This window comes from Lolium perenne, chromosome 2, assembly GCF_019359855.2.
Source record: "Lolium perenne isolate Kyuss_39 chromosome 2, Kyuss_2.0, whole genome shotgun sequence".
NCBI lineage: Eukaryota > Viridiplantae > Streptophyta > Magnoliopsida > Poales > Poaceae > Lolium > Lolium perenne.
The window spans coordinates 190626416-190698235 of record NC_067245.2 but is presented as its reverse complement, the minus strand read 5'-3'; the positions used below and the strand labels follow the sequence as shown (position 1 = coordinate 190698235).

The window sequence follows — 71820 nt, the reverse complement described above, 5'->3', positions numbered from 1 at the left end:
AGACTTCTATTTTAAAGAAGAATAACATAAGATAAAGTGGGACACCAGGAGATCAAGGATCTGGGAAATAGGCCAGGTGGCGCGGGCCGCCACCTAGGCCGCGCCACCTGAGGCCGTTTTCCCCTCGACCATCCGATTCACCTCAATATTTCGCCCATGGACGTGTTTTGACCTAAAACGACTATATATACCCCCTCTCGGTCGTTCTCGACACATAAGGAGGCAGAGATTGAAAACAAGAAATAGAGAGCTAGAAGGCTGCCGTAGGCAGGAGTTCAAAGGGGGAAATGCTATCGAGATCGCCTCTGGTTGGCTCTATGATGTTGTGCAGAGTAATGCAGTTGGGAAACCCCAAGAGGAAGGTATGATGAGCACAGCAGCAAGTTTTCCATGAGAAACAAACCAAGGTTTAATCGATCGGTAGGAGAAAGAAATCACTTCTGAAGGTATTGATGGCTGACTTTGGCAGGGTGCACTATCGGTGTCAGCAACAACGTGGGGCCTACACACTACACAACCAAACTACTTTACCCCATCTTACAGTGAGGTTGTCAATCTCACTGGTTTTTCTGAAAACAAAGAATTAGACGTATAGTGTGGAAAGAGATGATTGTTTGCAGTGAAATAAAGAGAACAGTGCTTGCAGTAGATGGTTTTATCAGTGTAAAAGAAAGGACCTAGGTCCACAGTTCACTAGAGGTGTCTCTCCATAAAGATAAGTAACATGCTGGGTAAACAAATTACAGCTGGGCAATTGACAGAATAAAGACCATACATGACAAGAAGATTGCTACGAGATTCGTTTGAGCATTACAACAAGATTCATAGATGTAATCCAACTGCATCTATGGCTAATAATCAACCCTCGGGATATCATCCGAACAACTTTGGGTATTAAGTTGCAAGCAACAGATTATTGCATTAAGTAAAGTGTGTAAAGTAAACAATAAAATTATCTTTGGATAAAGCATTGTTGTTTTCTCCCTAGTAGCAACAGCACATCTACAACCTTAGGAGTTATTGTCACTCTCCCAGATTACTAGAGGCATGAACCCACTATCGAGCTAAATAACCCCTCTTGGAGTCACAAGCACATACTTGTCCAAAGCATCTACTAGGAACGGAGAGCGTGCAAGATCACAAATAACATATAAAACAGGTGTATAATCAACTCAATCATAGTATTCAATATTCATCGGATCCCAGCAAACGCAACATGTAGCATTACATAAAGATGATGTTGATCATGTTAGGCAGCTCACAAGATCTAAACATGAAGCATAAGGAGGAGGAGAAGACAATCATCTAGCTACTGCTATGGACCCGTAGTCCAAAGATGAACTACTCACGCATCACTTCGGATGCGGGCATGGTGATGAAGAGGCCTCCGGTGATGATCTCCCTCTCCGGCAGGGTGCCGGGAAGAGCTTCAGAACCCTCTCAAACTAGGGTCGATGACGGCGGCAGCTCCAGAACTTTTCGTGGATGGAGGCTCGGGTATTTACGTTTTTTCCGAGGATGTTAATTTATAGGCGAAAGGGCGATGTCGGTGGGCGCCCGAGGGGCCCACACCATACCTAGGCGCGGCTAGGGGGCCCGTTCCTAGGGGTGGTGTGGCCGCCTCCTGGCTCTTCTCTGTCTCCCCTTTGGACTCCATTTTCCTGACAGCAAAATAGGAACTTCGCCTTTTGTTTCGTCCAATTCCTAGAATATTTTCAGAACAATTTTTCTGAAATACAAAAACAACAGAAAATAGGAACTGGCATTGTGACATCTTGTTAATAGGTTAGTTCCAGAAAATGCATAAAAATTCCACGAAGTATAAACAAAAACATATAGAAATTGGTGTAAAATAAGCATGGAGCATCAAAAATTATAGATACGTTTGCAACATATCACTCTACACCCCCCTCCGGCGTTGTCATCATCAACATATTTATCAACACCTACAGCAACATCTAGCATCTCCATATTGTAGGCAAATATGATGTGTGATGACTTGTTTATGGTAATTGTGAAATGGTTTATGTTGGTTGCATAGAAGTATATGTTGTCTTCTATGATGATCTTACATACTAATATATGATTGCACACATATGTTAGGCGATGCATAAGGTTGTCACCGTTCCATGATGATAGGAGGAGGGTTAGCCGGAGCTTGACAGAAACCATGTCCGATGTATTATGCATTCTATATTAATTCATGGTTAATTGGAATAATATTATGTGGAGCTTAAAATTTACAGAGGTGGTGTTGGCGTCCGAAACCCACCGGCGAGCTACGGCTGGCAACACGAAGAGCCGGGAACAACCTTAGGGCTGCGGATGGCCCTGGTCCCTCCGAGCGACGGCCCGCAAAGCTCCTGGTACGCACGTCCCGATGCTGGTGCAAGGGCGTGCCACCTGACCTATACCTGGTCAGGAAGGTGATGTATTTGCTTCGCTTAGGTTTCCTGCATGGCATACACGTAAACATTAAATATGAGCCTCGATCGGCTCTCAGGTTTTCCCGTGAATCGGCTCAAGGAGCCGATCCACCCATGATTCGTAAAGGGTTTACGATAGCGTGGTGGTCCTGCTTGATCAACATAAAGCTAAAATGATCTACAACGATTTAGGGTTTTCACCGCATAATCGGAATGTCCTACTCGTGATTGAGCCTAGCAGCCACGCACGGTGTCAATAAACCAACCCTATATAAGGCCTAAAAACCAACATGAAGTTGATCCCCGGAACATCTTATCTAGGGTTAGCAAACTGCACCCTACGTGCCACCGGATCCTTCAACCCGTTTGCAAGGCCTAACTATGCAGATATTAAACTAATCCTTGAAGAACAAGGAACAATCATAACGGATCGGATCTACTAAATAATGATCAAGCAAGGTGCCGCCCTTACACCTAAGAAAGGTGTAAGGACGGCTAGACGTCTAAGGGTTGCATGAACGAAAGCATGTAGCAAGGTAAAACGATGCTAACCCTAACACATCTATGATAACTACGTTGCTCGCCATCAAAAAGGCTTCAGCACGAGCAACGCATGAACAACAAATAAACGTATACTGCCTAGATCGCAAGATGCGATCTAGGCAGCATGATGCTTACCCGGAAGAAACCCTCAAAACAAGGGGTTGGCGATGCGCCAAGATTGGTTTGTGATGAACGTGATTGTTGTTTATCTCGATAACCCTAGATACATATTTATAGTCCGTAGACTTTCGAACGTGGGAATAATCCCAACCGTGCACGAGCCAAACTCTAACTAACCGACACGTATCCTATCATATTTACAGATACAAGGGCAAACTAGCCCAAACTTCGTGTACAAGGCCGGTTCGCGTATTCTTCCATGTATATTCTTCAAGCCCAATCTTGATCGCGGCCCACCTCTGACTCGGTCAAATTCTGGTGATAACACATGCCCCCTAGTTTTGGAATTGATAATTCCAAAATCACTCTGTTTTCTCTTCGTCGGGTCATGTCATAGCAGAGCAGAATCGTCGCAGTATCCTTCATCATGATGCCTTGCCTTCTCAACTTCTCCGCAAGATTTGATAACTTTAGCATCACTTCCTCGGAAACTGTAATGGCATTAAATTTCCACTATGTTCCCCCTTATTTAACCGTGCCGAACGATTCGCCTCTTCATCCCCCTCCTCTGTTCTAGCCATCGGCACCAAAAAACCCTCTTTCCCTGTAGCAATGTCTTCCTCTTCCTCCGTCTCATCAGGCCTTTCTTTCCAATCTTCTTCCTCGAGTGAGCAGGAGTGGGACTTCGACTTTGTGCCAGATGGCCCACCCGAGGCCCTCGTTGGGTCAGATGGCGACCTGCCCCTAGCCGATGGGGAGGACGACCTCCAGTTCCTCATCGAAGGGGAGCTGGAGAGCGAGAGCGAGGACGACCTCCACTCCTGGGCGAACCCCACCTCTTCCGACAAGGCGGAGGAAGAAGAAGAAGAGGAAGAAGAGGAGGAACAGGAGGAAGAGGAGGAGGATGACTCCTCTTCCTCCATTGGGTATCCGCCGGTGAAGCGCTTCCGCGCTTGGGCGGACAGCGAGGACGATGATGATGAGGAGGAGGAAGAAGCTCCGGCCGAGGGCTGGGGTAGCAGCGACGAGGAACTCTCCGGAAGCAGTGCCGACGGCATCTACGATGCCGACGACGAAGCCAGCGAGGATTAGTAGTGTAGGATTAGTAGTTCCTGAGCAATCGTCTCTTCTTTTGTTCCTCCTTTCTTGAGCAATCGGCTCTTCATTGTAAGAATCCCCTTTTATTAATGAAGAAGTGTTCTCAATCAATTTTTTGCCGATAGTCAAAGTCAAACAACCCCCCAAAAAAGAGCCGATGGCATCGCATCGGCCTCTACCATAAAACGCGAGCAAGGCCAACCCAGTTGCCCCTCCAAACGGTAACCTGCGACCTCCGTCTGAGAAAGCAAACTCAGATCCCCAAATCGCCGCCCGAGCAGTTCCAACTCACGGCCACCCGCATCTCAGATCTCGACCGCGCCGCCCCAGCTCCACAGCGCATCCAATGGCGGAATCATCCAATACCAACGCCATGGTCTCCGGTCTGAAGGTAATCCTTAATCGCCTCTCGCCATTCGAATCAACGTTAGGATTAATAACAAACACCTGAATTAATGTTCTGTTCCGTTATTAATTTTAGGTTTCAGACATCCTGCTGCCACATCCTTCTCTCGCAAATTCTATGTGCCTCGGTCCCCGTTCTTCCGAGAGTCACGCTCTCTTAATTTCATGCGAGGCTAACAGAATCCCCTTCGTGAACCAGAACTTAGATCTGTCTTCCTGGGCCGACTGCCTGCGAGCCTGGCCTAATCCTCCTGAGGGTTGGGTGGCATGGTACAATAGAGTATCCAAAACCCACTATGCCACCTGGGAAGCCATAGGGATAGCCGATGCCTTGTCATTATCATTGTCTCCCCTTGAAAAGAATGAAAATATTCTGAAAACCATCGGCTACTTCTGGTCTGATGCACTGAACTGCTTCATGTTTGGCCATGGCCCTATGACACCAACTCTGCTGGATGTGGCCATGATCACAGGCCTAGACAGTGCATCCCCAAGCCCTTCTGCATTCAAGCTGCCGAAAGTTCCTTTCACCCTTTCCTCTAAAAAAGAGTGTACCAGCTAGGGTGCCTACCTCAATCGTTATATGAAAACCAAAGGCCCTGTGACAGAGAGAGAACACACAGCCTTCCTGAACTTCTGGTTGGAGCACTTCATATTCTGTGGCCCATCACTCGCCCCTACCAAGAATTACCTTTCCCTGGCCTATGAACTTGCCAAAGGCACCCAACTTGGCCTCGGCAAACTGTTTCTTGGAGAGGTCTATCGATCTCTTCAACTGATGTCTGTCAAACTGTTCTCTCAAAAGACAGTTAAAACTGGAGGCCCCTGGTGGTTTATTCAGTTATGGGCTCAGCTGTACTTTCAGAACCAGATCCCAGACTTCCCACCTTTGGCCACCTGCACCTTCCCAGATGCTAATGGAAAGGAGATCCGATGCACCAGCTATGGCCAAGCTTTGTATGGTCTCCCAGGCAGCAGGCTGATCCCTAAGGAAGCAGCAGGGTGGTTCAAGATTTTCTTCCAAGGTTTGGACGACCCCCTGTTCTTTCCTTATACTGAATCGGAGAACTTTGAGAACCCAGTCTCCTTCCGATTGGATAACTTTGCCGATGATGCTAGCACCCGGCATTTGTACTCTATCATGATTCGTCCTTGCTTTCTCCCAGTTGGCATGAGTACCTCAAACCGGATCATCAAGCCTGGTTATGAGTCTTACCAACCGGTAGTGGTAGCCCGACAGCTTGGTCTCGGGCAGGTGCCTCCACACTTCTTCCTACACCACCTGACAGCAAGCAGAGCTGAACTGCCTGACATCCTTACTGGCCAAAGGTGCTATACCTTCTTTGATGCTCTGGCCGTTCCAATTCCCCACAACCTCCATTTCACCTTCACTACCGATGGTTTCGAGACTTGGTGGTCCATGTGGAAGACCCATGCCTTCAGAAGAGCTCTAGGACCGCTGCTGAGACAACTTGATGCCGAGTATGACGTTCTTGCAGACCAGGTACCATTACTTATAAATTTCTTGCAATGGCTTATGGTGATTGTCTGTAACCTGACTCCATCTCCTGGCAGCAACAAGATGGCCCAGATCCCACGCAAGCCGATGGCTCCCCCTTCGAATTCCTTCCTCCGGCCCCAGTGGTTCTCTTCTGCCAGAGCTCGCCACCCCTGAAGAAAGTCATAATGCAGAGTCAGCCGATTTCACTGAAATCGGCTCCCAAGAGTAAAGCATCTTCGGGGCCAGTTGCCCCCCGAGCCTCAACTCAGGCGAGGACGGCAGTGAGGAAGGTGGCTGCCAGAAAGACCCTGAAGCGCAAAGCTCCTGCCCAAGAAAGCTTGCACGTAAGTTGACTTGTGCCCTGTCCACATTTATCTGCTTTCCCAGTCTTTTGCAACATGCTTGTACTTCTTTCTACAGACTTCCACCGAAGAGAACTCCAGCGGGGACGCAGAGTCCAGCCAGAGGGATTCGAGCTCGGGCAACTCCGAGAGGTCCACCACACAGAGCCAGACGGCCTCGCCAGCGCCGGCTTCTAAGAAAAGGTCGATTCCCGAGCCTCCTGCTCCCCAAGCCCCGATCAAATCAGGGTCACGCGTGAAGCGTCGATGCGTCAAAAGGGCTCGCAAAGACCCACGAGCTTCTCCATCAAGCCAGGAGGTCTCAAATGTAATTATCTCCCTGGTTTATATTTCATGCTAACCCATTGCCACTTGGATCGGCTAATTACTTCCTTTTGCAGACCAATGATACCTCTAGCGGAGACGTCGAGGAGGTACTGATGCCGTCCGCCACGCTAGACCTAGCCACCTCGACGATCGTGGCTGACCAAGTGGCTAACCTAGCCAAGTCCACGAAAAAGCCGATTATCACGACATCGGCTGCTCCTCCTACCTTGGGAGAGGTACACCCCACTTCCTTGGCTCTATCACTCTCTTCGTTGTATACTAACACTACTTTTGTTCGTCTTGTCAGGGTTGTGATCTCTCAAGCTTGCTGACGTTCGATCCTGAATCCATCGAACGAACTACTTCCAAGGCAAGTGAAGAGCCCAGTCCTAACACGGTCCATGGTCCACTCCAGCGTCTCAAGGATTTGCTCTCTTCCTCAATTGAGACCCTGGTTGAAAATTCCGAGGAAGTCAAAGGCATCCTCGAAGATATCCAGCCCCATCTCCCTATGACACTGCAAGTGAAGCTTTGGCCAGCTGTGACTCTGTCGGTCTTCAAGTCAAGGGTGTAGTCGGCTCGTCAAAGGATTAATCTTCGCCACACCCAGCTTCCATTGAGAGCCGATATTGCAGAAAAGTGTCAACGGCTCAACGAGAAGAAGGCTGCTTTAGACGCCAAAACTGACACTTCTGCCAATAGTGCCGAACTCGAGACCCTGCGTAAGGAACTGGAGAACCTTGAAGAGAGGGTCAGGGTGACCAAGCAGCTTATCCAAGACAAGGAAGCCCTTATTGCCCGCTCTCAAGAGGAAGCAAAGGGCCTCACAGCCGATCTGAAGACCGATCTGGCTGAAATTCGTACCCTGAGCAGTCAGCTGGTGACGGGCAAAGACGAGGACGACGAGGCTGAGATCGCCGAGGTGGATCGCATCCGTGCTGACGCCCTTCACGCCCTCAGCGCGTTTCTTCAGTAGAGCCTTTCTGTATAAAACTGTCAAATGTTTTGCTAAACTTGTACCTCTAGAGTCGATGACTGTGCATCGGCTCTTTACCTTCTGAAGTCGATGTCTTTGCATCGGCTGTACTTGTTACATTTTTTTTTACTGGCCGATTTTCCTATCGGCCCCTCATATTTTATTGCCCATGTTCATGTTTTATTGCCCATGTATCGCACATGTTCATAGCATCTGTCTATCTGATTATGTGCCCCCCGAGCCGAATCTGTCAGGTTACTGCAGATATCGGCTCTGCAGTTATCCACAGAATTATACCTCAACATCGGCTCTGCAGACATGACCAATGCCGATTTCCTTGAGCTCACAAGCCGATGTAAACCCATACCCTAGCTTTCCGTCACCTGTTAGATCGACGCTGAACACAGGCGAAACGTATGGCAAGGATAATATGGGTCGATCGCTGGAATCGGCCCCCATCTTGATTGTATTGCTCAAAAGAGGTTTACATCTTGTTTGTGCCAGCCGATGTCTCATCATCGGCTTTCCTTTGTTTGGGGCGCCATACTTTCCTTTGTGGTCGACCCTCTTCGTCCAGGGTTTGTTGAATTTTCGCGGCCAGATCAGGCCGCGCCTTCCTTAGCGTGTGCAGGTACAACCTTTCGGCTTCCTCCAAACCGCGCAGTCGCTGAACCCTACGCTTTTGGGAATGGCTGAGTCCATCGGGGCACCACCTTGGTCGGTGGTACTTGTCCTCTTCTTCTTCATAGTCATCTTCCAACTCCTCGAGGTCTTCTTCCCGAGAGGACTCAGTTGGCTTGTTCCTAGATGGGAGAGGCCCAAGACGTTTGAACACTGACATGTCTGTTGCACCCTTCTTCTTCTGTCTACATTCTGGACAGTTGCCGATTGTAGGCAATCGGCTCATTCCTGAATCCTAGCAGTGTTTGAAGAAAGGGCAGTCCCAGTGCTTGTCCACGTCGTCCTGTTCTCTCGACTTCTCCTTGGCGTAGCGCTCATATCCCTCCTCGTCGCGATCATGCCGATGATGTCTCCTGGCATTCCTGCTAGCTAGACGATCCCTTTCATCGTCGCTATTGTACCGCCGGCGCTGGTCATACTGACTCACGTATTTATTGAGGAGATGATCAGAGAGAGGTCGTTGATATCGTACATTCTTCACTTCTCCCTCTGTGATGTAGCGCTTGCCATCGTGTCGGAGCCGATCGCGTGGAGCGGCTTCCTCTTTGTCCTTGCTACGAGAGCGGCTGCCCTCGCCTTTGTCCTTTCCAGAGTGGTGCCCAGGCTCGACCATGTTGATGCTTAACGAAAAACCTGGCTGGCACCCCTCGGGGTAAGCGTACTCCACCGTGTTAACGGCGGGGAAGGGGTGTGTGTCGACTTTCATGGCGTACTGGTTGAAGATTAGATGCCCTTGCTCTATCGCCATTTGGATCTGCTGATGCCACACCCTGCAGTCGTTAGTGTTATGGCTGAACATGTTATGCCATTTGCAATATGGCTTTCCATTCAGCTCCTGTGCTGTGGGGAGTTTGAGACCGTCGGGTAACTTCAGCTGCTTTTCCTTGAGTAAGAGATCAAAAATTTGCTCGGCTTTGGTCACGTCGAAGTCAAACCCTCTAGGAGGACCTTGTGGCTTCACCCATTTGCAGGACATGGGGGTTGCCCCCCGAGTCCATTCAGCTACTGCTACCTCTTGATCTCCCGTGGACCCTTCATCTTCATCTGCTTCAACCAAGACTACCGCACGCTTGAATTTGTCCTGGTACAAGTCTGGGTGGCGCTGTTCATATAACGACAGTTTCTGAACCATGTGCGCCAGTGAAGGGTAGTCTGCTTGGGAGGCCATATCCTTGATTGGTGATGCAAGGCCCACCACTGCCAACTCGACTGCTTCTTTTTCAGTCACACGAGCCGAATAACATCGGTTCCTAACAGTTCTGAAGCGCTGGATGTATTCTGCCACAGTTTCTCCACGCTTCTGACGTACTTGTGCTAGATCGGCAATGCCAGACTCGGAAGCCTCTGAGTGATACTGCATGTGGAACTGTTCTTCCAACTGCTTTCAAGTCCGGATCGAGTCTGGTGGCAACGAGGTGTACCACCCGAAAGCCGATCCTGTGAGGGACTGTGCGAAGAACCTCACGCGTAGTGGATCTGCAGCTGAGATCGTGCCCAGCTGCGCCAAATATCGGCTTACATGCTCGATTGAGCTGGAGCCATCTGCCCCACTAAACTTGGAGAATTCAGGGAGCCGATATTTGGGTGGTAGTGGGATCAAATCGTAGTCGTTGGGATACGGCTTGGAATAGCCGATTGCCCTCCTTTTCGGCACCATGCCGAACTGGTCTCTTAAGATCGTGCTGATCTGATCCGCCGTGCTAGCTGCAGGAGTTGAACTCTGAAGATTTGCTGGGGTGGCGTACTTAGCTAGCCACGCTTGCTTCTCGAGATCTGAGCTAGCCACAGGAGTTGAGCTCTGGAGGTTCGTTGGAGCGGCATACTTAGCCAGCCATGTCTGCTTCTCAAGATCTGATCCAGAAACTTCTCCTGCTGTTCCAGAAGTCCCTGCTGTTGCAGTCTGGTTCATGAGTGCCCAGTTACTGCTGTCTGGCACGTATGTGCACATGTATCCGTGAGGGATCTCCTTGGGCGCCTCGTACAAGAACTGGTAATCACTAGGATCGCCCCCGATCTTGTAGACAACGAATGCCGGTGTATTCAGCACCTCTGGTGCTGCCAGCGCGAACGGCAGCGGTGGTCGGCTCTGGAGTGGTAGCTCCCCTTGATGAGTTCCTAGAGCTGGTCCTGACGGAGAGTACCGATGATTCAAGATTTCATGGAGCACTCGAAGAGCGACCCGCTCCAAAGTGTTCACCAGGCTCTCAGAGTGGCGGTGTAGCGAATGAGCTACCATGAAATTGATCTCCTGACGCAAGGACGTGGTGCGTTCTTCTGAAGGGGTGGACAGGTCCACTCCATCGAGCGCGCCTTCAGGTGAGAACCCTCTCCACCTGATGCCGTGTGAGCGGGTCCTGTGGAAAGAGCCGATGAGGTCGGCCTCGAGGAGAGCTTTGACATCGTCATACTTCTTCTTGAGCTCCTCTGGCAGATCCTCGTACGTGACTGGAGTACCTTCCACCATCTCAGATGTAGATGGCGATGCAGTTGATGTCGAAGACGGTCCCACCGGGCGTGCCAGAATGTGTTGGCGTCCGAAACCCACCGGCGAGCTACGGCTGGCAACACGAAGAGCCGGGAACAACCTTAGGGCTGCGGCTGGCCCTGGTCCCTCCGAGCGACGGCCCGCAAAGCTCCTGGTACGCACGTCCCGATGCTGGTGCAAGGGCGTGCCACCTGACCTATACCTGGTCAGGAAGGTGATGTATTTGCTTCGCTTAGGTTTCCTGCATGGCATACACGTAAACATTAAATACGAGCCTCGATCGGCTCTCAGGTTTTCCCGTGAATCGGCTCAAGGAGCCGATCCACCCATGATTCGTAAAGGGTTTACGATAGCATGGTGGTCCTGCTTGATCAACATAAAGCTAAAACGATCTACAACGATTTAGGGTTTTCACCGCATAATCGGAACGTCCTACTCGTGATTGAGCCTAGCAGCCACGCACGGTGTCAATAAACCAACCCTATATAAGGCCTAAAAACCAACATGAAGTTGATCCCCGGAACATCTTATCTAGGGTTAGCAAACTGCACCCTACGTGCCACCGGATCCTTCAACCCGTTTGCAAGGCCTAACTATGCAGATATTAAACTAATCTTTGAAGAACAAGGAACAATCATAACGGATCGGATCTACTAAATAATGATCAAGCAAGGTGCCGCCCTTACACCTAAGAAAGGTGTAAGGACGGCTAGACGTCTAAGGGTTGCATGAACGAAAGCATGTAGCAGGGTAAAACGATGCTAACCCTAACACATCTATGATAACTACGTTGCTCGCTATCAAAAAGGCTTCAGCACGAGCAACGCATGAACAACAAATAAACGTATACTGCCTAGATCGCAAGATGCGATCTAGGCAGCATGATGCTTACCCGGAAGAAACCCTCAAAACAAGGGGTCGGCGATGCGCCAAGATTGGTTTGTGATGAACGTGATTGTTGTTTATCTCGATAACCCTAGATACATATTTATAGTCCGTAGACTTTCTAACGTGGGAATAATCCCAACCGTGCACGAGCCAAACTCTAACTAACCGACACGTATCCTATCATATTTACAGATACAAGGGCAAACTATCCCAAACTTCGTGTACAAGGCCGGTTCGCGTATTCTTTCATGTATATTCTTCAAGCCCAATCTTGATCGCGGCCCACCTCTGACTCGGTCAAATTCTGGTGATAACAGGTGGTTGGACTTCATATTTAATAATTTCTTAGTTTGCTCGAAAACGGCCTTGGATCAATCACTAGGATTGTACTTGCACATTTATATGGCTTCAACTATCTATGGCTCCTCTCTAGAAGAAACAATAAAAAGACTATCCATGTGCTTCATTAATTGTGACAACCAAACAAATGAAATAACAATTTGCATAAACACTTACTCCCTTGAGTTGAGCTCGACAACCAAGATTTCCATGGTGTTGACAGAGGATGGGAATATTAGTGTAGCTGCGATTGGAGGGCTGGTAGGTTTATGTGGATCATGTTGAGTTTGAGACTTCTACATAATGGCGGTGGGGGGATCTTGGATGCGATGAATAGAGGTTGGTGTTTGGTGTTTGGCAGTAGTGGCATCAGCAAGTTACAAGTGGGGGTGGCAGCATTGGAGGACTTCTTTGGTGGTTCTCTTCAATTATCGAGTCTGGATTTTCAGGGTAAAAACCGAAGGTTTTACCTTCATTGATTGTACAATGATCTTGCTAAAGTCAATATTTGGAGACCTTGAACTTCGTATAGGGTGAAAATCTAAGATCTATTGATCGGTTGTTGATGGTACTTGTACACTATTTCCTTCTTGGAGACGTGACATTTGGCGATTTTCTTTTGTAGTTCGGATGTTGTTTTTAGTGGTGGTTTGGGTGTTGCTGCTGCGAGTGGTTGATCACCATGGTGGGATCTTTTTTTCTTCCTTGTCTTGCACCCATCACCCTTAATGACTTTCCGACATTTTGTTGATATAGAGGCTTGGTGTAACTATTATCTTAGTGGTAATTGTTAGGTAATATGCTTGTTGTATTACCAGGGGGCCAAAGGCCACAATATATAGTACATGTACAGGTGCACAAATGCAGAAAGCCCCCTAACATATGGGGAAACACGTGTGTAAAAAGCATCAACACCGATATGCTTGGTCAGCTCATGCTTGACCGGATCACGTGCAATACTGATAGCACCTGTACTGTTAGACAAAAGTGGAGTGGGTGTCGTAACAGAGACCCCAAAATCTGCAAGCAACCACCGTAACCAAGTCACCTCAGCAATCAACAAAGCCATAGCCCGCAACTCAGCCTCAACACTCGAACGGGAAACTGCGACCTGTTTCTTTGTCTTCCAAGCAACAAGCGAACCACCAAGAAACACACAGTAAGCAGAAAGCGAACGATGATCCGTAGGATCACTCGCCCACGTAGCATCTGAATAGCACTGGAGCTGGAGAGAGCTGGAACGGGGAAAGAAAAGGCGACGAGTGATCGTGCCACGAAGATAACGAAGAACACGGAGGAGATGACTATAGTGAACAGTGGTGGGAGCTGAGACAAACTGACTCAGAATATGAACAGGATAAGAAATATCAGGACGAGTGACAACAAGATAAACAAGACTCCCAACAAGATGATGATAACGGGTGGGATCAGGAAGAGGATCACCATCAGTAGGACGAAGCTTAACATTAAGCTCCATAGGAGTATCGACTGTGCGCTCATCCCCAAGAGCAGCACGAGCAAGAAGATCCTGAATGTACTTTTCCTGAGAGATAGAAAAGCCATCAGAAGTGGAGGAAACCTCAATGCCAAGAAAATAGCGAAGAGGACCAAGATCAGTCATAAGAAACTGATCGCGAAGACGAGCCTTGACGAAGGCAATATACTCAGGATCATCACCAGTAATGATCATATCATCAACATAGAGAAGAAGAAGAGTACGTCCACGAGGAGAAGTGTGAACAAAAAGGGCGGGATCATGAAGACTAGGAGAGAAACCAGCAGCAGTCACCACAGAGGCGAAGCGCTCAAACCAGGCACGAGGGGCCTGTTTGAGACCATAGAGAGAACGCCGAAGACGACAAACCATCCCATCGGGAACATAATACCCAGGAGGAGGCTGCATGTAAACCTCCTCACTCAACTCGCCATTAAGAAAAGCATTCTGAACATCAAGCTGGGAGACAGACCAACGGCGAACAGAAGCAACAGCAAGAAGGGTACGCACAGTAGTCATATGAGCCACAGGGGCAAAAGTCTCATCATAGTCACGGCCGTGCTCCTGCTGAAAGCCACGAGCCACAAGACGCGCTTTATAGCGCTCAAGAGATCCATCAGAGCGAGTCTTAATTTTATAGACCCACTTACACGTGATAGGACGAACACCAGAAGGGGGAGAAACAAGATCCCAAGTGCCAGTGCGCTCAAGCACAGCGATCTCCTCAGCCATGGCAAGCTGCCATTCAGGATGACGCTAGGCATCCCGATAAGAAGTCGGCTCGGAAACGACAGAAAGACCATACTGACTAGGAGAGTAACGAGCTGGAGCACGACGCTGACGAACAGGCCGTGAAGGGGGAAGGTCATCAGCGGAAGACAACTCATCAGAAGAAGAGGAAGAAGGGACAACATCAGAAGGATCCGAAACCGGAGAACGAGGAGTACTAGGTGGACTAGACGGAGGAGAGGATGGCGCTGAAGGGGGCGCATCAGGACTAGGAGGGGGAGGAGATGGGATAGCAGGGGGTGCATCCGGAAAAAGAAGAAAAGAGATATCATCCACCGGGTAAGTACCCGAGGTGGGACGAGGATAGAAAGGACGCGTCTCATCAAACGTGACATCACGAGAGATGCGCATCCGACGACCAACGGGGTCCCAACAGCGATAGCTCTTATGCTCATCACTGTATCCGAGAAAAACACACTCAACAGACTGAGCGGTCAGCTTGGTGCGATCGCGAGGAGGGAGAAGAACATAGCAAACGCAACCAAATAAACGAAGTGTCGAGTAATCTGGAGAGCAACCAGAAAGACGCTCGAGAGGAATGCCACCTTGAAGGGCAGCAGAAGGCTGAATGTTAATGAGGTAAGTTGACGTAGCGACAGCCTCAGCCCAGAAATGCGGCGGAAGAGAGGAAGCAATCATCATAGCACGGGTAGTCTCAAGAATATGACGATGCTTACGCTCGGCGACACCATTTTGAGCATGGGCGCCGGGACACGAGAACTGGGCAAGGGTGCCCTGCTCAGCAAGAACACCACGAAGGTGCTGGGATATATACTCGCCTGCAGAGTCAGCACGAAACACACGAATAGGCGTGGAATACTGAGTACGAACCATGGCTGCAAAACACTGATAAATAGAAAGCACCTCACTGCGAGAGTGCATAAGAAACAACCTGGTGTATCACGAAAAATCATCAATAAACAAAATATAGTATCGATGACCCCCTTTCCAACATCCGAATGAACTAAATCAAAAGGTCGCTGAGATACAGACGTACTAGTAGGATAGGGAAGCTGAATCTGTTTGCCTAGCCTACAACCCTGACACGAATGCAAAGACACATCTCCTGAGACAGACCCCAGAAGACCACGACGAACCAATGACGATAAACGGGAGCCACAGAGGTGACCCAGCCGATGATGCCACTGCTGAAAAGATCCAGTGACAGAAGCAGCAACCGCAGGAGAACTGGCAGATGAAGTGGCAGTAGAAGGAACGCGAAGCCAGTCTAACTCCCAGAGCCCCGGGGACTCAAGGCTGCGAGGGCCAGCTCCAACCAGGGCCTGTGTACGGAGGTCCTGAACAGCACAAGAATCAGCGTCAAGAATGACGCGACAACCAGAATCAGTAAGCTGACTAACGGAAAACAAGTTCATCTTAAGACTAGGAACATGGGAAACATCAGGAACAGAGAAAGAGGTAGTAGAAAGGGTGCCTCGACTGGAAACAGGGAGAGAAGTACCATCAGCCGTGATAACACGAACAGGAGAAACAAGAGAGCGAAGAGCAGAAAGAATAGAAGACGCAGAGGTCATATGAAAAGAAGCTCCAGAATCCAGATACCACGGGGATGACGTACCTGACTGTGTGGAAGGTGGTGGTCGCGCGGTGCCAGAAGAGCCAGGCACAGAACCAGCAGTACCCGTCGAGGAAGAGCATGTACCAGCGAGTAGACCACGAAGACCACGGATAATGTCCTGATCAGAGAGCGCAACAGCAGAAGATCCTGAAGAACCAGCCTGACGACGAGTAAGATGCGGCGGGCGTAAGCTGGGATCCCTCTGCCAGCATGTAGAGATAGTGTGGCCAGGCCTACCACAGTAGGTGCAAGGAGGTGATGTCGAACTACGAGGCTGCTGGGGCTGACGCTGACCCTGGAATGGAGGAGTAGGAAGTATCGGCTGTGCCGGAGGCCGCAACGAAGCCGGCGGCGTAGGAGGTCCACGAGCAGACGGCACAGAAGGGCCACGAGCAGCAAGAACAGAGGGAACCTCAAGAAGACCAGCACCACGAAGACGAGTCTCCTCAGCACGAAGCTCAGCAAGGACCTCAGAGAGCGGAACACGACCACGGGCAAGCAGCTGGGCCCGGCGCAGCTCAAACTCCTTACGGAGCCGCGACAAGAACTCAAAAACGCGCTGAAACTCCAGATCCGCGCGCACAGTTAGACAGCAGGGACAGGTGGCACACACAGCTGTACGGAGAGAATCAAGCTGACGCCAAATAGCAGCACTCTGAGTGTAGAACTCATCAATAGTAGAATCACCCTGCTGAAGGGCATGCTCCTGGCGGACCACAGACAGATAGAGAGCATCCCCAGACGGCTGATAGCGCTGACGAAGAAAAGCCCACTGAGCAGCAGCGGTGGGAAGACTCATAAACTCAGCAGCATACTGAGGCAGAACACTGGAGGTGAGAACAGCAGCAGCACGCGCATCCTCATCTATCCACTGAGTGTACTCAGTCAGATCCAGCCGGTAAGTCGCAACGGCAGTAGAGTGGTCCTGGACCTTCCGGTCATAATCAGCCAAAGCAGTGTCATCAGCACTCTTGGTTGCATCCTTATCCGCCTGAGTAGCATCAGGGGCAAGGGCAACAGGTGGCGGTGCAACAGGCACCGTAGGAGCAACGGGGCGCGGCGGACAGGAGACCTCGCCAGAAAGCACACCCCAAAGACGAAGATCGCGCATGTGAACGCGCATAAAGGCAGCGAAATCTGGATAATTCGCGCCATCGAAGATCACCGGGCAGCGAGGGATCGCAACATAGCCCGAAGAAGACATAGCACTTTTTTTTTTGCTCTTTTTTTTTGCTCTTTTTTTTTCTCTTTGTTTTTTTTTTATGATCGAAGGCAAACTAGACGAGATCAGAAGAAACGGGACTGGAAACCGTCGAGCCGAAGATGCTGGGCCGATCGGGCGCTTGAGAGCGGGGCGGGCACAGGGGAGAATCGAAGCGGGGTGGCGCTGAATCGAAGCAATCGGCACAGGGGAATCGGCCGGCGGCGTGGGGAATCGGCCGGCGGCACAGGGGAAGAATCGGCACAGGGGAATCGAGGGGAATCGGCGCGGGGCGGGCTCGGCCTTCCAGCGCCGCAGCCAGATGGAGGAACGGGCGGGCGGGCGGCAGAATCAATCTCCAGGCGCCGAGCGGAGCGGAAGAGGAGGTCCACGTCGGGGCTCTGGGCGTCGGGCCAAGATCAGCCAAGAGGAGAAGAAGATCCGGCGCGGGCCGGCACAGAGAAGTAGCGGAGAGACGACGGACAAGCAACGTCGGGAAAAATTAGAGAACCGATTTCGGCTCTGATACCATGTTAGCCAATATGCTTGTTGTATTACCAGGGGGCCAAAGGCCACAATATATAGTACATGTACAGGTGCACAAATGCAGAAAGCCCCCTAACATATGGGGAAACTAGAATAGACAAATATATACATCTAACAGTAATAATATAATTTCTTTGTCAAAAAGTGTATTTCAACCAGTTAGAGGATTGAATTGCTGAACCATGATATTAACCTGGTCGATCGATTGCCGGGAGTATTTGAATTTTGTGACCCGGTATGTAGGTGAATCGTGTGTGAATGCTGCAAGAAACGCTTTTTTCATGGCACCCGAGCCATATATATCCCCGATTGCATGTACGCAAAGAATAGAACAAACAAAGTTCCGCAGCAACAACAAAATAATTCCGAGTTCATAGCCATGTTTCAGGCCTAACAAAACTGTTCAAACCGCACGCACACCACACCGAGCCGACGCAACTAAGAAACAGCAAATGATATCGATCCCAATGAGCAACGATCTGCTAGACTGGCGAAGGGAAAGAAAGAGAAGAATCGCTTGGCAAAATTCCATATAGGAGGCCAAACGCAGCAAGAGCAAGACTGTTCAGGCGGCCTTCCCCTCGTCGCCGACCAGCTTGTCGATGAGGTCAGCTGCCTCCTGGATGGTGGTGATGCTCTGCGCGTTGTCCTCCTCCACTGTGATCTTGAACTCCTCCTCCAGCGCCATCACGATCTCGACCTGAAAACCAACCAAGCGCGACAGAGAAAACAAGGTTGAGAAAACACGCGAGATCGCTGGTGCCAAACCCAAACGACGCTGAGGGGAACATGAGAAATGGCGACGCGCGCACCGTGTCGAGGGAATCGGCGCCCAGGTCGGTGAACTTGGAGTCCGCCGTCAGGTTGGCGTCGTCTTTGAGGGCCAGCTGCTGCTTGACGATATCCATCACCTTGGTCACCATCTCCGGCTTGGCCTGTGACGTTCAGATAAGATAGACGACCAGCGCGCGGTTAGGCTAACTAATGTTACAGTAGCAGCATGCCAAACTATGCATATAGGCCTACCGCGCACAAGACACGGAGGCGAAGGGATCTTCTCGACGTCGTCCTCGTCCCCATGGAGATAAGGTTCTGGCCTGAAATTCTGCCTCCCTGCAGGTTCAGTCAAATGGGAGAAGAAAACCAGAGCGAGAGTCAGAACTCATTTCCGGGCCACTGCCACAATGAACTTGCATAAATACCAAAATGTGTAGAAAAGACACTTGCCGATGACCTGTAGGAAAATTAATATCATCGTATTTTATTTTATTTTATTTTACTTTGAGACAAGCTCATTCTATTTGTGATATTAATAGGAACCGATATTTTTCGGTTACTTAAACAGAAGAACACTACATTCTTTCCTTATCTAGCTGAACTACTAAGTATTCCTAACCCCTAAGTCGATTATTGGCTCACGTAAGAGCAGACCACAAGAACCTCACGAAAGTGAAAGTACTCGCAGCATATGTAAAAATAATCAAAACAAACTCACGGCATCAAGGAGCAGGCTAAAATACTGCACAAAGAACACAAGAACAGCTGAACAGAGACAATACTGTTTCATAGCTTTGGTAGGTACTGTACTATCATGAGCACAAGACCGCGGCCGCCATTTACCTTCCAACTCAAGGCGGGCGCCGCCGTGCGACCGAACTTGGCGGAGATGGCAGACGATGGAGTAGCCATTGGAGCTGCTGCACTTAGCTCAATCAACTGGACCGAAATGGAGAGATGTAGGCAGAGTAGAGACACAGGGTGTGGCTGTGTAGATGGACTAGATGTCTAGATGAGAACCGGGGCACTCTGAAGTGGCACAATCGATTCTAGCCACCCGCTCCAGTTTACCCCTCCCGGTCCAAGTCCTATCTGCGTGTGGTGGCCTGTCCGACGAGCCAGCGTGGCGCTTTCATATCTCCTCTGTATACTACTTGAATAACACTTCCGCTCCGGTGCTCCTCCCCTGGAAATTTTTTAGGCCCATCAAACACAATAACAATGAAGATCTTATCATACATGTTCATAAGCGAGGGCACGATTGTTATTTTAGTGTAGGTGCACCGTCCGTACAACCCTATATAGGCCTGTATGGCCCGTGTTTTTGTGTACCTTGTTTTTGTACGTATCTACATTCTACAGTCATGTGCGTGTGCAAAAATAGAAAGATCCTATAAAGATCTTGCTCACGTGACCTTTTTTTCTACGCGACGTACACATATATACCGTATCAACATAGACTGATATACATTGGTTGGACATGGGTTTCGACGGACCCAACATAGGAAAAACAATCCAACTATCAGTCTTCAAATTTATTAGGGGGGAGCACCGGAGCAACCCTCCTTGAATAATCAAAACTCGCGTTACTACGTCCCCTTCTCGTTCTCTTTTTCTTTTACACGAAACATAGAAATAGCATAGATGTAGACGGTCACATATACATAGAGACATGCTCATCTCTATGAATGCACGTATATGAATGCATTATGCATGTGTGTAACTATGAGCTGTTTTCGAGAGACTGAGTTCAAAAACCAATTCGATGAGTGTTGAGATCGACGAAATCACTATAAGAGCCTCGCTATCGATAGAAATTCCACTGACTAATATTCTGCTTTTATGAACATCAAAGTGTTAAGTTGTTTCAATTTTAGTTGGCTAAGGCTGACACTGCCCTACTAATGATCCAACTACAGGTTGGTTCTCTCTTCTCACTCTCTCTATGTGTTTTCTCTATAACCATAAAGAGTGTATGTTTGCATAATAAAAATATGTGTTTAATAATAATATATTACAATTAAACTATGGTGGATGGCTGTGGTGGCGTTACACGGGGAATCTCACCTATAATCACAAATTATATCAGAACTATCTATGAGATTATTGGCAAGGCATAAAATTTAATGAGATAGCGGATATTTAGATCCAACTACCACCGTATTATTTCTTATATGTTGTATCTTTCCACGATATTTTTTCACAACACCCCTGTCTTTCCAGGATATTTCATACCTTCTTTTAAATCCAAGACATTTTCTTTTTCCTAGGTCATTCATACAGTTCCCGATTTTATTCATGGTTCATAGAATCATAGAAGTTTCTTACCAATTTTAATCCAGATTAATACGAGATGCTCACGATTAAGAGTAGTTAATTATCAAACTCTGCAGATCCAAGCAAATTTCATACAAGAAATATAAAGATATCAGTTCCATACGTGTGTCAGGTATCAAACATAGATCAATGGAGCTGTTTATTTATTTAGTTTTCATGGTAATTACATGAAAGCAAATTGTATCATAAATATAGGAACACATTGCTTTCATATAATGTATCATCAAACATACTTATACACAAATTCATAGAAGAATCATTCAAAAGTTCACAGAAGTTCATACACAAATTCACAAAAGTTACATAGGAGTTATCTATGTTTCATCACCATAGGAAGTATCACCAGGTGCATGCAAGGAAGATTTACATAGGATTCAACATGAGATGCATAGAAGATTCTTACCCAATGCATCTGCACATATAAACAAATAAACCAAAAAATAAAAGGAACACACAAGAGAGAGAGGACTTTCAGAGAAGGTGTATCTAGACTGTCTATACTGCATCAAGATACGTGCAAGTTTTTTCCTATCAAAACACTTCTAATTTTTGTATCTCTCACATCACACAATATTTGAACTTGAAATTTTGTAGAACACTTAAAAATAAAAACTAGAATGTGGGAAAAATATTTCAATTTTTTATGCCATTATGTATATATATATATATTAAGAATTTATTTAGAATTTTAAAATAGTTTGAAATTAAATTGCAAAAAAACAAATTGTAACAAATTTTTCCCATTATACTTTTTTATTTTTGAGTGACTTGCAAAAAAATCTCGAAATATTATATAGTTTGAGAGATACAATAATGAAAAAGTCAAGAAAAGAAAAGGTGCGCTCCGCGCACATGCTCCAATCAAGATTTCCCAACACACAACGAGAACATCTCCACTGGCGCGTTCCAAATAGTCGCCGGCAGCCCGACACTGTCGTATGGGGTAGGGGGGGGGGAGGGGGGGTCGGCACAACATCCTTCATTTGGGGGAGCTGCTTCCACACCGGCGCCCCGCCCCCCGCCCCCATCCACCCACCCACCCATACGACAGGCCTGATAGATGATTTAAATTAAAAACTCAAATAAAAGCATTGAAATTCGAATAAGTTTTCGGATTTAAACTTTTTACAACACACGGCCACCAAATTCGAATAGGTTTTTGAATATGAAGTTTGGGCCAACATACGGCCACCGAATCGTCGTTGTCGTCGTCGTGGTCACGCCTGTGTCGATGTCGATCAGCTCCTCCTGGACCTCCTCCTCACCTTCGTCCTCGTCGGCCTCTTCTTCATACTCGTCGACGGGGGGTTCGTAGACGTGGCCATCGCATATGAAGCCGGTGAGGATCTCGTACCCGGCGACAATCTATGCAACAAGTTAGCTACTTTGAGTCGCTGGCGGTGTCTACAATGCACATAACACATAAAAAGAAAGGAAACTCACCTCGTCGTCGCCCATGGACACGCCGGACGCGCTGCCGAACACCTGGTGGGCGCTCCTGCTCTCATCGGCGAAGAGGTGGCGGGGAAGGCTGGTGCCGTCTATCACATGGTCATCGGTGCTTCCCGGGTGCGTAGGTCAGGCGACAAGTTCAGGTCCATGCCCAAGCGAAAGGGGTTGCTGCCCCTCGGCGCTGAATCCGGCGAGAACGACGCGTTGGGGTCGAAGGTGATCATGTCGCTATCCTCCCACTCGAGGGAGTAGCGGGCGCGGCCGTCCATCTACGACAGCCACATCTACGAGAGCGATAGCCCCTCCGCGTAGTACCTGCCTAGTACCCCGACGACGAGGGTGAGCTCGAGAAGTTGCGGCCGGCGGGCTTCTGGCTCCCTTCGGGCTGGCCGCCCAAGCTGAAGCACACTTCGGCGGCAGACGACGCTTTCGCGGCTTCAAGAGCAGCGAGGCGGCGCCTTCTGCGGTCGGCCGTCGCAAAGGAGCAGCGGTGTTTCTCATCCTCCCACGCCTCCTGCGACATGTTCGTCGGCTTCTCCTTCGGTGCCACGATGCTCGGCTTCGGCGGTGCCTTCGTACGCGCCTTCGTTGCCTTCGCCGGAGCCTTTCTCTTCGGTGGCATGGCGGCAGCGAGGGTTTTTCGGGTTGGAGCCTGGATGGGAGATGGAGCGGCGGGCGGGACAAAATAAGCAGCGGGGGGATGGGGTATTGGTGGAAAAGATGTATATTTTTGGGATGTGTGGCTAACAAGTGGCTCCCACACCCAAAAAAATCCGTACCGCCAGGCGCCGGCGTGCCCGATTCGTGCCCTTCGCGAAGGGGCCGGCACGGGGTTGCCGATGTAGGATAACGTTGCATAGAAAAAAAAATTCCTACGGCGAACACGCAATCCAAGCCAAGATGCAATCTAGAAGACGGTAGCAACGAGGGGGTATCGAGTCTCACCCTTGAAGAGATTCCAAAGCCTACAAGATGAGGCTCTTGTTGCTGCGGTAGACGATCACTTGCCGCTTGCAAAAGCGCGTAGAAGATCTTGATCACGATCGGTTCCGGCGCCACGAACGGGCAGCACCTCCGTACTCGGTCACACGTTCGGTTGTTGATGAAGACGACGTCCACCTCCCCGTTCCAGCGGGCAGCGGAAGTAGTAGCTCCTCTTGAATCCGACAGCACGACGGCGTGGTGTCGGTGGCGGTGAAGAAGTCCGGCGGAGCTTCGCTAAGCTACGCGGGAGATATGGAGGAGAGGGGGGCGGCTAGGGTTTGGGAGGGGGTGGCCGGCCACTTCAATGGGGTGGCCAGCTTGTGGTCTTAGGGTGGCCGGCCCCCTCCCTTGGCCCCTCATTATATAGGTGGATCCCCAAGTGTTGGTGTCCAAGTCTTCGAATAAGACCCGAACCAAAAACCTTCCATAAGAGGGGAAACCTAGCCCAACTAGGACTCCCACCAAAAGGTGGGATTTCCACCTCCCATGTGGGGGGTGGCCGGCCCCCTAAGGGGGAGTCCACTTGGGACTCCTCCCCACCTAGGGCTGGCCGGCCATGGAGGTGGAGTCCCATGTGGACTCCACCTTCCTTGGTGGTTTCTTCTGGACTTTTCTAGAACCTTCTAGAACCTTCCATAGAACCTTCCGCGACATTTTAATTCACATAAAATGACATCCTATATATGAATCTTATTCTCCGGACCATTCCGGAACTCCTCGTGATGTCCGGGATCTCATCCGGGACTCCGAACAAATATTCGAACTCCATTCCATATTCAAGTACTACCATTTCAACATCCAACTTTAAGTGTGTCACCCTACGGTTCGTGAACTATGCGGACATGGTTGAGTACTCACTTCGACCAATAACCAATAGCGGGATCTGGAGATCCATAATGGCTCCCACATATTCAACGATGACTTTAGTGATCGAATGAACCATTCACATACATTACCAATTCCCTTTGTCTCGCGATATTTTACTTGTCCGAGGTTTGATCTTCGGTATCACTTTATACCTTGTTCAACCTCGTCTCCTGACAAGTACTCTTTACTCGTACCGTGGTATGTGGTCTCTTATGAACTCATTCATATGCTTGCAAGACATTAGACGACATTCCACCGAGAGGGCCCAGAGTATATCTATCCGTCATCGGGATGGACAAATCCCACTGTTGATCCATATGCCTCAACTCATACTTTCCGGATACTTAATCCCACCTTTATAGCCACCCATTTACGCAGTGGTGTTTGGTGTAATCAAAGTACCTTTCCGGTATAAGTGATTTACATGATCTCATGGTCATAAGGACTAGGTAACTATGTATCGAAAGCTTATAGCAAATAACTTAATGACGAGATCTTATGCTACGCTTAATTGGGTGTGTCCATTACATCATTCATACAATGACATAACCTTGTTATTAATAACATCCAATGTTCATGATTATGAAACTAATCATCCATTAATCAACAAGCTAGTTTAAGAGGCATACTAGGGACTTCTTGTTTGTCTACATATCACACATGTACTAATGTTTCGGTTAATACAATTCTAGCATGATATATAAACATTTATCATAAACATAAAGATATAAATAATAACCACTTTATTATTGCCTCTAGGGCATATCTCCTTCAGCCGACGCTTCTATTGGGCTCGAAAAGGCGCTCACACTTTTTGTGGCATGCTGGTGTGAGCTCATTTTCGCTGACAACCCCCAAAACGCTATCAAGGCTGCTATATGGCGCGCCGGTGGAGATGCTTTGAAGGGACATTGTATCCGGGACCTAAATGTTGAGATCAATTGTTGTCTCCAACATCTCAGACCTCTGGAGCTCGATGAGGAGGTTGGCGTTGATTGACTTTTCTCCTCCCTTCTCAACCATGTGGGGCCCAAGCTCAGGGCCCTTCCTCAGCCGCGCTGGCAGTCGAAGGGGCTAAGAGCAACTCTAACAGAGCCCGTAAATGTTGCCAGAATTGAATTTTTCCGGTGGATTTACGGGTTCCGGCCGAAAGCCGCAATGACTAGAACCTAAATCGGCGGTCGGGCCGAAAAGTTTCTCGGGGGCCGCGAAACTATGTGCGCGGCCCCTATTTAACCACGTCGAAGAGGGGATTCGGTTCTGAAACCCTACTCCCATCTGCCGCATCCGCTCCTCCGCCGCGAAAAACCCTTGCACTCCAGCGAGGAATTCCGGCCGCTCCCTCACGATCTCTGCTCCGCCACAACCTCCCCTACGTTCCCCATGGCGCGCGCACGAAGATGCGGTAGGGGAGGCGGCCGTATCGGCGGCGGAGGCTCGCCGCCTTGTCCGCCGGTTTTGCGCTCGGAGGCGAAGCGCGTGAAGTGGATGCGCTCCGAGGGAGCGCGCAAGCTAGCGGCACGTGGGTGTCCATGCATGTCGACACGCAATGGGGACGGCGAGCCCCCGTCCGGCGGCTCGTGCAGCCCGCCGCTTCTGCCGCGCCCCGACAACAGCGAAGACGAGTACGACGGGTCGGCGCTTCCCCTCACCAGCGGGAACTACGCGGACGAAGCGATGGTGATCGAGCTCGCCGCATTCATCGTCGCCTAGGCGTCTTCCGTCCCGCGTAGCCATCTGACGTCGCGCGTAGAGGCCCCGGTGACTATCCCAGGGCCAAATTTTGGTCAAATTAGGCGCGCGGCATAGGATTAGTAGTTATTTTTGCTGTTAAATGTAAATTATGTTTGAATGTAGCTCGATTGGAGCATCGAACTCGTTGCATTTTGCATGTTCATTGATCCAGATTTCCCGCGATGTTTGATTTTTTTAGATCGTCTTTTCGGTTTCTATTCTGCGCCTCGACTAAAATCATCGAAACTGTAAAATTCGGGAGACTGAACTCGCCGTTTTCAGTTTCGGCGAGTTCAGTCTCCCGAATTTTACAGTTTCGAAGTCACTGCTAGAGATGCTCTAAGATCGACAGGGATGGATCTCTCTTCACAATGGCCATTGCCTCCTACCCATGGACAAGCTCGGTCATGACCTAGTTGTGGAGGAGCTGCAGATGGCCCTATCTTGTCCAAACCAAGCCTACGGGGCGACAGCGGATGAGGTGGGCTCGAGCTCTCGGCGGAGGACCAAGGTTGACGGGGGTGGTGCCTCTCCTCCGTACAATCATCGCCACCTTGCCGCGGTTTAAGGAGGAGAGGGGGCGGCCAGAACCTTGTCATGGTCGATCTTATGGAAATTTTAACTACATTGTTTATATGTTTCCTCTCGCGTTACTTATTGTTGCAGATGTTGACGAGTGCAACATACCAGGCACATGTAATGGGACTTTCCATAACACTATAGGAAGTCATTATTGCACTGAGTGTCCTAGAAAAACAGTGTATGACCCTTCAACAAAGAAGTGCACATCAACCAAAGAACAAAATTTGGTCCTAGGTGGGTTCTACAGTACAATCAATTCTACCTGATGAACTATATAAAATTCTGGCCAATAATAGCACGCATAAACAATACATGTATCGTCATTGGGATTAGCGTTGGTTTCGGAATTCTACTTTTCATCTTGATTGCAATATTTTTCATCCATCGGTGGAAAAAGGACATCCAAAAGAAATTACGAAGAAAGCATTTTCGGCAGAACCAAGGCCTACTCCTCGAACAATTGATAGCATCGGATGAAAATGCTAGTGACAACACCAAGATTTTCTCACTGTTAGAGTTAGAAAAGGCAACAAATAACTTTGATCCCACCCGTATTGTTGGTCGTGGAGGGCATGGCATGGTTTACAGAGGCATCTTATCTGACCAACGGGTAGTAGCCATCAAAAATTCTAAAGTCATTGAGAAAGTTGAGATTAGTCAGTTCATCAATGAGGTTGTTGTCCTCTCACAAATAAATCACCGAAATATCGTGAAACTCTTCGGATGTTGTCTTGAAACCGAAGTCCCATTTCTAGTATATGACTTCATCTCCAATGGTTCATTATTTGGAATTTGTGTCAGTGCCACTAGAAGCTTTGTCTTGTTATGGGATGATTGTTTGAGAATTGCTGCAGAAGCTGTTGGAGCACTATTATCTCCACTCGGCTGCTTCAATATCAATATTTCATCGTGATGTCAAGTCCAGCAACATACTCTTGGATGAAAATTACACTGCAAAAATATCAGATTTTGGTGCTTCAAGGTTGATTCCTATTGACCAAACCGACGTCGTCACAAATATACAAGGTACATTTGGATACTTAGATCCGGAGTATTACCACACGGGCAAGTTAAATGAGAAGAGTGATGTCTATAGCTTTGGTGTAGTACTTGTAGAGTTGTTGCTCAGGAAGGAACCTATTTTTACAAGCGACTCCGGGCTAAAGCAAAACTTATCCAACTATTTCCTATGGGAGATGAGGGAGAAACCCCTTGCACAAATTGTTGCTGATCAAGTTCTCGAGGATGTTGCCGTTCTTGCTGAGGCTTGCTTGCGACTACGAGGCGAAAAGAGGCCTACTATGAAACAAGTGGAGGTGAAACTGCAGCATGTCCGATCCAAAAGGTTGAGATCATCTCAGGTTGCTATGACAAATGAAAACGTGCAGGACTTGCTAAGTGGACAGCGCCAAGTCACCCGCCCGTTGTTGGGTGCACAAAGTGGTATAGTGGATAGAGCTAATTTACCTTCTCAAAGGAGCCTAAATTGCTACAACTTGGAGCATGAGTTCATGGCATCCGCGACTTTGCCACGCTAGATCATTGGATTCTCATTATTGATATTCGGTTGTTTGTTTTTCTCGTTACAGTGTGCACTCGGTAAGGGGCGGCTTTTACTCTTGAATTGGTATGTGCCAATTTTCTTTGCATCTCCAGAATGTTACAATATGCTACTGATCATTGGATCTCACGAATGGGCTTTGTAATTTTGCATCTCATTAATGTTGAAATATGCTACTCGTCCACCTTTGTTTTTCGATAAAGGGAATATATTAATATCAAGAAGATATCAATTACACCCAGCCTCCGCAACAACGCACCACCCTAATGGTACTACCGATGCACACAGCCAAAAACAAGAAAAGAAAACTAAGAAACAAAAGTCCCGCTACAGTATCTTGGGCCTAACAACAACAATACATCCACCGCCAAGACAACACCTGAATTACAGACTCTCCAAAAACGACGCCTCCAAGAAGGGAACAGTGCTCAAACACCGTCGTCGCTCGATCAAAGATCTTAGGTTTTCACCCTGAAGATAGTCCCCGCTCTCAAAACAATGCCTTCGCCAAGGACATTGCCAGGCATAACCAATTAAGGCCAGACCTTGGGTTTTCACCCTGAAAGGTAGGACTCTGCACTTCACTTGTGTTGTTGATACGTCTCCGACGTATCGATAATTTCTTATGTTCCATGCCACATTATTGATGTTATCTACATGTTTTATGCACACTTTATGTCATATTCGTGCATTTTCTGGAACTAACTGACATAGGCATCCCAAATGGGCCTGCCGAATATAGTACCCGGGGTTTATTGAAGGCCCACTACCCGAAGAATAAGAAGATTCGGGAGCCCAAGATGCGTTTAAGGAAGAAATAGAGTTGTAATAGGAAGTGTTGTTTGTAATCTGGCGGGACGAGTTAGAAACCGTCCCGGACTCTGTAAACTTGTATAGCACGAGTCCCTCGGCTTCACCTCATATATAAGGAGGAGTCGAGGGACAAAAGAGAGAATCGAATCATTGTCTGCAAACCCTAGTTTTCATAGTCGTCGAGTACTTTTCGGCTGAAACCTTCGAGATCTACTTGCCCTCTACTTCTAACTAAACCCTAGCCTATAATCCATAGGCATTGACAAGTTAATCCCTTGTCAATTGGCGCCGTCTGTGGGAATTAGAGGCGTAAGGAGCTGATCTCGATGGCACGCTCAAGATCTTCGACATCGTCAACCGCAAGCAACACAATGGATCGAGGTAAACAGATCGCTGCTGGTCTTGTCGATTTTGTACCTCACCCACCCTCCCGTTTGGATGCATATGCGTATCTGGCGGAGCCCATGGAGATGACGTTCGGAAGGTTCCACTTTCGCGTCGAGAAGGAAGGATCGTATCGTGTCGAAATTCCGATTTCGTCGGGATCATCAGTGGCCGATTCCGATTTTTCAAGCTATGCATCGTCAAACGAGTCAGGAGAAGAAGAAACCTCGGCGACACGCTACGTCAGTATCAGAGCAAGAGAGAAACTCGCCAAGATCTTCAACGACATATCGTTTGAGTCATCTGCGGACTCGTATATAAGCGATGGCTCAAGCGATGTCGACAATCATGACTTCATCGACAAATCTCTCACAGTGGGCAAGGTCTTCATCAATCTCAACGATGATGTCACCAAACCCAACATAGATCTGAGTACAAGGTATCATCAGATTTACGCCATTGAAGGTCAAGAGGAGACATCTGAGGCTTTCGACAGTTTGGGAAATCCATACGTCGATCCCTCCAATCTGCGACAAGGCTTGGGCAACAAATACGTCGGGCCAGAGCCGCGAGATAGAGTTCAACTTTCACAAGCAGCGTGGGACAGAGCTGCGAGAGCTATGAACGGCACAGAACCAATGGCTACCACAGCCACACCAGAAGAATTGCAAGCATATCAATATAGGCTCGCACGAGCTGCCAGGGAATTGGAAAAACAGACAGCTGAGTTGAACAGGAGAAAGGAGGCAGCTTACGCATCCGGCGGGAGAAGGGCAGATCTAAGTCGACAATCTAGAACTACGGGTGATAGCCATCGGGAGGCGCGGAACAGAGCAAGATCAAGGCTGCAACACATACCCGAGGCAGAAAGAGAACACTTGGTTCAAAACCTCGACATGTCCTTTATGTCGATAGATACAAGAGGAAACATCATCCCTAAGACACCAGAGGCTGGGTATATGGCGACACATGCTTTTATCCTTGCATCTAAACCACCTCCGGGTGACCCAAGGGAAACACTGTACAATATGGCGGTAGCAGGAGTTGGAGCTATGGGGACAGCGTTTATATCAACGCCTCCCGAAGGAGTGGCAAGGCAAAATAGTCCCTTAACGCAAGGGATCATCGGCAATCCCCAGAACTCAACGACGAAGATATGTGCGGCTTACCATGCTTCACGAGGAGAGTCCGAAAAACGCGAGTCCCCTCAGGATTCAAGTTACCCGATAATTTCAAGAAATTCGACGGCCTTCAAGATCCAGAGGATTGGCTAGTCGACTATCTGGAGACGGTGAAGCTGACAGGAGGAACTAGGGCAACAGCCATGCAAAGCATCCAGGTGCACCTGAGTGGTGCCGCACGATCATGGATAAAGAAACTCGCTCCAGGATCCATCGACAGCTGGGAAAGTTTCGAGGACGTGTTCGTCAAGAACTTCAGATCCACGTGCAAAAAACCCGCATCGTTAGAGGAGTTGAGAGCGTGTCGACAAAAGCCAGATGAGCCAATGAGAAAGTACATCCAGAGATGGAATATCATCAAAAACTCGGCAGAAAACATATCTGACGAGAGAGCAATAGATGCGTTTGTCGCAGGAGTCAGGCGTGGAGACTTTGTCGAGGATTTGGGAAGGACCAATCCAAGGACAGTATCCGCGTTAATGGAGATAGCAAATAAATGGGCAGATGGAGAAGACGCTGTCCACAACAAACGACACAGGTCGCCAGAGGAGGACCGTGGTCGAAACTATCAACCGAGGCGAAGATTTCCTCGGACGTACCAGAACTACGACGCCCCAGAACAAATTTCGGCAGGTTTTCGGACAAATACAGGAGGCAACAGAGATGATTACCAGAGAAGCAGTGAACAGCGAGGTGATAATAGGGATGATTCACGCAACAGGCAAAATAGTGGGCCGAGGTTTCCAAGACCTTTCGTGTCCCCGAGGAAATGCTGAACGGACCGTGCCGGATGCACTTCTTCCTCGACGACAACGGGAAAAGACGGTCGGGGCACTGCGGAAAGGCGTCGAAATTTTCAGGCAATGTTCGGATACGCGAGAAAATGCTCACGCTCGAGCAGCACGGAGAAACCCTCGGGAGCCTAGGAGCGAGATTCATCTACCGCCACCTCCCGCGATTACGAGAGGACAATCGACACCAGCTAAGAATAGCGGCAGCACTGCACCACCACCCTATGTTGATCCTAACTCCAACGGAGCGGTGTTGATGATTCGAAGGGAAGGCCGTCTAATAGAGCTCAAAAAGTAATCTCACGACGGTGTTTATGGCAGAAAATGCCTCCACCAACGATTGAGTACCTTAATTGGTCGGGACAAGATATCGGCTTCACAATAGCAGATCATCCGCAGCAAGTTCCTCGACCGGGGGCGATCAAGACTTATTCCAATGCCAGCAGTTATCGCAGGATTTGATGTCTCTCGAGTGTTCATAGACGGCGGCAGCAGCTTGAACCTCATGTATGCAGATACATTGAGGAAGATGAACATATCCTTAGCAAACTTGAAACCAACAGACACAAGATTCCACGGCATCACACCAGAGAAACCAAGTTATCCATTGGGAAAAATCAATCTCGATGTTCAATTTGGGACCCGAGAAAATTATAGAATCGAGAAGCTCGAATTTGAAGTCGTGGATTTTCCATCACAATACCACGCTCTGTTGGGACGACCAGCATATGCTAGATTTATGGCAGTACCACACTATACATACCTGTTGTGGAGGTTGCCCGGACCAAGAAGGACCAATCACGATCAAGGGAAGCTTTGCCTTAGCCGATAAGTGCGACAAGGATTTTCACGGGTTGGCGAAACTTTCGGGATGCAAGCCGAGTACTTGGCGTCAAAAAGCATGATTGATTACGACGTCTTGCCGGACGTTGGAAGGCCAAATAAAGAATCAACTTTCAACACGAGAGAAAAATTCTAAGGAGGTGCAGATTCACCCGACAGATCCAAAAAAGACGACATCTATCGCAAACGATATGGATATCGCATAGGAAAGCGCGCTCGTCAAGTTCCTCCGTGAGAACTGGAAAATCTTTGCATGGTGTCCAGCTGACATGCCAGGAGTACCCAGGGAACTTGCCGAGCACCACCTAAATTTGGATCCAACAGCAAAACCAATCAGACAACCTTTGCGGCGTTTTTCGGAACCAAACCGCAAAGCCATGCTTTCAGAGATAAATCGACTCGAAGAAGCTGGTTTTATCAGAGAAATATCTACAGAAGCCACATGGGTAGCTAACCCAGTGATGGTGCCGAAGAAAAACACGACAGTCCTTCGCATGTGCGTCGACTTTACGTGTCTCAATAAACATTGTCCTAAGGATCACTTTCCCTCCCAAGGATCGATCAAATTATCGACTCCACGGCAGGTTGCGAACGTCTTTCCTTCTTGGATGCATACTCTGGTTATAACCAGATCAGATTAAAAGAAGATGATGAAGCCAAGACAGCGTTTATTACACCTTACGGCGTGTTTTGCTACAAAACAATGCCCTTTGGTCTAAAAAATGCGGGAGCAACATATCAGAGGATGATGCAGAAGTGTTTAGCAACACAGATCGGGAAGAACGTGCAAGTATACATCGATGATGTCGTCATAACATCAAAAAAGGGGACAACGTTGATCGAGGATCTCAAAGAAACTTTTAACAACCTCGACAAATTCTGCCTCAAACTGAACCCGACGAAGTGTTCTTTTGGCGTCCCAGCAGGAGAACTTCTGGGGTTTCTAGTTTCGGCAAGAGATTGAAGCAAATCCCGACAAAATACAAGCCATAGTAACAATGAGAAAGCCAACAAAGTTGAAAGAAATACAGCAGCTAACTGGGCGAGTCGCAGCTTTGAGCAGGTTCGTCGCCAGGTTAGGAGAAAAAGCGTTACCATTTTATGCGCTGATAAAACAAGGAGATAAATTCCAGTGGAACGAAGAGGCCGACAGAGCTTTCAAGGATCTGAAGCGAAAAATCTCGACACCACCAATCCTGGTGGCTCCAAAGGAAAAGGAACCTCTCCTACTGTATATTGCAGCCACGCCCCAAGTGGTTAGCACAGTATTAGTTGTCGAAAGAGAGGAAGAAGGGAAAATCCATGGAGTGCAGCGGCCAGTATACTTCGTGAGCGAAGTCTTGTCACCTTCAAAACAAAGGTACCCTCAGTACCAAAAGCTAGCATATGGAGTGTTCACGACAGCACGAAAATTGCGCCACTATTTTTCGGCACACCCGATCATAGTGGTCAATGAAGCTCCCTTGACAAAGATCCTGAATAACCCAGAAGCTACGGGTCGTGTCTCCCTTTGGGGAATAGAACTTTCCCCTCGGGACATCACGTATGACAAAAGAAAAGCAATAAAGTCGCAAATACTTGCCGGACTTCATCGCAGAATGGATGGAGTTGCAAAATACGGGACCTCCAGATTTATCGAGAACTTGGACCATGAACTTTGATGGGTCCAAGAGACTAGAAGGAGCTGGCGCAGGAGTAGTACTCATATCACCTGAAGGCGACAAATTAAAGTACATCCTCCGGATGACGTTCCTTAACGCATCTAACAATGAAGCAGAATATGAGGCTCTCATACACGGGATGAAGATGGCAAAAGCCTGCGGAGCAACTCGATTAAAAATCTTTGGCGACTCACAGTTGGTGGCTCAGCAAGTTATGAACCAATGTGATGCAATCAATGATAGCATGATGGCATACAAGGAGGTGTACAACGAGCTTGAGAAGTTATTCGATGGATGCGAAGTAAATCATATTAGCAGGTTGAGCAACGACGAAGCCGACGTTCTTGCAAACATCGGGTCACAGTGCCTTCCAATCCCGCCAGGTGTATTCTGGGAAGAGATAACAGAGAGATCCACTAAGCCAACAAAGTCAAAAAAGAAGGAGAAGAAACCCTCGGGGGCTGCCAAGGAAAAGCAAGAGGACGAAGAAGAGGATCAGGACTTGGTCATGGTGATACAGATACCGTGGATGCAGCCGTACATATCATACATCATGAGGAAAGAAATACCTGATGATCCAGTTGAAGCAAGGCGAGTAATTCGACGCTCCAAAGCTTTTACGGTGGTCAAGGGAGAATTGTATAAGCGAAGTATTTCAGGCGTTTTGCAAAGGTGCGTTACACCCGAAGAAGGAAGAATAATCTGAAGGATGTACACGAAGGAATATGTGGCCACCACGCAAGTAGTCGAGCTATCGCAGCCAAGGTTTTCGGGCAGGATTCTCGGTTGACAGCAATCGAGGACGCCAAGGACATAGTAAGAACTTGCGACGCATGTCAAAGGTTCGCCGCAAAACCTCACTCTCCGACAGCAGAGCTAGCACCAATACCATTGTCTTGGCCCTTTGCTCAATGGGGACTTGATATGGTGGGTAAGTTACACAAATCCTGGCCAGGAGGAAAGGAGTACATGCTAGTAGCTGTCGATAAGTTTACAAAGTGGATAGAAGCGAAGCCGATAAATTCACCGAGATGGAGCATCCGCAGTAAAATTCGTAAAAGGCCTCGTCTTCAGATTTGGAGTGCCCCACAGCATCGTCACAGACAACGGCAGCAACTTCACATCCCATGAATTCAAAGATTATTGCGAAGAGGTGGGTATTAAGCTGAACTTTGCGTCAGTTGCACATCCTCAAACCAATGGGCAAGTCGAGAAAGCCAATGGCATCATCTGCAATGGTATCAAGAAGCGCTTGTTAGGACCACTGGAAAAAGCTCGACATACCTGGCCAGAAGAACTACCAAGCGTGTTGTGGAGCATCCGAACAACACCAAACACAGCAACGCAGGAAACTCCGTTTTTCCTGGTTCATGGAGCAGAAGCAGTACTACCAATCGAGATAGAGCACAACCCTCCACGTGTCGCTGAATATGATGAAGAAACGTCGAGAAGAGTGCTAGAAGACGACGTCGACGCACTTGATGAAGCCCGAGATGAAGTATTATCTCGGGTAACCAAATATCAACAGGACTTGAAGAATTACCACAGTCGACGTTTGCGGCCAAGATCTTTTCAGGTGGGAGACCTAGTTCTTCGGCTCACGCAAAAAAGTCATGAAAAACTCGAGTCACCATGGCTTGGCCCTTACATTGTCACGGAAGTAATTGGAGGAGGAGCATACAGAATAAAGGACAAAAAGACAGGGGTGGAGGAGCCAAACCCCTGGAACGTGGCGCAACTTAGGCGTTTTTACGCCTAGAGTCAAAATATAGTCTTTGTAAAGCTTCAATGTACTGAAACGCCCGCGAGTTTTCAGACGCACTCTTTTCCTTTTTCGGGGCACCGAGTGGGGCCGGAGAAGGTTTTTAATGAGGCGGGCTCGCGGTGCTGCAATATAATAAAGATAGTGACAATATAACTTTTCTTCTTTATCGACATGACCAAAGTCTTCGCTCCGACGAATTTCAATATAGTTCATCAACAAAAGGAAAAACTTGCCTTGGTATTCAAATACCTCGTGAGTCAACAAAAATACAAAATAGTACTCAATAAAAAGCTTGGGGGCTCATATTCGCCCTAAATATATAAATGCCTTGGTTCAAAACCTCGCAAGTATACAAATATAGTAAAGAGTCACCGAAACACTCGGGGGCTAAACAAACAGAGAAATATAATGATTGCTTTACAATATAGTCGTGGATTACAAAGGAAAAATATCTACAAGAAGAAACTAACTAGTCTTGATTCAATATGTCATCAAGAGTAACCCTGCTTTCCTCAGGAGCAGCACCAAGAAAATCGGCATAATGGCCATCGGCAAAAAAGTCGGCATCCATCCGAAGTAGGTCTTCAATCATCTCTTCGGCTATAGGCGTAACCTTCGTGTTAATCCTGTCAACACCAACTCTCCGACGTTTTACTTTTTGGTGAACCTTCTCGACAACCTGGGTAAGGTCAAGCTTCGAGTGGCAGATTTGGAGCATGATAAGAGCAAATGCGCGCCAGCTACTAGTTGAGCTTTGACAAAATCATGGATACTGCGAGCATCCTTGAACCTTTCCATCAATTCAGGAAGAGTTTTTGGTTGGACGTTCCGAGGAAACATGGAGTTGTAAACCATGGACAAGGTTTTGGTACAGAAGTCAAGGAAATCGCGAGTTTGAGAGGCGCGATCTTGAAATCTGACAATTTGGCGGGTCCTCTCTGGGGTAGCCCAAAACAACGAACCATGGTCCAGGGAAAGATTAACAAGGAGGGTTGTCCTAGCATTTACCCTCTCTTCCTCGGCAGCAGCATCAACAAAGGCACCTATCAAAACAAAGAAGTGGAAACCTCTAAGAAACAGTAGCATGAAGATAAAAAATATCAGCGGACGAAACAGGCATACCCGACATATCTGCACTGGCTTCATTCATTAATTCGAGCATGAAATTTTCTCGAGTAGTTGCCTTTTCAGCCTCGGAAGCAGCAACTTCCTTAGCAGCCACGGCTTCATGAGCTTGTTGAAGAGCAATTTTTTCGGCTTCAGATGACTTACGAGATTGCTCCATCATCACAAGTGTTTGCTTCTTCGCATACTGAAGTTGCTGCCGAAGTTCATCCAGTTCTTGCGACAAGGTATCGTCGACGGGTGCGATATCAGCAAAAGCTCTCCTCGCACGAGAAGAAGGCGATACATTGGAAGGAGCGGAAGTTGGAGTATAGTTATCAAATATCAACTGAAATTTAGACAAGACAACATCAAATGACAGATAGAGTTTTTCATTAATTTCTTGGAATCATTACAAGGGCACTACAGTAGAGCTAAAGAAATGAGTGTCGCCAAAACAACTACTTTGGCAACAAAAGCAAAAGAAACAGAAAAAGAAACAAGGAGGCATGCAACTAGACCTCCGGCCTCGAGGAGCTAGGAGTCGAAGCTGGCTTGATCCCCAGATACGCCAAGATCTTCTTAGTGTTGGGCTTGGCTGCCTTGATCAGCGACCTCCATCTCGAATGCTCTATCTGGCTGGTGTCGCCAACCTTCATCCAATCAAGCGTCTGTTGGCTGTCAGCAACCAGGGCAACAGTACTCTCGACAGCAACCTTCATATTCTCCTGACGCATCTTCAATCCCAGGTCTTCCGACGAATTGAAAAGCTTGGCAAGGGCAAGGAAAGTCGAAGGTTCCTCTTTCTTCGGGAAGAAGTAGGGGAACAACGCCGACAAACTTGCACTGGCATTGGCCACGCCTTCACGAATTTCGCGCCCATGGAACTCGAAGAGAAAGTGCATCAAGGAGAGGGTCATTGACGGGATTCTCCAGATCAAAATCTTGGTTTGTTTGGGCTGCCACACGAGACAAACCATTAGTCAAAAACCAAGAAACAGGAAGTACAATAGAAAGGGTTGATGATATTACTCAGCGTACGTCGACTTTGCGACTTGACGCTTGATGATCTCTTGTTCACGCACAGTTTGTGCAGTTTTCTGCTCATCTAAGGCAGATTCGGCATCTTTGAGCCTTCTCTGCAGCTCCTCGACACTAGCAGCTTTCACCTTGGCTTCATCAACCTCGGCCTTGGCTTTGCTAGCAGCAAGTTCAGCTTTCTTGCGAGCCGCCTCACTTTGCTCGAGTTTTTGAGCAAGTGCGTCGACACGTTCGTTGGCCTCTGAAAGTTTTTACGTCGAGATATGAAAAAGAAAGAAAAGAAAGATCAAAAAATAGCGACAAGCAACAGGAATAGAAAGTCAAAGAAAAATAGCAAGTATAAAAGTCGTTACCTTCGGCTCTGGCGGCATATTCACGGTACCCAACAAATTGGGACCCGATCCGAAGAAGCTCTTTGATCATTGGCTGTTCAAAGGTAAGTACATCAAAAGAAACGTCGGCATGAAAAAGAGAAAAGGTGTGAAAAAACAAAATAAGGAAAATATAGATGCCGACAAACTTACATCATCTAAGAGCAGAGTCGACGAACTGCCCAACTGAGGGGCAGGATCAACAATCTTTTCAACCCGTGCCCTTTTTGGTGAAGGGGCACGGGGGCTCGAAGGAGGAGTAGATGTATCAACATTTTGTTGAGGAGGCGACGATTCCTCCCCTTCAACTGGTTTTTCTGAAATAACTAAAGTATGTGACGTGCTCGTTCGAGCAGCCACATCTAAAGTTGGTGTTTCTTCATCATCACTGTGACAAAATAGTGGCAGCATAAAAAGCAAGGCAAAATAAAATTCTTCAAATAGAAAAGGAAAAGAGCAAGGAACCTACGAGCTGATGATACTCTCGATATATGGATCATAAGCTGCTTTTCGAGGAAAAGGAGCAGTTTCTTCGGGTTTCGAGGTCCCGGAATCTTCGGCATTGCTCCTTTTCCTTTTGCTCTTCGGAGAAACAGCAGGAGGAGGAGATTGTGCTGATGTTGTATCTTCAGAGGCAGCATCTTTCTCAGTAGATCCCGCAGATTTTCGAGAATCTGCGGGTTCATTCACAAAAGAGGGGGTCTCTGGTTGACATCATCGACAACGGCTCTTTCTTCGACCTCTCCATCCTCGGGAAGAGGAGGAAGGGAAGCCATAGTAGGATGATTCTACAAAGAAATAGTGACAAAAGAGAATAAGTGAGATACCACTTGCAAATAAGATACGAGGAACAGTTCAAAACAAGATAAAACTTCGAGAAGACAAAATACCTCGGGAAGAGGATTGGAAGCCTTTGTATGGTTCCACTCGACGGGAGGAGGGAATAGGATCCTTCTTGCCTAATCGAGAAATTCTTCGAACCAATTTTTCCAAGTCCTTTACAGAAAGATCCTTTGGAGATTCTGTTGGCGTCATTTTCACCAGAATACGTCCAAAGGGGATTTTTGCGAGCCTGAAGAGGCTGCACTCTAATCCTAAGGAAGTAGGCAGTAATTTGAACACCAGATAGCTCTTTGCCTCGAGTGTTTTGAAGATGACGGATACGAGCCATGAGCGCCTCTGTCGCTTTTTTCTCTTCTTCAGAAGCTTCGGCATCCCAGGAACGGCGACGCTGAATCCTGGCACTTCCGTCGAAAGGAACTATGTTGTGCTCCACAGAATTGGCGCTTTCTTCGTGGATGTAGAGCCATCTCTTGCGCCATCCTTGGACAGAGTCGGGAAACTTGACGTCGAAGTAATCGACATCAGTGCGGACACAGATAACAACGCCACCTATGTTATAGGTGACGTTGTGAGAGCCATTGCGGCGGAGGCAGAAAATACGCTTCCACAGAGCCCAATTAGGAGGGACTCCGAGGAAGCATTCGCAAAGGGTGATAAAAATAGAAATGTGGAGGATGGAATTGGGAGTCAGTTGGTGCAGCTGAATCCCATAAACAAAGAGAAGACCGCGGAGAAAATCATGAATTGGGGTAGAGAGGCCACGGATGAGATGATCAACAAAACTAACCCGATACTCCATTGGAGGCTTGGGGTAGCTTTCTTCGCTAGGAAAGCGGATGGCGTCCTCCTTCGTCATGAGGCCGAGCCTCTTCAGCGTGTTGATGTCTTGATTGGAGATTTTGGATCTCTCCCACTCAAAATCCTCGGCGGCCATCTTGGATTCCGGCGTGCTGTGGCGAGTCAGACGCGTGCGCGGTGGCATCAACGGCAGTGGGCAGAGCAATGTATGTGCGTACGGAAGATTGGAGAGAGTTGGGCGCAGGGGAAGTTTTGCGAAAAGGAACAGGTGAGCGGCGCAAGCGAGGGGATGAACGAAGGTTGAAGAAGGGTTTATATAAGATTCGGGTGAAGCAGTGTGCCGTTGGATGAAGAAATCGTGTGGAAAAGCGGAGGACGTGTGTCCACTACTTGCACGACGTGTCAACGTGGTGAAAGCAATGGACCCACAGGACAGAAAATTCACGACTACTTGTCAAGGATGAAGTAAATTTGATTAAGTGAAGAATGTCGACAAGGAAGTATTCAGAGATTGGCGACAGGATGAAATATTCAATACTTCGGGAGCCTTTGATCAAATACAAGTTTTTGCCCAAATGCTCGGGGGCTACTCCGACAAAAAGTAAAATTTCGAGTATGACAATATAGAAAATGTTGAGCCTACAACCAAGCACAAGTTCTTGGCTGTAGCCTCGGGGGCTACTCCCATCGGGAGCGCTGTTCGCGCACCCGAGAAATATAAAAATAAAGAGAGAAAAGAAGAAGAAGAGGAAAGAGTTCATATTGCGAAATAATGACAAAATAGCGACAAGGTGGAATAAAATGTTGAGCCTACAACCAAGCACAAGTTCTTGGCTGTAGCCTCGGGGGCTACTCCCATCGGGAACGCTGTTCGCGTGCCCGATGAAATTAACAAAGGAAAAATAGAAGAGCAAGAGAGTATATTTCGAGTTATAATTAACTCTACATATACTCCCATCGGGAGAACAATATAAGTCATATTTGACTCAATAAAATGTGCCATTCCAACAGCCGGAAAAGCACTCGACAATATATTCTCAGGACGCCAAAGTTGCGATCAATTTCTGAATGCCGCAAATTTGCGAAGGTAAGACCCCAGAATCCATTCTGCTGGGCGTGGCATCGCCAAAGACTGCGCTCTGCTACTTTTATCCGTATCAACAGATACGAAGAAAAATCCTAACGGACGCGTTAGGTACCCGATAAATTTGACTGGGACTCGACAGAATGGTAAGACCTTAAGCGGCACCTGTCGAAGTTTACAGGTATCCGAGATCATGTCCAGGGACGTGATTTTGAAGTAGGTTTTTGCGGATTGCCACTAGAGCAGTTAACTAGTACCTGATCCGTCAGATGAACTAGCCCCAATTACCAATATCCCTGTACAATATAGAATTTTATGAGAAGAAATATAGAAAGTTAAGGCTTTCGGGTAAAAATAAACAGTGGAGATTTTCCCTGACTTTACAATTCAAGCAAAATCTCGGGGGCTACTGACATAGGCATCCCAAATGGGCCTGCCGAATATAGTACCCGGGGTTTATTGAAGGCCCACTACCCGAAGAATAAGAAGATTCGGGAGCCCAAGATGCGTTTAAGGAAGAAATAGAGTTGTAATAGGAAGTGTTGTTTGTAATCTGGCGGGACGAGTTAGAAACCGTCCCGGACTCTGTAAACTTGTATAGCACGAGTCCCTCGGCTTCACCTCATATATAAGGGGGAGTCGAGGGACAAAAGAGAGAATCGAATCATTGTCTGCAAACCCTAGTTTTCATAGTCGTCGAGTACTTTTCGGCTGAAACCTTCGAGATCTACTTGCCCTCTACTTCTAACTAAACCCTAGCCTATAATCCATAGGCATTGACAAGTTAATCCCTTGTCACTAACCTATTAACAAGATGCCGAAGTGCCAGTTGCTGTTTTCTGCTGTTTTTGGTTTCAGAAATCCTAGTAACGAAATATTCTCGGAATTGGACGAAATCAACGCCCAGGGTCCTATTTTGCCACGAAGCTTCCAGAAGTCCGAAGGAGAGACGAAGAGGGGCCACGAGGGGGCCACACCCTAGGGCGGCGCCCCCCCCCCTTGGCCGCGCGGCCCTGTGGTGTGGGGCCCTCGTGCCGCCTCTTGACCTGCCCTTCCGCCTACAAATAGCCTCCGTCTCGAAACCCCCAGTACCGAGAGCCACGATACGGAAAACCTTACTGAGACGCCGTCACCGCCGATCCCATCTCGGGGGATCCAGGAGATCGCCTCCGGCACCCTGCCGGAGAGGGGATTCATCTCCCGGAGGACTCTACGCCGCCATGGTCGCCTCCGGTGTGATGTGTGAGTAGTCTACCCCTGGACTATGGGTCCATAGCAGTAGCTAGATGGTTGTCTTCTCCCCATTGTGCTATCATTGTCGGATCTTGTGAGCTGCCTAACATGATCAAGATCATCTATCTGTAATTCTATATGTTGCGTTTGTTGGGATCCGATGAATAGAGAATACTTGTTATGTTGATTATCAAAGTTATATCTATGTGTTGTTTATGATCTTGCATGCTCTCCGTTACTAGTAGATGCTCTGGCCAAGTAGATGCTTGTAACTCCAAGAGGGAGTATTTATGCTCGATAGTGGGTTCATGCCTGCATTGACACCTGGGACAGTGACAGAAAGTTCTAAGGTTGTGTTGTGCTGTTGCCACTAGGGATAAAACATTGATGCTATGTCTAAGGATGTAGTTGTTGATTAAATTACGCACCATACTTAATGCAATTGTCTGTTGCTTTGCAACTTAATACTGGAGGGGGTTCGGATGATAACCTGAAGGTAGACTTTTTAGGCATAGATGCATGCTGGATGGCGGTCTATGTACTTTGTCGTAATGCCCAATTAAATCTCACTATACTCATCATGATATGTATGTGCATGGTCATGCCCTCTTTATTTGTCAATTGCCCAACTGTAATTTGTTCACCCAATATGCTGTTTATCTTATGGGAGAGACACCTCTAGTGAACTGTGGACCCCGGTCCAATTCTCTATACTGAAATACAATCTACTGCAATACTTGTTCTACTGTTTTCTGCAAACAATCATCTTCCACACAATACGGTTAATCCTTTGTTACAGCAAGCCGGTGAGATTGACAACCTCACTGTTTCGTTGGGGCAAAGTACTTCGGTTGTGTTGTGCAGGTTCCACGTTGGCGCCGGAATCTCTGGTGTTGCGCCGCACTACATCCCGCCGCCATCAACCTTCAACGTGCTTCTTGACTCCTACTGGTTCGATTAAACCTTGGTTTCTTACTGAGGGAAACTTGCCGCTGTGCGCATCACACGTTCCTCTTGGGTTTCCCAACGGACGTGTCAACCACACGCATCAAGCAAATTTCTGGCGCCGTTGCCGGGGAGATCAAGACACGCTGCAAGGGGAGTCTCCACATCCCAATCTCTTTACTTTGTTTTTGTCTTGCTTAGTTTTATTTACTACTTTGTTTGCTGCACTAAATCAAAATACAAAAAAATTAGTTGCTAGTTTTACTTTATTTGCTATCTTGTTTGCTATATCAAAAACACAAAAAAATTAGTTACTTGTTTTACTTTACTTAATATCATGCATATTTTTATTTCACTAGTTTGGCATAATGGACAAGAATGAGCTTCTATTTCTATTTCCTGATTTAAAACATGGATTGTTTGATGCGAAAATTAAAAAACCTATGGAATCTTATTTGCATGCTGGTAGTAATATTAGTATGAACGCTTTGAACACCATTGTTGATAATAATATAGAAAGTTCTAAGCTTGGGGAAGCTGGTTTTCATGATCTTTTTATTCCCCCAAGCATTGAGGAGAAAATTTACTTTGATGATACTTTGCCTCCTATTTATGATAATGATATTGGACTTTTAGTACCGTCTGTTATGGAGGATAAATTTGATTATTATTACAATATGCCTCCTATATTTGATGATGAGAATAATAATGATAGCTACTTTGTTGAATTTGCTCTCACTACAACTAATAAAATTGATTATGCCTATGTGGAGAGTAATAATTTTATGCATGAGACTCATGATAAGAATGCTTTATGTGATAGTTATATTGTTGAGTTTGCTCATGATGCTACTGAAAGTTATTATGAGAGAGGAAAATATGGTTGTAGAAATTTTCATGTTACTAAAACACCTCTCTATGTGCTGAAATTTTTGAAACTACACTTGTTTTATCTTCCTGATCTTGTCACTTTGTTTTTCATGAATTTATTTGTGTACAAGATTCCTTTTCATAGGAAGCATGTTAGGCTTAAATTTGTTTTGAATTTGCCTCTTGATGCTCTCTTTTGCTTCAAATACTATTTCTTGCGAGTGCATCATTAAAACTGCTGAGCCCATCTTAATGGCTATAAAGAAAGAACTTCTTGGGAGATAACCCATGTGTTATTTTACCTACAGTACTTTGTGTTTATTTTGTGTCTTGAAAGTTGTTTACTACTGTAGCAACCTCTCCTTATCTTAGTTTAGTGTTTTATTGTGCCAAGTAAAGTCGTTGATAGAAAAGTTCATACTAGATTTGGATTACTGCGCAGTTTCAGATTTCTTTGCTGTCACGAATTCCGACCTGCCTCCCTGTAGGTAGCTCAGAAAATTATGCCAATTTACGTGAGTGATCCTCAGATATGTACGCAACTTTCATTCAATTTGGACATTTTCATTTGAGCAAGTCTGGTGCCATTTTAAAATTCGTCAATACGAACTGTTCTGTTTTGACAGATTCTGCCTTTTATTTCGCATTGCCTCTTTTGCTATGTTGGATGAATTTCTTTGATCCACTAATGTCCAGTAGCTTTATGCAATGTCCAGAAGTGTTAAGAATGATTGTGTCACCTCTGAATATGTTAATTTTTATTGTGCACTAACCCTCTAATGAGTTGTTTCGAGTTTGGTGTGGAGGAAGTTTTCAAGGATCAAGAGAGGAGTATGATGCAACATGATCAAGGAGAGTGAAAGCTCTAAGCTTGGGGATGCCCCGGTGGTTCACCCCTGCATATTCTAAGAAGACTCAAGCGTCTAAGCTTGGGGATGCCCAAGGCATCCCCTTCTTCATCGACAACATTATCAGGTTCCTCCCCTGAAACTATATTTTTATTCCATCACATCTTATGTGCTCTGCTTGGAGCGTCGGTTTGTTTTTGTTTTTGTTTTGTTTGAATAAAATGGATCCTAGCATTCACTTTATGGGAGAGAGACACGCTCCGCTGTAGCATATGGACAAGTATGTCCTTAGTTTCTACTCATAGTATTCATGGCGAAGTTTCTCCTTCGTTAAATTGTTATATGGTTGGAATTGGAAAATGATGCATGTAGTAATTGCTATAAATGTCTTGGGTAATGTGATACTTGGCAATTGTTGTGCTCATGTTTAAACTCTTGCATCATATGCTTTGCACCCATTAATGAAGAAATACATAGAGCATGCTAAAATTTGGTTTGCATATTTGGTTTCTCTAAGGTCTAGATAATTTCTAGTATTGAGTTTGAACAACAAGGAAGACGGTGTAGAGTCTTATAATGTTTTCAATATGTCTTTTATGTGAGTTTTGCTGCACCGATTCATCCTTGTGTTTGTTTCAAATAAGCCTTGCTAGCCTAAACCTTGTATCGAGAGGGAATACTTCTCATGCATCCAAAATACTTGAGCCAACCACTATGCCATTTGTGTCCACCATACCTACCTACTACATGGTATTTTCCGCCATTCCAAAGTAAATTGCTTGAGTGCTACCTTTAAAATTCCATCATTCACCTTGCAATATATAGCTCATGGGACAAATAGCTTAAAAACTATTGTGGTATTGAATATGTACTTATGCACTTTATCTCTTATTAAGTTGCTTGTTGTGCGATAACCATGTTTACTGGGGACGCCATCAACTACTCTTTGTTGAATTTCATGTGAGTTGCTATGCATGTTCGTCTTGTCTGAAGTAAGAGCGATCTACCACCTTATGGTTAAGCATGCATATTGTTAGAGAAGAACATTGGGCCGCTAACTAAAGCCATGATCCATGGTGGAAGTTTCAGTTTTGGACATATATCCTCAATCTCAAATGAGAAAATTATTAATTGTTGATTACATGCTTATGCATAAAAGAGGAGTCCATTATCTGTTGTCTATGTTGTCCCGGTATGGATGTCTAAGTTGAAGAATAATCAATAGCGAGAAATCCAATGCGAGCTTTCTCCTTAGACCTTTGTACAGGCGGCATAGAGGTACCCCTTTGTGACACTTGGTTAAAACATGTGCATTGTGATGATCCGGTAGTCCAAGCTAATTAGGACAAGGTGCGGGCACTATTAGTACACTATGCATGAGGCTTGCAACTTGTAAGATATAATTTACATGATACATATGCTTTATTACTACCGTTGACAAAATTGTTTCATGTTTTCAAAATCAAAGCTCTAGCACAAATATAGCAATCGATGCTTTTCCTCTATGAGGACCATTCTTTTACTTTCATTGTTGAGTCAGTTCACCTATTTCTCTCCACCTCAAGAAGCAAACACTTGTGTGAACTGTGCATTGATTCCTACATATTTGCATATTGCACTTATTATATTACTCTATGTTGACAATATCAATGAGATATACATGTTATAAGTTGAAAGCAACCGCTGAAACTTAATCTTCTTTTGTGTTGTTTCAATACCTTTACTATGAATTATTGCTTTATGAGTTAACTCTTATGCAAGACTTATTGATGCTTGTCTTGAAGTGCTATTCGTGAAAAGTCTTTGCTATATGATTCACTTAATTACTCATGTCATATACATTGTTTTGATCGCTGCATTCACTACATATGCTTTACAAATAGTATGATCAAGATTATGATGGCATGTCACTCCAGAAATTATCTGTGTTATCGTTTTACCTGCTCGGGACGAGCAGAACTAAGCTTGGGGATGCTGATACGTCTCCAACGTATCGATAATTTCTTATGTTCCATGCCACATTATTGATGTTATCTACATGTTTTATGCACACTTTATGTCATATTCGTGCATTTTCTGGAACTAACCTATTAACAAGATGCCGAAGTGCCAGTTGCTGTTTTCTGCTGTTTTTGGTTTCAGAAATCCTAGTAACGAAATATTCTCGGAATTGGACGAAATCAACGCCCAGGGTCCTATTTTGCCACGAAGCTTTCAGAAGTCCGAAGGAGAGACGAAGAGGGGCCACGAGGGGGCCACACCCTAGGGCGGCGCGGCCCCCCCCCTTGGCCGCGCGGCCCTGTGGTGTGGGGCCCTCGTGCCGCCTCTTGACCTGCCCTTCCGCCTACAAATAGCCTCCGTCGCGAAACCCCCAGTACCGAGAGCCACGATACGGAAAACCTTACTGAGACGCCGCCGCCGCCGATCCCATCACGGGGGATCCAGGAGATCGCCTCCGGCACCCTGCCGGAGAGGGGATTCATCTCCCGGAGGACTCTACGCCGCCATGGTCGCCTCCGGTGTGATGTGTGAGTAGTCTACCCCTGGACTATGGGTCCATAGCAGTAGCTAGATGGTTGTCTTCTCCCCATTGTGCTATCATTGTCGGATCTGGTTTGATGCCTAACATGATCAAGATCATCTATCTGTAATTCTATATGTTGCGTTTGTTGGGATCCGATGAATAGAGAATATTTGTTATGTTGATTATCAAAGTTATATCTATGTGTTGTTTATGATCTTGCATGCTCTCCGTTACTAGTAGATGCTCTGGCCAAGTAGATGCTTGTAACTCCAAGAGGGAGTATTTATGCTCGATAGTGGGTTCATGCCTGCATTGACACCTGGGACAGTGACAGAAAGTTCTAAGGTTGTGTTGTGCTGTTGCCACTAGGGATAAAACATTGATGCTATGTCTAAGGATGTAGTTGTTGATTACATTACGCACCATACTTAATGCAATTGTCTGTTGCTTTGCAACTTAATACTGGAGGGGGTTCGGATGATAACCTGAAGGTGGACTTTTTAGGCATAGATGCATGCTGGATGGCGGTCTATGTACTTTGTCGTAATGCCCAATTAAATCTCACTATACTCATCATGATATGTATGTGCATGGTCATGCCCTCTTTATTTGTCAATTGCCCAACTGTAATTTGTTCACCCAACATGCTGTTTATCTTATGGGAGAGACACCTCTAGTGAACTGTGGACCCCGGTCCAATTCTCTATACTGAAATACAATCTACTGCAATACTTGTTCTACTGTTTTCTGCAAACAATCATCTTCCACACAATACGGTTAATCCTTTGTTACAGCAAGCCGGTGAGATTGACAACCTCACTGTTTCGTTGGGGCAAAGTACTTTGGTTGTGTTGTGCAGGTTCCACGTTGGCGCCGGAATCTCTGGTGTTGCGCCGCACTACATCCCGCCGCCATCAACCTTCAACGTGCTTCTTGACTCCTACTGGTTCGATTAAACCTTGGTTTCTTACTGAGGGAAACTTGCCGCTGTGCGCATCACACCTTCCTCTTGGGGTTCCCAACGGACGTGTCAACCACACGCATCAGTTGTCGCCCCCACTTTCATACCGCTGCTGTGAAGCCCGGAACACCAAGCAAGTCCCTCACCAACGCAGAGACTTGAACCTCCCTTAGCTAGTCCTCCCCTCCGGCCTTCATGCAATTCCCTTCTTCCGACTTTCATCATGGATCCATAGTCACTTGATGTCAATCAAATAAAAAGAGCTTCGCGCCGCTCCCTCCAGAACCAATCGGTCGGAATAAAAACATGGGTGCGCACGACCGAATACCTTCGATCCAACAAACTCCAGGCAATAGCATTGTTACATTCACCGGCGGAGCCTTCCGGAACTCAACACACCGGCCAGATCACGAGTCCAGGCCTCCAGTAGGTCCTCCTCTTCACGCAAGAGAGGCCCTAGGACCGCCGCATTTATTCAGGTCGGACCCCCACGTCGGTGACCATCCTGGGCTGGCCACTCTAACCCTCCACCAGCGACACCATCGCCGGCTTCCAAGCTCCTCCATCTCGCCGCCGGAACGAGTAGGTTAGCGATAGTTGCTTGACGATGCCTTCAACAAGATAACGGCGTAGACGCCGCCATCGCCCGCCATGACCGGACTCGGCTCGGTTTTCACCGGCTACTATGCCTCCCCGACTCGTTGCCGGCGTTGAAAGTGGGATCAAAAATCCAACACAGCCAGCCTGGCCGACTGCCTTCGGTGGATGAAGTCAGCCACCACCACCATGCCCGGGCCAAAGACCCGGACGTCCTCAAGCCGCGAAGAAGACCCAGCGAAGCCTCCTCATGCCATTGACGAGACGCAGCCGCAATGGATCGCGATCCGAACCTCGGGCCCAGATCCGACCACACCGCAGCCAACATCCGCCGCCGGCCGCCGGAGATCCGCCGGCCACCGCCATCCCGCTGCGTTCAGTCGACGGAGGAGGAGGGTGTAGGCCGCCGCCCCCACACGCTCCGGCAGGCCGCGCTGCGCTCTGCCGACGGAGGACCGTGCCGCCACCGCCGCCTCACCACAGGGGCTTTGCCCCGCGGCGTCCTCGGCGACGGCGGCGGAGGAGGGGGGCCTATAGGGGAGGGGAGGAGGGCGGTGTGGAGGGGAACTCCCCGGGGACGGCGGGCGGCGCCGCCGCCTCGGGGGAGAGAGGTTAGGGTTTTCGCTATACCTTTCAATACGCGGCCCGTTATGCTCACTCGTCCACCTTTGTATCTCACATTTGAGCTACTATGTAATTCTGCATTTCAATAGTGTTGTTGTATGCTACTGATCTGGATCTACTTTTGTATCTCACAACTGGGCTTTGTAATTTTGCATCTCAAATTCTCAATCACGTTGTAATATGCTACTGAATCACTTTTGTATCTCACTATTGGGCATTGTAATTTATTGTTTTGCGAGGGGGGAGAATATGAATATGTACTTATAAGTGATTTGTTGGGCTGAAGAAAAATGGTCAGAAGCCAAAGGCCGTACAAACCTTATGACCAAAACAAATGATATTTTCAGACACTTCAAGCTTTGCCACATATCAAACACTCCAACCCTAGCCTCCCGCACCCCGCCTCCCAACCCTCCGTCGTCGCCGCCGCCGTCAGCGCCGCCGGGGCAAAGATCTCGGGACGTGGCGGCGGCGGGGGCCTTCCCTCATGACGCGTCGGGAACGGCGGCCAAGGAGTCTCTCACGCGGCGGCGGCCCTTCCGCCTCCCGGGGTGGCGGCGGTCGGACGATGGTGGAGGGGCGGCGGTGGTCCTCCCGGGGACGATCCAGCTACGGGATGCGGCCTCCCCGCCTCCCATCAGCGGCATGCCGGCGGTGGTGGTTGGTGGAGGCGTACAGAGCCTTTCCCTCCGCCTCTTGCCGGTGAGGGGCGATGATCTTGGGCTTCTCCCGCGGTACGAGGACGCCCGGGGCAGCAGCCTTGGGTTCGACAGTGGAGGTGACCCTCTTCTTCGCCGGAGAGGATCGGCCTGCGGTTGGTGGTGGTGGATCTTTTGATCTATCACCGCGTTCCGGCGACGAGATGGAGGAGCTTGGAAGCCGGCGATGGTGTCGGCGGTGGAGGGTTGGAGTGGCCAGCCCAGTATGGTCGCCGACGTGGGGGTCCGACCTGAATAAAGGTGGCGGTCCTAGGGCCTCTCTTGCGTGAAGAGGAGGACCTACCGGAGGCCTGGTCTCGTGATCTGGCTGGAGTGTTGAGTTCCGGAAGGCTCCGTCGGCGAATGTAACAGTGCTTTTGCCTGGAGTTTGCTGGATCGGAGGTATTCGGTCGTGCGCATCCATGTTTTTATTCCGACCGATTGGTTCTGGAGGGAGCGGCGCGAAGCTCTTTTTATTTGATTGACATCAAGTGACTATGGATCCATGATGAAAGTCGGAAGAAGAGAATTTCACGAAGGCCGGAGGGGAGGACTAGCTAAGGGAGGTTCAAGTCTCTGCGTTGTTGAGGGACTTTCTTGGTGTTCCGGGCTTCACAGCAGCGGTATGAAAGTGGTGGCGACAACACAGGTGAAGTGCAGAGTCCTACATTTCAGGTGAAAACCCATGGTCTGGCCTTAATTGGTTGTGCCTGGCAATGACCTTGGTGGAGGCATTGTTTTGAGAGCGGGGACTATCTTCAGGGTGAAAACCTAAGATCTTTGATCGGGCGACGACGGTGTTTGAGCATTGTTCCCTTCTTGGAGGCGTCGTTTTTGGAGAGTCTATAATTCAGGTGTTGTCTAGGCGATGGATGTATTGCAGTTGTTAGGTCTGAGATACTGTAGCGGGACTTTTGTTTCTTAGTTTTCTTTTCTTGTTTTTTGGCTGTGTGCATCCGTAGTGTCATTAGGGTGGTGCGTTGTTGCAGAGGCTAGGTGTAATTGGTATCTTTTTAATATTAATATATTCCCTTTATCAAAAAAATCTTTGGTTAATCCCTATTATAAACGCGTGATAAAATTCTGCCGATTTGATTCCAATTCTCATTTATTAGTTCCAACCATATAACTACTATATTAATCCTTAACAAACATCTTTTTTCTCCTAATTTTGCAGTTTTTTTTTGAGTCCACATCCTGCTGACACGTGTATTTTTACCCCACTTCATTTTTCCTGTGTATTATTTAGAAGACCTGTGGAAGCACTATGCAATTTATTTTGCCTTATTTACACGCGTAGCTGTAGTATTTGTATAGGAACAAACCAAAGTATGCCGCTTAACGATGCATTGAGTGTAGAGTTAACCAACCGATTTGCCCCCCACCTCCCACGTTTCTTCTCTCCCATCTCTCCATCGCCGCCAGCACCGTCCCGCTCCCAGCACCGCCCCGCCCCTCTCCCTGGACATGTCCAGCGCCCCGTGCTGTGCCCCGCCTCCTCCGCCTCTTTCGTTTCCACGCCACCACGGTGGTTGGTCGCGCCCTTTGGCGCGCGCCCGCGAAACCCTAGCCCCTCCAGGCTTGGTCGCCGGCACTTCACTGACGCTGCCGCACCTCCGGCTGCTCCTCCTCGCGGAGGATGTCTTTCTCTACTTCGCCTGCATCTCCTCCTCGACCTCCCCTGGTTGCTGCTCCGGTACATCGACGCCGACGCCTACCTCCTAGAAGCCCGCGTCGTCCCGTTCCCATCGCTGGGTGGACGAGGTCTATCTCGACTCGCCCGTTTGGTTCAGTCGTCGGGGCAGCTGGCGCTGATCTGGTCGCCGCATGACATCGGGAGGGAGTTGGGGCGGCTGTGTTGTCGTCGGCATGGAGGCGGGAAAACGAGCAGGGAGCAGCGAGGAGGTGACGCCTGGTGAGCATCGCCATAACATTCCAAGCCCCTGCAATTGACAGCAATTTTGGGGCCCTGGGGTTGCTGCCATGACACGTCAGACGGTGCGATGGAGGATCTCAACGTCTTCCTTTCCTCCATAGATTTCTACTAATTTTGTTTGAATCTTGTGAGTTCATTCTTATATGGTATATGAAACTAAGGCTAGATTTGCTTTGCTATGTTGTTTTTTGCTTTTGATATTGCCTTTTTCTTGATCTCTAGAATTAGTAGTTGCGAGCCATGTTGTTGTAGAATCAACCCGATGCTATGTTCAATTTTGTAGCAGATTTTCCATTCTCAAGTTTTATTTTTCAGAGAGGTATCTACCTGTAAATACATGGCATAATGAACATGGAAAATAAAATAGAAGAAGCCATTACTCCTGTTGTATGTTGGTGCCATGCAAACTCTAAATATATGTCAATTGTCTGTCCATTCTTGCTGCTTTTTTGTCACATTTCAAATCCCTGCGCCTAGATCTGTATGACAACTGATTTATATTTGTTTTCATTCATATTCGCATATCTAGCTTTCACCAAACATTCCATTGATGTTTTTTCAGCCTTAACCGGGTATATCAGAGGAGCCGACAGGGCCGGTGCTCCCTCTCAACGGGTCCTTGTGGTGAGATCTGTTTCTTTGTATAGGACATGGCAACGACCAGCACTAGAGCAAGTTTGGTCTGCCTGGCGTTTTACATCTCATTCATCTATTGACATTGGTTGGTCTTGCACGTTTGACAGGGAATGCAATTGTCGGACAAGGTGATCAAAGGGACCAATGCAGATGTGGCATTGTGAGTACCAATCCAGCAGATCAATCAATCCAGTTGGCTGAACTTGCAGATGTGCCTTCCAAGCATGGGAGATATAATTGCAAACTGATCTCAAATCTAGGTATGTTTACAGTCCAACGAAAAGTCTGTCAACCTGATCCCTTTCCTATCCAACCTTTTAATCTCCTTGGGTTCCAAATTCTGACCATGATGCTATCTATATGATGGTTGATGACCCGATGCAGTGGAGGAAGTGCACCGGTGGTACTTTAAGGCAGATGGACAGACGACGGACTGCTGGTGTGGCGTTTTACCTCACTAACACTGTTGAGTTCGTCCTGGATGAGCCATATCCAACTCCGGAGGCAAGCAACCCTATAATTTTTAAATTCCTTAAAGTTCATGTTTGATTTCCAGCCGGCTGAACACATGATGAGCTATAGTAATTTATTTTGATCGGTAGTGATAAATAAAGAAGAATACTGTAATGTACATGCCTATCCATGAGACTTCTCTACACCGTATTATGTGTTCTAGGTAGCAGAGGAAATCCAACTGTATTGGTCTGCACCGTCATTAGCAGCAACATGGGGGGATGCTACATCAATAGTTCGAACACTGGCTAACCAGTTCACTGTGATGTAAATTTCATTTTCTATGTGAATTTCTTTCTTGCAGAATACATCTGAAGCTTAATTTTCATATTTTTGTCCTTTTCATCCCATGCTTGCCAAAGGAATTACTTGTTTTTTTATGTAGAGGATTTTTCATAGGAACATCATAGTAGGAGCCACTTCTTCTGCTTTAACATCACAAGAAAAATATCTAAAGTATTTTGCATGCCCTGTACTAAACAACCATTGAGGCCAATTCAGTGGCAAGATTTTTAAGCACTTACTGTGTGATATAACACCACATTTCTCCGCCTTTTCTCTTTTGGTACAATCTGGCAGTTCATGTGATTTGTTTTTCTTCCTTCCATGATTCTCCAAAGTCTTGAAGCTAGCGGTTAGACATTAAGGAAAACTAGAGATGCCATAGAGAACGGAAGAGAATTCGCTGTTAGTTGATTGATTATAAATAGAGGTATGTTACAGTCATATCCATGGAAGTAGGGATGCATGTATTTTTCTGTTGGTTTCAGAAAATCATTTTGATTTTGGGCCATTTAATTTTCTCGATGTTTGATTTAAAAAGTTATGCCATTGTGACTCTATGTTGATGCTTACCCCCATCTATATTACTATTTTGTACTTATGCGACAAATTAGGCTTCATCTTATTCAACTTAATTATTTATTTCATATCCCAGCTTAGCAATTATAGTTATCTATTGTTTTATTTGCAGCCATTGAGCTGAGAAATTATTAGACATCTATAATATTATTTGTTCATTGGGTTACTATCTAAGTATGATGTCAGTGCGATGTTGCTTCAGCATTGTATACTCTAATGATATGTTTTATGAAGTAATCAACTATGCCTGATCAGTTGAGGAATCTATGGTTTCTTATGTGGCTTTGTTTGATAATATAATGTTGGATGCATTTCTGATAGATTAACTTCTCAATGTGAATTCCAAAATAAGGTTCAGATTTACAATGATTGCTACTTAAAAGGAAACTTGTAGTCATTTACGTTGTGTTTTCTTAGCGGTCTTTAGAACCTTAAAATTGCATTGCCTATTTAGCTTTCAACAGCAATAGCATCAGCCAGAAACTTAGGTCCACCTCTCTGTCATCTATGCATGTAGACTTGCTAGATTAGGTTCGGACGGTTAAGGCCAAATAAGGTTCAGATTTTTAGTCAGTGATTTCTACTTCAAAGTAAACTTGGTACTCGCTTACATTGTGTTTTCTTAGCACTGTTTATAACCTTAAAACTGCGTTGCCATTGTTATTTAGCTTTCGACAGCAACAACGTCGTTTTGGTGCCCACATAGTTCGTGTGGTCTGATGCAACCACTTTGATCACTTTGTACTCTGCCTCTTCATCTTTGACACTATGCAGGGAGCTGATGAGATGTCGGTTCACGTTTGGGTTGTCACGCAGCTGTTGCTGGAGTGTTCGTCCTATTTTTTTTTATCTATGATATTTCCAGAGGGGCTGATAGTGATGCTCGAGTAGTCTTCAAACTGGGGTAAATAACTCCCCTCCCTAAGACGTTTGACACACTGCTTTCCCGAAGCAATTAGTCTGTATATACTTATTTCGAATGGCAACCTTTAATGTGTATGTTGCTCTAATAAAAATAGCATTAGCTGACCAGGTTTTTAACTAACCTATGTATACTGAGTACCTTAAATTGACTTCTGAATGTGTGTACTAGACTAATTTTCAATGCACTTCCTTACTGGTCCATGTCTATTCATGTTTAAAAGTTTTACACCTCTATATTTGTTTAGATAAATCCTAATTTACTAAGTAAATGATTGCACGGAACAAACAAATCATGTCTTTGCCCCAGCCCAACAGATTACTCGTGACTGCTACTACGAGCACTCTATACTGAATTTCAGTTGGGCATCTACAGGTTTCAGGAGCTGTTCAACAAGCAATGCTGAGTTTCTGATCAGCAGAAATAGCACTAGCGGTGTATCAGTATCACAGGCTGCAGATAGCAGCTGACAAGATGTCTATTGTTGAGCTGGAGTATTATGAAAATATGAATTGTGTTTTTTCTGGTCTTCGGTGGCAATTCATGTTATAGGATGGTGAAATTAATCCTGTAAATTTTTGTGACCTGATGCTATAATATTTAAATTCAGTTATGCTATATAATTTATCACTGTAATGATTGTGATTTTTTCAGTTCACTGGTTTGGCTTAAAATGAGTGAATTTTTTGAGTTTGCAACACAAGCATATAGATATTTGAGTTTTACATTAGGCGCAACCACCTACTATGTAGGTGATAATTTTCTAAATCAACGTTATAGTGCTGCCTCTTATTTCACATGTCCACCGAATCATGGCTATCTATGAGCAGCATATAGTGTCGTAGCTTTCTTTAATAACAGCATAATGCAATACTATAGGCTTGGAAAGGAAAAGAAAACAGTGCATACTGACTCGAATCTATCTGTAATGCATACCGATGGATATGGTGACGAACCGAGGAATGCCTCTGTTCCTTGTATTTAGCAATCGTGAACAACACCGAAATTTGGTTGGGGAGAATCGAAGTGAATTGATAATGGAATGGAGGAACTAAGTTAACTCACTACTTTCGTTATCAGTGAACTACAGTAGTATTATAAAATAAAAAAATTAATGAGATTATCAAGCATTAATCGAGAACAAGGTGGGCGAAGAAATTACCATTCACGAAAGATGTTGGGAGGAGCATCCATCATCCACTCCGGAAGCATGCTATACTTGGGTGCTCCGGTTCGCTCCAACCTGCCGGAGTGGTAGCAGGTGGCTGGCTTGGTGGAGTCAGCAAATGCAATGTGGTCGTGGCCGCGAATCCGATGGAGACGAGGTCCGCACCTTCTGCATCCATTAGCGCCAACCTCCGGGTCACCTGGCCTTTCGCGAGCCTCCTGTTACCGCCTGGTCCTCGGGCTCTCCGGCAGCCCCAATTGACGATGACCGGCGGGGAATAGCAGGGGCGTGCCGCCAGCGCAAGCTAATTGGCGGCATCGGGCCATCAGCGGGAAGGCCGGAAGGGAGACGCCGCTGAGGTCAGCGATGAGGAGGCATGGGCGCGAGCTTCTGGTCGCCGGCGCTCGGGAGAAATGCGAATGGGAGGTGGAGTGAGATATGGGTGAAACACTGCGTTAGAGGAAGACATGTTCGATTCGTGGGTGTTCTTTGGTAAAGGCTCTGATGATTTCATTGCAGCGTAGGCACAGGTAGGGAGTCCCTCTTTTATTTCTGTTGCTGTCATTTTGAACGATATACGTGGTAAAAGCTGAAAAAACATCAATAGAGTACTTTAAGTTTAATGCATTCAGTGTGACTTTACCAGGCTTAAGCTATATACTATTCTCTCTATAGGGGTTCTTGGTGAGAAAGCATTAGAGAAGCATGGGATGTGGTTCATCTCACTTCATTTCTTGGATCAAGCAGGCTCCTACAAAAAGTCCTCATTCAAGTTTGTGCTTCTTGAATCTTCTTTGGTCGGCAATGCAGTAGGCTGGATCTGCCACTGTATATTTGCATTCAGTATATTTCAGTGTTATGGAAATTGATATCTAGGATGGTATGCATTGTTAGAGATGAACATATTATCATGGCTGAAGCACAAACATTATCTATTGTCAACTACATAATTATTCATGAGAAATTACCATCAATTAGCCACCATATGGCGCGGCGTGCCGCCGCGCCAATCATTGCTAGTAAGAATAATAATCGTAAGCAACTATTACTGCCTGCTCTACAAGTTGATGAGACATAACTTTTTCAGTTTCATGGTGCACAAAGGGCAAAAACACTGATGTTAAGCGTCTATTTTACTTGAACATTAGAGCATCCCCACTCGTTGGCGCTCCCCACGCCCAAATCCGGCGAAATTTTCGTCCGGATTGGAGGAAGATTTGGCCTGGGGAGCGCCGAAGTTCCAGCCGTCCCCCCGGCAGGAAACCCCCAACCTCGACCATTTGACATATTTCAAACAAATTATGACAGACTAGTTGGCGTCGGCGTTGGCGTTGCCTCGGAGCGTCCATATGTGCTCCACCAGATCATCTTGCAGCAGCTGATGCATTGTAGAGTCTCGAATCTCCTGGCGCATAGCAATGAAGGCGGCCCATGATGGAGGCACCTGGTGATTAGGCTATGCAAGAGGACCCTCTCTCTCATATGGTGCTTGTTGCTCAGCCAGAGGAACCGGATGCTTTCGCTCATTTTCAATAATCATATTGTGTAGGCACACACAGCAGTTCATCACCTCCCACATCTGATCTTTGGACCAAGTCATAGCGGGGAACCGGACGACAGCAAATCTCTGCTGGAGGACACCAAATGCACGCTCGACGTCTTTTCGGCAAGCTTCTTGTTTCTTGACAAACTCGCAAAGTTTGGGGGTGCTAGGGTTCGAGATAGTCTTCACAAATGTTGCCCACTTTGGATAGATACCGTCTGCAAGGTAGTATCCTTTGTTATAGTGCCGACCATTGATCACATAGTCCACCGGGGGAGCATGACCCTCAACAAGCTTGGAAAAGACCGGGGAGCAGTTTAGGATGTTGATGTCATTGTTGGATACAGGCATACCAAAGAAAGATTGCCAAATCCAGAGATCATGGGTAGCCACTGCTTCAAGTATCACAGTGCAGCCTTTTTTGTGACCCTTGTACATTCCCTGCCACGCAAACGAACAGTTCTTCCATTGCCAATGCATGCAGTCAATGCTTCCAAGCATCCCTGGAAAACCCCTAGCTTTATTTGTTGCAAGGATCCTCTGAGTGTCTTCGACAGTGGGTGATCTCAAGTAATAGTCCCCGAACACTGCTATGACGGCCCTGCAGAACCGGTAGAAATAATCAAGGGCGGTCGACTCCGCCATCCGAAGATAGTCATCTGCACTATCACCGGGAGCTCCATACGCCAGCTGTCTTGGCTTGCACTTCCGGCGACCTGGTGCCGACCCACCACGTCGACCAGTTGTCAGTCCGGCGTACATGCTTGACAAGCAACCGAGGATCATCATGTGCTCCTCGTCTTGGGCGGCTGCTGCCATCTCTTCTTGCATAAGCTCGACGAACATATGCTCCTCCTCTTCGTCCGAGTCCATGGCCGGCGAGGCAAATGGACGAACACCTGACGGGCGTGGTCAAGGCAACCCGAGCCGCGAGCGACGAGGAGTAGGCCAAAGTCGGAAAACAGGCCAGCGGAGGAGCAGCCAGATAGGCCGTCGTCGAAAGACGGCGGAATATAGGCAGGTGGGGAAGGAGGGACGGCGGAATCTGGGCAACAAGCCGGCGGGGTGGTGCCGGCGGCGAGAGAGATACGAGGGGTGGGGGAGATTTTGAGCGAGGTGGTGGTGGGGTTCGTGTGTCGAGTCACCGACATATCGGGCCCTTCCGCGCTTTTCACTCGTCCGGAGTCCCCGATAGGTCCCTGGGGGCCGGGGATGGCGTGGGCTCGCCGGATGGATGAAGGGCCAAATCCGGATGAAAACGAGGAACCGGGGGCGCGACTGGACCGAATTTCGCCGTCCGGATGTGAAAAACGTCGCTCGGGGGCCTCGTCGGGGAGACGAGTGGGGCTGCTCTTAGAATCTATTGTATCACTCATCGATATCGCTGCCTGAGTCTATGTCAGAGACAGCCTTTTTATGCGCTGCTCCATTTACAAACTTACCCTTTTCTTTGTACTTGTCTTCTTCCTTTTTTTTTTGTTGTTCTTCTCTTCTTCCTCGTCATCACTATACTCGCTCTTAAGGGCATCTCCAATGGGGCGACGCATTTCAGCATCCGAAAATATCCACACGCGTTCGTTTGCGTCGGCCCAAATGGTCAAAATCGACAGCGCTTCCGTTTGCGTCGGGGTAGCTCCAGCGGCACGACGCATTTTTTCTCAAATTTCCATTTTTTATAACATCTTATCTTATATTTACTAATTGGAGGCACCGTAAAAGTCTTCACATTAATCCACATCATTAGAATAATTAACACAGTTAGATCTAAAATTCATGGTTAAGATTAGTCAAAAAAGTCGTGATTTGTAACGTACCATATGTCATGTAGACACGTTACTTATCATACGCACGGTTACCCCAGGTAGGCGGATTGCACCGATCCGATCGCTGCGCGTCTAAATAATTCCCCACGTAGTTGTATTCTTCTTGGACTCCTCTCCCTGCCTCCTTACAAATACGGCTGATCCATGCAAGACAATACCATCGGAAATCCTGATTCCACACAAAACCATGTTGCTCAATGGTGAGGATCAGCACAATCGTCATAAGCTGCTTCGTGCCGATGCCGTGAGTCCGCCTTGAATCGACTTTACCGTATTTTGCAGGTTGCTGGTACGATACTAATGGCTTTGCCTACCATTGTCTAAACCTTGATTTTCTGATCGAAGGTGATTTGCTTCTTGGATTAATTATCGTCTTTAGTGGATTTGTTCCCAGATTATGCAATCGGCACATGAGATTTTCTAATGGCTTTTCATACCATCATCTAACATTGATTTTCTGATTGCATGGGATTTAGTTGTTGCATTATTTATCACCTTCACTGGATTGGTTCTCGGATTATACAATCGGCACAGTGTCTTTACATCAGACGATTACAACGTATTGACTATCGTCAGGTAAGTTTATTTCTTCTCACTGGATTGGTTTTCTCATTGTACGATCGGCAGTGTCTTTACATCAGGCGATTAGAACGTATTGACTGTCGTCAGGTAAGCTTCTTTCTTTTTGATGGACCTCATCCACGTTTTCCTTCTCCTGCTATAATGCGGCTGTGATATCCTGTAATAGTTGATTAGATGGCATTATGTTTACGATTTTTTACTCTGCTTTTTTGTTCATTAGATGCTCAATCAAATTCCTATGAATGATAAATGCTCTGAGGTGTATTGTTTATCAATCTGAGCGAGTCGTTACGAATAGTTTTTCTTCGAAAGTCCAAGCCAAAAGGAGACAAATCAAGCCGAGTGCCGATGGCGACGGGGAGGACGTACTGGCTGCATGAGCTTCTCATCCACGCCATGGTTGCATCCTATGTCTGAAAGTGCAGGTATTAGTTACATGCAGTTTTGTTTTTGTACAGATCCATGCTGAACGAAATTTGATTGTTAGCATGGATTTGTCTCGATTGCTTAGTCCCTCAGCGCATGATGCATGGATGATAAGCTATGCAGATAGTGGATTACTGATGTTTCCCTGTTTATACATACACAGGCCCCACATCGTGTGTATACACATATGGTCTATGTATTTATTTTGGCCCCAGCTAATGTGTATAAAAAAGTCCCTCTCACAAAAAGTACAAGAAACATCTCATTCAGGAGTTTCCATGTGTGTATACACACGATGTGAATAAAACATCCTTTATCGAAAAAAAAAGGAGTTGCCATGTACTTACTAAAAGGGAGAAAATAAGCCATCTGTGTGAATAGAGCAATGGAAAATATATCATATGTATGATTATGTGTATTCCATAGATCTCATATACATACTTATGCATGTTATAAGTCTTGGACAAATAATTCTAATTCATCTAGACCGCATGGTTAGTGTGAAAATAAGGAATGAATTGTTTTTGCGTTATCGCTAGAACACTTCCATATATTATTATATTAAATTCACAACACACAACTAGAATTCCCCTCGGTTATCACAATCTGATCCAAGATATAAATTATATTTCAACATATGGCTAACCAAGGAAAACGATTCCGTGTTCATAAAATTTTCTTTTAATATATTTTCCCTATTTTCTAAGCCAGTGCGAACTGTGCATATAATAAATGTCAGTTTCACTTGGCAGAAAAGCTAGAAGCTCTAGGAAAAAATCTAGGCATTACGGACTATGATAGATGGAACTCCATAACTTTTCCAAAATCAATTCTTACCATTATAACATTTAACATAACTGAATAAATCCAAGCCAAGTAGGGCAACCTGGGTGATGCATGCCTATACATGGAGTCAGGCTACGCTTGCAGATGATTAGTTACAGTAATAACTAGCTTGACAAGAACTTCAAAATAAGGTCAATTTTCAAGTTACTTGGTTGCAATTTTTTATTCATAAGATCTTAAAATGTGCTCCATGCAAACAAGACAAATTTCTTCTATTTTTATTTTAAGAGAACGAAATTTATTTATGTTTGTTGAGGACATAAAATGCTTATTCTGACATGCACGAACATATTTTGTTCTATTTTACTTTCCTGGATTGGTACATATACCAATGTAAATAAAATTTGTGTTGCTATCTATTGATACACAGCGAATAAATGTATAGCTCTACATCCTTTATGTTCAAGATAAACTATTATTCTTTGATGCCATCCATGTATAATTGTATGTCGAATCGTATTAACTAAGCAAACTCTAATGACTACGGAATGGTATTGCTCTTTATTCTCAATGAATTAGGCATGTGGTTCCTTAAATAAGCACATTCTAATATAGGTTTCCATAACTATGAAATATATTGATCAATAGGAGCGGTTCATGGTATATATTGATCAGTTGGACCTTTTCAAACGTATGTTCCTATTCTCACATGTTTCAGGCCAACTAAATTCACGTACAAAGTTTTTCAAATACTTCTTTACTTTCATGTTTTCTAAATAACTAGCCCGTGCAAGTTTGCACGGGTTAATGACTAGTGAATACATAATTTACATAGTAAAAGACAGGGGAAAAACACTAAACGCCTGCGCCTACTGGTTCTCCTCGTCGTTGTCGATCACGATGAACTCCGGTACCACCCACGGCCAGTTGGGAAGCGGCGGAACATAAGCCGGGCGCGCTGGCGGTGCTAGAGGTGGAGGCGCCCAGGCCTGTGGCGGAGGTGGAGGTGGAGGAGCCCAGGCCTGTGACGGAGGTGGAGAAGCCCAGGCCGGAGGTGGAGGCCCCCACGGGTTGTACGGCGAAGGTGGAGGCAACGGTTGAAGCGGTGGCGTGGCCGAGTCCTGTAGCGCCAGTCGTAGGGCTTCTTCCTCCGTGAGGCCCGGCGGCATGATGCCGGTGGCGTACCGGGGAAGCGGCGGCTGCACAGGTCGGTCCACCTCCGAGATGAGGACGCCGAGCCTCGCGATCTCGTCGTCCATCATGTTGTCTGGGTACTCGTCGTCCTTGGCCTCCTCGTTGTGGTACGCCAGCGCCTCGCTGTAGTCCTCGCCGTCGTCGTCGGGGTTGTCCTGTGAAGGCATCGGCGCCTGCCGTCTTCGATGACGAGGCGCCAGTGGACGGTCAAAGGGGAAGTCTATGTCGCCCATGAAGCCCGCCCTCCTCCTCAGATCCCTCTCGGTCTCGAGATAGTTGCGCCAGCTGTCAGAGTCGATGGCGTAGGCGGGATCGCCGCGGAGGTCCGGCGGCAGGTACCGCCTCCTTCGCCGGATCTTGGTGCTCCTATCTGGCTCGCGTGCAGGCACGGGCGGGATGGGCACCCGGCGGTAGCTGAGGCGCCAGCCGCCAGGCATGTGCACGTACCCCCAGGCGTCGCACGGTGTCCAGTTCGCGTGCATCAGCCGCCCCACGCTGACGGGCAGTGGCACCTTGTGCGGCCGCTCCACCTTCTTGGTGTCGCTGCCGGACACCTCGAAGTCATTCTTCTTCTTCCCCATGGTATTGCAGCGGCGCGCGGCAGTGGTGCTGGGAGTGGAGACATGGGCGATGGCAAGAACGATGCAGGTGGACTTTTAAGGCCCTTCGCGCGCGGGAAACGATGCCATTGAAGACGGCGCAGAAACCCAGCCGCCGCCCGCCAGTGCGCGCGCAGAAGAGGCAGCCGCGACATTGATGGCGAAGGCTGCAGCGCAGACGCGGAAGCGCTAACCGCGGAAGCGATGGCCTGGATACAGGCTCGCTGCCAGGAGGGTCCCGTGTAGAAGCGAGCGGTCACTTGGGGCGTCGCCGCGACGCATTCCAGGCGCAAATATGTGCCAAGTTTGTGTCACTGCGGACGGCCCGATCACGATGCGTCGCCCCACTGGAGGTGTTACCAGACGCATTCTCGACCCGAACGGACGCAAACAATCGCCGTCCGTTTGCGTCGCATCGCTAGAGATGCCCTAACCGTCGTACTCCTCCCCTCCCTTTATCCTCTTCTCCCTCCTCAGTGCCATCCGAGAACTTGTTCAGACGCATGGGCTCTTGTTCCCACGCGGCTGCGCTCAGAACCTTCAACTTAGAGCATCTCCACTCGTCCCCCCGAACAGGCCCCCGGCGAGCGTTTTTTCCATCCGGACGGCGTAATTCGGCCCAGTCGCGCCCCCGGTTCCTCGTTTTCGTCCGGATTTGGGCCTAAATTCATCCGGCGATCCCACGCCATCCCCGGCCCCCCGGGGAGCGCTCGGGGAGTCCGGACGAAACGAAAGCGCGCGTGGCCCCAACTTGTCGGCGACAATGGCCTGGGTTTGTACGGCAATACCCTCGTCTTCCCGATCTACGGCAATACCCTCGTCTTCCCGATCTACGGCAATACCCTCGTCGAACGAAAGCTTTGAACTCTCAAGTGGTGCAACATAGATAGATTATATATATTTCGAATATAATTCGAATAAACATAAAAATTACATATAAAAACTTTAAAACAAACTTAAACTACTTCTTCTTCCTACATGGCCCCGCCTCATCGTCGTGGCGGCGACGCTTCCGGCTCGTCACCTCCTCGTCGGAGGAAGTTGAGTCCTCCTCCTCGTCAGTGTCCTCAGCCTCTTCGTCGTCCTCCTCCTGCTGCTCCTCCTCCTTTTCCTCGGCCTCTTCCTCGGCCTGCTCCTTGGCCTCTTCGTCCTCCTCCTCGTCCTCCTCGTCGTCATCCCATTCGTCCTCGCTGGCCGGCGGGGGAAATCGTCGCTGCTGGACGATGCAGCTTTATCCCACCAATGGCGCCATCCAGGCGGCTTCCCCTCGCTGTCGGTGTCCGATGGCCAAGAGGGATTGCTCATGGTTGACGGAGGATGGTGAGGAGAGAACAGATGAATGGCGTCGGCCGTCGAAAACCGTATATGTAGGTTGATACGTCTCCGACGTATCGATAATTTCTTATGTTCCATGCCACATTATTGATGTTATCTACATGTTTTATGCACACTTTATGTCATATTCGTGCATTTTCTGGAACTAACCTATTAACAAGATGCCGAAGTGCCAGTTGCTGTTTTCTGCTGTTTTTGGTTTCAGAAATCCTAGTAAGGAAATATTCTCGGAATTGGACGAAATAAAAGCCCAGGGGCCTATTTTCTCACGAAGCTTCCAGAAGTCCGAAGGAGAGACGAAGAGGGGCCACAGGGGAGCCAAACCATAGGGCGGCGCGGCCCCCCCCTTGGCCGCGCCGGCCTGTGGTGTGGGGCCCCCGTGCCGCCTCTTGACCTGCCCTTCCGCCTATAAAAAGTCTCCGTGACGAAACCCCCAGTACCGAGAGCCACGATACGGAAAACCTTCCAGAGACGCCGCCGCCGCCGATCCCATCTCGGGGGATCCAGGAGATCGCCTCCGGCACCCTGCCGGAGAGGGGAATCATCTCCCGGAGGACTCTACGCCGCCATGGTCGCCTCCGGTGTGATGTGTGAGTAGTCTACCCCTGGACTATGGGTCCATAGCAGTAGCTAGATGGTTGTCTTCTCCCCATTGTGCTATCATTGTCGGATCTTGTGAGCTGCCTAACATGATCAAGATCGTCTATCTGTAATTCTATATGTTGCGTTTGTTGGGATCCGATGAATAGAGAATACTTGTTATGTTGATTATCAAAGTTATATCTATGTGTTGTTTATGATCTTGCATGCTCTCCGTTATTAGTAGATGCTCTGGCCAAGTTGATGCTAGTAACTCCAAGAGGGAGTATTTATGCTCGATAGTGGGTTCATGTCTCCGTGAATCTGGAGGAGTGACAAGAACCACTAAGATTACGGATGTGCTGTTGCCACTAGGGATAAAACATTAGTGCTATGTTCAAGGATGTAGTCACTAGTTACATTACGCGCAATACTTAATGCAATTGTCTGTTGTTAGCAACTTAATACTGGAGGGGGTTCGGATGATAACCTGAAGGTGGACTTTTTAGGCATAGATGCAGTTGGATGGCGGTCTATGTACTTTGTCGTAATGCCCAATTAAATCTCACTATACTCATCATGATATGTATGTGCATTGTCATGCTCTCTTTATTTGTCAATTGCCCAACTGTAATTTGTTCACCCAACATGCTGTTCGTCTTATGGGAGAGACACCTCTAGTGAACTGTGGACCCCGGTCCAATTCTCTATACTGAAATACAATCTACTGCAATACTAGTTCTACTGTTTTCTGCAAACAATCATCTTCCACACAATACGGTTAACTCTTTGTTACAGCAAGCCGGTGAGATTGACAACCTCACTGTTTCGTTGGGGCAAAGTACTTTGGTTGTGTTGTGCAGGTTCCACGTTGGCGCCGGAATCCCTGGTGTTGCGCCGCACTACATCTCGCCGCCATCAACCTTCAACGTGCTTCTTGACTCCTACTGGTCCGATTAAACCTTGGTTTCTTACTGAGGGAAACTTGCCGCTGTGCGCATCACACCTTCCTCTTGGGGTTCCCAATGGACGCGTGTCGAACGAAGAGACAATACGTCAACCACGCGCATCAAGCAAATTTCTGGCGCCGTTGCCGGGGAGATCAAGACACGCTGCAAGGGGAGTCTCCACTTCTCATTCTCTTTACTTTGTTTTTGTCTTGCTTAGTTTTATTTACTACTTTGTTTGCTGCACTAAATCAAAATACAAAAAAATTAGTTGCTAGTTTTACTTTACTTGCTATCTTGTTTGCTATATCAAAAACACAAAAAAATTAGTTACTTGCATTTACTTTATCTAGTTTGTTTTATTTACTGTTGCTAAAATGGCCAACGCTGAAAATACTAAGTTGTGTGACTTCACAACCACAAATAATAATGACTTCTTATGCACACCTATTGCTCCACCTGCTACTACAGCATAATTCTTTGAAATTAAACCTGCTTTACTGAATCTTGTTATGCGAGAGCAATTTTAGTGTTAGTTCTGATGATGCTGCTGCCCATCTTAATAATTTTGTTGAACTATGTGAAATGCAAAACTATAAAGATGTAGATGGTGATATTATTAAACTAAAATTGTTCCCTTTCTCATTAAGAGGAAGAGCTAAAGATTGGTTGCTATCTCTGCCTAAGAATAGTATTGATTCATGGACTAAATGCAAGGATGCTTTTATTGGTAGATATTATCCCCCTGCTAAAATTATATCTTTGAGAAGTAGCATAATGAATTTTAAACAATTAGATACTGAACATGTTGCTCAAGCTTGGGAAAGAATGAAATCTCTGGTTAAAAATTGCCCAACCCATGGACTGACTACTTGGATGATTATCCAAACCTTCTATGCAGGACTAAATTTTTCTTCACGGAATTTATTGGATTCAGCTGCTGGAGGTACCTTTATGTCCATCACTCTTGGTGAAGCAACAAAGCTTCTTGATAATATGATGATCAACTACTCTGAATGGCACACGGAAAGAGCTCCACAAGGTAAGAAGGTAAATTCTGTCGAAGAAACCTCTTCCTTGAGTGATAAGATTGATGCTATTATGTCTATGCTTGTGAATGATAGGACTAATATTGATCCTAATAATGTTCCGTTAGCTTCATTGGTTGCACAAGAAGAACATGTTGATGTACACTTCATTAAAAATAATAATTTCAACAACAATGCTTACCGGAACAATTCTAGTAACAACTATAGGCCATATCCTTATAATAATGGCAACGGTTATGGTAATTCTTATGGGAATTCTTACAACAATAATAGGAGTTCACCCCCTGGACTTGAAGCTATGCTTAAGGAATTTATTAGTACACAAACTGCGTTTAACAAATCTGTTGAAGAAAAGCTTGGGAAAATTGATATACTTGCTTCTAAAGTCGATAGTCTTGCTGCTGATGTTGATCTTTTGAAATCAAAAGTTTTGCCTAATGAGAATCATCATAATAAAATTGTTACTACAGCAAATGTCATTCAAGTTAGAATTAATGAGAATATAAGATTAATGGCTGAACTGCGTGCTAGGTGGGATAGAGAAGAAAATGAAAAACTAGCTAAAGAGAAGAATATAGCTAAAGTTTGGACTATTACCACCACTAGTAATGCTAATGCTACACATGTTGCTGCACCTCCTACTAATACTAATAAAAGAATTGGTGTTAGCAATGTTTCCACTTCTAATGCAAAGCGCGAAAAACTGCTCAAATCGCTAAAACTTAAACCGCTCGTGATAAAGCTGCTGAAATTTTTTCCAACATTGGGGATGATGATCCCATTGCTTTAGATTATAATGGTTTGAATTTTGATGATTGCCACATCTCTGAAGTTATAAAGTTCTTGCAAAAACTTGCTAAAAGTCCTAATGCTAGTGCTATAAATTTGGCTTTCACGCATCATATTACAAATGCTCTCATAAAAGCTAGAGAAGAGAAACTAGAGCGTGAAGCCTCTATTCCTAAAAAGCTAGAGGATGGTTGGGAGCCCATCATTAAGATGAAGGTTAAAGATTTTGATTGTAATGCTTTATGTGATCTTGGTGCAAGTATTTCTGTTATGCCTAAGAAAATTTATAATATGCTTGACTTGTCACCGCTGAAAAATTGTTATTTGGATGTTAATCTTGCTGATCATTCTACAAAGAAACCTTTGGGGAAAGTTGATAATGTTCGCATTACCGTTAACAATAACCTTGTCCCCGTTGATTTTGTTGTCTTGGATATTGAATACAATGCATCTTGTCCCATTATATTGGGAAGACCTTTTCTTCGAACCGTTGGTGCTATTATTGATATGAAGGAAGGTAATATAAAATATCAATTTCCTCTCAAGAAAGGTATGGAACACTTCCCTAGAAAGAGAATGAAGGTACCTTTTGATTCTATTATGAGAACAAATTATGATGTTGACACTTCATCTCTTGATAATACTTGATGCACACTTTCTGCGCCTAGCTGAAAGGCGTTAAAGAAAAGCGCTTATGGGAGACAACCCATGTTTTTACCTACAGTACTTTGTTTTTATTTTGTGTCTTGGAAGTTGTTTACTACTGTAGCAACCTCTCCTTATCTTAGTTTTGTGTTTTGTTGTGCCAAGTTAAGCCGTTGATAGAAAAATAAGTACTAGATTTGGATTACTGCACAGTTCCAGATTTCTTTGCTGTCACGAATCTGGGTCCACCTCCCTGTAGGAAGCTCAGAAAATTATGCCAATTTACGTGTGTGATCCACAGATATGTACGCAACTTTCATTAAATTTGAGCATTTTCATTTGAGCAAGTCTGGTGCCATTTTAAAATTCGTCAATACGAACTGTTCTGTTTTGACAGATTCTGCCTTTTATTTCGCATTGCCTCTTTTGCTATGTTGGATGAATTTCTTTAATCCATTAATGTCCAGTAGCATTATGCAATGTCCAGAAGTGTTAAGAATGATTGTGTCACCTCTGAATATGTCAATTTATATTGTGCACTAACCCTCTAATGAGTTGTTTCGAGTTTGGTGTGGAGGAAGTTTTCAAGGGTCAAGAGAGGAGTATGATGCAACATGATCAAGGAGAGTGAAAGCTCTAAGCTTGGGGATGCACCTGGTGGTTCACCCCTGCATATATCAAGAAGACTCAAGCGTCTAAGCTTGGGGATGCCCAAGGCATCCCCTTCTTCATCGACAACATTATCAGGTTCCTCCCATGAAACTATATTTTTATTCCATCACATCTTATGTGCTTTTTCTTGGAGCGTCAGTTTGTTTTTGTTTTTTGTTTTGTTTGAATAAAATGGATCCTAGCATTCACTTTATGGGAGAGAGACACGCTCCGCTGTAGCATATGGACAAGTATGTCCTTGGTTTCTACTCATAGTATTCATGGCGAAGTTTCTCCTTCGTTAAATTGTTATATGGTTGGAATTGGAAAATGATACATGTAGTAATTGCTATAAATGTCTTGGGTAATGTGATACTTGGCAATTGTTGTGCTCATGTTTAAGCTCTTGCATCATAAGCTTTGCACCCATTAATGAAGAAATACATAGAGCATGCTAAAATTTGGTTTGCATATTTGGTTTCTCTAAGGTCTAGATAATTTCTAGTATTGAATTTGAACAACAAGGAAGACGGTGTAGAGTCTTATAATGTTTTCAATATGTCTTTTATGTGAGTTTTGCTGCACCGGTTCATCCTTGTGTTTGTTTCAAATAAGCCTTGCTAGCCTAAACCTTGTATCGAGAGGGAATACTTCTCATGCATCCAAAATACTTGAGCCAACCACTATGCCATTTGTGTCCACCATACCTACCTATACTACATGGTATTTTCCGCCATTCCAAAGTAAATTGCTTGAGTGCTACCTTTAAAATTCCATCATTCACCTTTGCAATATATAGCTCATGGGACAAATAGCTTAAAAACTATTGTGGTATTGAATATGTAATTATGCACTTTATCTCTCACTAAGTTGCTTGTTGTGCGATAACCATGTTCACTGGGGACGCCATCAACTATTCATTGTTGAATTTCATGTGAGTTGCTATGCATGTTCGTCTTGTCTGAAGCAAGAGAGATCTACCACCATATGGTCAAGCATGCATATGTTAGAGAAGAACATTGGGCCGCTAACTAAAGCCATGCTCCATGGTGGAAGTTTCAGTTTTGGACAACAATCCTCAAATCTCAAATGAGAAAATTATTAATTGTTGTTATATGCTTATGCATAAAAGAGGAGTCCATTATCTGTTGTCTATGTTGTCCCGGTATGGATGTCTAAGTTGAAGAATAATCAATAGCGAGAAATCCAATGCGAGCTTTCTCCTTAGACCTTTGTACAGGCGGCATAGAGGTACCCCTTTGTGACACTTGGTAAAAACAATGCATTGTGATGATCCGGTAGTCCAAGCTAATTAGGACAAGGTGCGGGCACTATTAGTACATTATGCATGAGGCTTGCAACTTATAAGATATAATTTACATGATGCATATGCTTTATTACTACCGTTGACAAAATTGTTTTATGTTTTCAAAATCAAAGCTCTAGCACAAATATAGCAATCGATGCTTTTCCTCTATGGAGGACCATTCTTTTACTTTAAATGTTGAGTCAGTTCACCTATTTCTCTCCACCTCAAGAAGCAAACACTTGTGTGAACTATGCATTGATTCCTACATACTTGCTTATTGCACTTATTATATTACTCTATGTTGACAATATCCATGAGATATATATGTTACAAGTTGAAAGCAACCGCTGAAACTTAGTCTTCTTTTGTGTTGCTTCAATGCCTTTACTTTGAATTATTGCTTTATGAGTTAACTCTTATGCAAGACTTATTGATGCTTGTAATGAAGTGCTATTCATGAAAAGTCTTTGCTATATGATTCACTTGTTTACTCATGTCATATACATTGTTTAGATCGCTGCATTCACTACATATGCTTTACAAATAGTATGATCAAGATTATGATGGCATGTCACTCCAGAAATTATCTGTGTTATCGTTTTACCTGCTTGGGACGAGCAGAACTAAGCTTGGGGATGCTGATACGTCTCCGACGTATCGATAATTTCTTATGTTCCATGCCACATTATTGATGTTATCTACATGTTTTATGCACACTTTATGTCATATTCGTGCATTTTCTGGAACTAACCTATTAACAAGATGCCGAAGTGCCGATTCTTTGTTTCTGCTGTTTTTGGTTTCAGAAATCCTAGTAAGGAAATATTCTCGGAATTGGACGAAATAAAAGCCCAGGGGCCTATTTTCTCACGAAGCTTCCAGAAGTCCGAAGGAGAGACGAAGAGGGGCCACAGGGGAGCCAAACCATAGGGCGGCGCGGCCCCCCCCTTGGCCGCGCCGGCCTGTGGTGTGGGGCCCCCGTGCCGCCTCTTGACCTGCCCTTCCGCCTATAAAAAGTCTCCGTGACGAAACCCCCAGTACCGAGAGCCACGATACGGAAAACCTTCCAGAGACGCCGCCGCCGCCAATCCCATCTCGGGGGATCCAGGAGATCGCCTCCGGCACCCTGCCGGAGAGGGGAATCATCTCCCGGAGGACTCTACGCCGCCATGGTCGCCTCCGGTGTGATGTGTGAGTAGTCTACCCCTGGACTATGGGTCCATAGCAGTAGCTAGATGGTTGTCTTCTCCCCATTGTGCTATCATTGTCGGATCTTGTGAGCTGCCTAACATGATCAAGATCGTCTATCTGTAATTCTATATGTTGCGTTTGTTGGGATCCGATGAATAGAGAATACTTGTTATGTTGATTATCAAAGTTATATCTATGTGTTGTTTATGATCTTGCATGCTCTCCGTTATTAGTAGATGCTCTGGCCAAGTTGATGCTAGTAACTCCAAGAGGGAGTATTTATGCTCGATAGTGGGTTCATGTCTCCGTGAATCTGGAGGAGT

The 71820-nt window shown here is 46.6% G+C and overlaps 3 protein-coding genes and 1 long non-coding RNA gene across 4 annotated transcripts; 2 read left to right on the top strand and 2 right to left on the bottom strand.

Moving 5' to 3' along the window:
- Positions 1 to 18067: 18067 nt before the first annotated feature.
- On the bottom strand, positions 18068 to 19524 carry LOC127306859 (acyl carrier protein 4, chloroplastic). The gene is made up of 4 exons (XM_051337564.2): positions 19361 to 19524; positions 18767 to 18853; positions 18553 to 18675; positions 18068 to 18440 (listed from the first exon to the last, which is right to left on the bottom strand). The coding sequence occupies exons 1-4, from the start codon at positions 19427 to 19429 to the stop codon at positions 18306 to 18308; spliced, it is 414 nt and encodes a 137-aa protein (XP_051193524.1). The 5' UTR covers positions 19430 to 19524; the 3' UTR covers positions 18068 to 18305.
- Positions 19525 to 26282: 6758 nt separating this feature from the next.
- Positions 26283 to 28011, top strand: LOC127310213 (wall-associated receptor kinase 3-like). The gene is made up of 2 exons (XM_071825558.1): positions 26283 to 26372; positions 27328 to 28011. Exons 1-2 carry the CDS (start codon positions 26283 to 26285, stop codon positions 28009 to 28011), a joined length of 774 nt encoding a protein of 257 aa, XP_071681659.1.
- A 9959-nt stretch (positions 28012 to 37970) lies between these two features.
- On the bottom strand, positions 37971 to 38471 carry LOC127310212 (uncharacterized). The gene is made up of 2 exons (XR_011751030.1): positions 38142 to 38471; positions 37971 to 38043 (listed from the first exon to the last, which is right to left on the bottom strand). It is a non-coding gene; the product is annotated as an uncharacterized lncRNA (long non-coding RNA).
- Positions 38472 to 51344: 12873 nt separating this feature from the next.
- Positions 51345 to 55517, top strand: LOC127310211 (uncharacterized). Its single transcript, XM_051340902.1, has 6 exons — positions 51345 to 51928; positions 52512 to 52573; positions 52693 to 52845; positions 52970 to 53810; positions 54734 to 54863; positions 55257 to 55517. Exons 1-4 carry the CDS (start codon positions 51345 to 51347, stop codon positions 53044 to 53046), a joined length of 876 nt encoding a protein of 291 aa, XP_051196862.1. The 3' UTR covers positions 53047 to 53810; positions 54734 to 54863; positions 55257 to 55517.
- Positions 55518 to 71820: the final 16303 nt, after the last annotated feature.

Coding starts and splice junctions, on each gene's coding strand:
- LOC127306859 (XM_051337564.2), bottom strand. CDS start 19,429: ATGGCTACTCCATCGTCTGCCATCTCCGCCAAGTTCGGTCGCACGGCG. Junction 18,854..19,360: donor CGCCCGCCTTGAGTTGGAAG/GTAAATGGCGGC, acceptor CTGAACCTGCAG/GGAGGCAGAATTTCAGGCCA. Junction 18,441..18,552: donor GCGCCGATTCCCTCGACACG/GTGCGCGCGTCG, acceptor GTTGGTTTTCAG/GTCGAGATCGTGATGGCGCT.
- LOC127310213 (XM_071825558.1), top strand. CDS start 26,283: ATGGACAAGCTCGGTCATGACCTAGTTGTGGAGGAGCTGCAGATGGCC. Junction 26,373..27,327: donor ACGGGGCGACAGCGGATGAG/GTGGGCTCGAGC, acceptor GAATTGCTGCAG/AAGCTGTTGGAGCACTATTA.
- LOC127310211 (XM_051340902.1), top strand. CDS start 51,345: ATGCCGCTTAACGATGCATTGAGTGTAGAGTTAACCAACCGATTTGCC. Junction 52,574..52,692: donor CCTCTCAACGGGTCCTTGTG/GTGAGATCTGTT, acceptor CACGTTTGACAG/GGAATGCAATTGTCGGACAA. Junction 52,846..52,969: donor CAAACTGATCTCAAATCTAG/GTATGTTTACAG, acceptor GACCCGATGCAG/TGGAGGAAGTGCACCGGTGG.